Below are 72089 nucleotides of genomic sequence, written 5' to 3'. Positions count from 1 at the left end.
CCCCTTATAGCTCTCCTCAGGAGTTTACCCAGGCTGTGAACTGCATGTTCAAGCGCTTCAACAAGCCCACTGAGGACAAGACCGACATGCAATCCCTCATCGGAGATATGCATGAACGAATCTTTGATGACACCAAGGCTGGGCTGTGCTGGCTGAGCCACCCCCACTGAGTCTGCCTGGTGTTGACCTGGAGACCGCCGAGCTGCCTGGAGGCCCCAGCGATGGCCTATGAAGCAGGTGCCCCCATGGCCAGCCTGGCCTGACTGCCCTGCCCCTGCTCCATCCCCCTAGACTCCCTGGGAGCCTCCCCTCCCACTCCCTGGTGGGCCTAACCCCCAGCTCCTTACCATATGGTTTTTACTTGTGTTGATTTAATAAAAACTTAACCACTTTTTTTTTTTTTTACAAAAGACCCAGTACCCTGAATCCTAGCTTTGTCTCCTGAACTGTGAGAAGATAGATTTCTGTGTCCCGTAAAGCCACCGCTGGGTGGTGTTTGTGCTGAAGCCACATGAGGAAATAAAAACACCCACTCTACAAATTTTATGGTGGTTCTTGTAAGGATCAATAATTGCCCTTAGTCTGCTTTTTTAAACATGAAACAATGTCAATAGAAAGAAGAAAAAAATTGTATACTTTCTAATACCTCATTGTTATGAGTTAATAAGCATCCTTCTTATTAAGGTTGTACTGTGTGCCAACTGTGAGAGATGCATGCTTTGTATTTTATTTTTTCTCTACCCTCCATATTGATCCTTGCAGAAAGCTATTTAATCCTCATTTTTCAAATATGGAAGCAGGGGCACATGATGCTAAATGACCCCACCAAAGACTCAGCCGGCAGAGGCCTGGATTGAATGGAAACCTGCTGCGATACAAGCCGGCGTGTGTCTCTAACTACGCCCTGCTCTGCGTCTTCTCACCAAACGTGTCAGATTTCTACGCTCTTCTCACGCAATCACCAGGTAGGATTTTTGCTAAAACGCTGTGCTCTGTAGTAATTACTATAAAAGGGTTGTTTGTGTGTCATATATTATTTCACATTCCTTATTTTAGGAAGGGGTGTAGATGTTATTTATTTAATAAGCTAAAATAATCCATTTTGGACAGTTGGTATAGTTTAATGCTTGAACTGCAGTTTACAATGTGAGTAATACACAAGCTGAGATGGGATTTGGCTGTTCTGGTGAGGTATCAACTGAAACAGGGACTTTTTTGCAATTCAAAACAATTGATTTAGCCAAATTCATTTTCATAAATATTAAAATCAATATTTACTGGCTTGAGTTACTTCCCTCATAGGACATTTCTAGATTAAATATTAATTTTGCCAGGGATTAGCTTATAAAAAGGACTAATTGTCATTTGGCATTTTCAAAATATTTGAAATATCGATGTGTTCTTTTGGTTGTTGTTATTTATCTTTCTAGAACAGTTAATCCTCGTAGCACCTGCGCGGGAACTTGCTCTGAACTTGTTTTAAACTCCTTTGATTCCACTAAGGAACTGTGGTGGTAGTGACTATGCACTGGGCTGCCAACCACCAAGTCAGCAGTTTGAAACCCTTAGCCACTGTCTGGGAGAAAGAGGCGGTTCCTGTAGAGTTAAAATCTTAGAAACCTACCGGGGCATTTGCTGTACATTGTCGGCATTGACTCCCGGCAGTGAGTTTGAGTTGGCTTTTGTCTCCCTTGATTGGCTTTTCTTTGCCTTAATGAGGAAAGGAGGAATCAGGGAGATGGAGCAACACCTGCTATTTTACCAAGCATGATGTCCTTCGTGTCTTTCTCCAGGGATGGCTGGGGACTGAGCAGTGTGCCTTCTGTGTCTACAGGGCAGCAGCGACTCGGAATCAACTCCAAGCCAGCTGACAACCACAGCATGATTTTTCTGTGTACTCTTGCCATTATCCTAGTGTGGGGAGTATGTATGTGTGTATGTGCCTATATATGTGTATATATATGTGTGCCTATATATATGTACATGTGTGTGCCTATGTAATGTTTTATCTTCACCTGGTTTTAGTCATATCAAATATCAAAATTCTGAAGAGTACGTGGGTTGCAAAGAAGACAAAAACAACTATGCCCTTAGAAGTAATTTTTGGTTTTCAGAAAAATAAACTAAGATTATAAAAATGTTCTCGTAATCACAATGTTCATTAAATTATAGGAATGCAATCTCTTTTCCCAATTAAGTTTTCCTCAGGAATGTGAGCAAAAGGTTCATGCAATCCTTTTTTTCCAAATTTTTTTCAGCAATAGCGCACCTGGTACTGACCCTGCCACATGTACTACATGGTCCCTCACCCAGAATTTTCACTGTAAAAATAGCTAAAAGAAAAATGTACTTCAATTACTGTGCATTGGCTTCTAATTGTTCTAATTAACTCATGTCTGAAGAAATATACATTTATCACCTCTTATTTTGTAATCTTATTGTTAAGTAGTGAGTGCATCCTCATTTTTTCTCCTTTATCACAAATGTATAGTTGTTGGGGGATGGGTGTTCGACTTCACTATTACATATTAAGCAATGAACTTCCCATAAATATTACTTTTAAAATCATCAAAGATGTAGCATTTATCGAATCAAAATATGAATGAAGTATGGAGTAATGGCCATACTCAGAGCTTTCCACAAAGCACTTTCTGTGATGAATTGATTAAATGGGCCAGGAGCAGAGTTAAACAGATTTCCATGGCTTTTATCCAGATAGCATTTTTACCAGCCTGCCTTATGCAGTGCCAGGAAAACTGTAAATAAGTTACTGAACTTTCCTCACAGTAAGTACTCCCAGAAAGCTCACGGCATTGGTGTTTTTTTTTAATGTACCCTTCCAGACTTGTTTTTATTTATTTATTGTAATTTATAATTAATTTGGAATTAATACATATATCATGTAATTCCAGAGTTCAATCTGTCCAACAGAAATGTGAATTTGCTACCACAATCAGTTTCCAAATATTTTTTTCTACATGGACTCCTTGACATTGTCTTCCCCTCATCCCCACCCCCCCACCAATGCACTACCCTCTACCCCATCCTTATTCTACTTGCTATCTCTATAGGTTCATCAATCCTAGGTTTTTTATACTGAAAATCTAAAAACCATATAACACAACTTCCAGAGTGTGATCCCCAATAACCTAATGCTTCTGAGATACACCCTAATATGTGCAAACCCAAACCAAGCAAAGCAATGCAAACCAAAAATACAGAAAAATTTAGAACCCAGATCAGGTCTAGCACACAATATAGGGAGGACCTGCTGACAGAGTTTTAACGGTTCGAGTCAAATGTATGCCTTTGACCTTCTATACTCAGCGCTCGAATGCACTGCTTAGCAGCCATTTCCCCCAACCCCCAACTGTGGGCAGAGGGAATTCACTGGAGACCTATTTGCTGTGCAGCTACGCAGACGGGTCGTGCGCTCCCACTGTCATCCATGGCCTTCTGCAATGCTTAACTTGTAAAATTAAATGTTATGTTTCACCACCACCACTGTGTTAGTCTGGGTAGAGTATAGAAACAAAGTCATGAACACTTTCATATGTTTAGGAAAGAGCTTTACATACAAGAGCAGTTGAATATTGAGAAAACATCCCAGCTCAGTCCAGATCAAGTCCATAAGTCAATATTAGCCCATATGTCCGATACCAATCTACTAAGACTTCTTCAGACTCAGGAAACACATGCAATGATGCCGAATGCAGGAAGATCACAGGCCAGTGGGTGCAAAGGCTTGTGGATCCAGTGGCGGTAGAAGCATCTCAGCACTTGCAGGGGTCTCCATGTGACCCCTCTAGTTCCCAGGGCATGGGTCCTATCAGTATAATGTCATGTGTCTTGTCAGTAGAGCATCTTTCAGGGAATGAGAAGAGAGACTCTATCCCACCTCCAAGGAAGAAAACCAGATTTCCCAGAATTCTCAGGAGAAAGCCATGCCCACACAGAGGCCTCATTGGCTATGATCTGATGGACAGACTAGACTCCACCCCTTCACTCTTAATTCTCTCAAGTCCCACATTGACAGCATGTTATGTAACTACCACAACCAGCACCATCATCATCATCCAGTGATCTCCCACTAAATTCTAGGCAATGCATAATGCTGTGTTTTTTTATTTATGTAATTATGAGTACTCACCAGTCTTGAAAGGCAAATAACAGTGTCTTGATTAAATTCACTGCCATTGAGTTGATTCTAAAGCATAATGACCTTATATAGGGTTTCCAAGGATGTGACTCACTATATGAGCAGAAAGCTTCCTTTCTTCTTGTAGAGTTGATAATGGGTTAGAAATGCTGACCTTGTGCTTAACAGGCCAGCCCTTACTTGACAATATTACCCGGCTCCTTCACTGAACAGTTGAAGAAATTGAATTTCAAAATATATAGGCAACTCCTTAACATCATGTCCATTTGATGCCAATATCAGTGATAAATTTTCCTTCTCTGAGCTGTTGCCTTAATGCAACCTCACTATCATAAAGCAAATTACTAGACAGGATAGAGGTGATCAAGTTCAACTTTCATAAGCCTAACATGTACATAAATGGGTACTTCATACTATAAAAACAACTAATTAAATGCCTCATTTTTTCCTGGCATGAATTTTTTTATCCTGTGTATCATCCATTAGCTCTTCTAACTCATCTTCTTCCCTTTTACATACTCTTGCACTAATTCTTGAGAGAAACTAATAACCTAGTACTATGATCCTGGATAGAAAATTCGCACCAAATGAATTCCAAGATTGTCCAGCTTTCTGCCTCTAGAAATTTTCGCTAGGGTCCCGAGTACAGCCGGGTCTCCCAGACATGAAGGCTGAAAGCAAATCATTCTGAGAGTCTGAAGGGGGCTGGAATTTACTGGGCAAACCACCGAAGAGGAGGATCTATGTAGAGTAGGGATGTTTAACATTTACTGCAATCCCCTTAATAACAGTACTGCTGCCAATTTCCCCCTGGGAACCCTGTATTCATTCTTTCTTTGTGCCCCTTGCTGCCTTCTAAGCTTTGATTTCAGGTAAATGCTGCCCTTTCAGTCTGTTGTTGTTAGGTGCCATTTAGTAGTTCCGACCTGTAGCAACCCTCTGCTCACCAGAATGAAATGCACCTTCCTCACAACTGTTCCTAACTTTAAGGCCACGGTTGGCTGCCACCTTGTCAATCCATCTGATTGAGGGTGTTCCTGTTTATGCGGCCCCGGGATGAAGCACGATGGCCTTTTCCAGGGACTGGACTCTTCTGACAGCATGTCCAAAGTACGTGAGAGGAAGTGTCGTCATTCTTGCCCCTACGGAGCACTCTGGTCATACTTCTTCCAATATAGATGTGTTTGTCCTTTGGAAAGCCCATGGTGCTTTCAGCATTCAATATTCTAAATTTCCATCAATGGATGAATAGAATAAAATAACTCTGGTATATTCACACTTTGGAGTATTATGCATCCCTAAAATATAGTACTGAAAACATGAAGCATCTCATTTTGTGGAATCAGAGGATATTATGCTGAGTGAAGTTAGTCAGGCAGAAAAGGACAAGTATATTTGTACATATGTTGTCATCACCTTTTCTAAGGTTTATAAGTGTGGGTGTATATATATGTACATATATATGTGTGTATACATATATACACATGTATGCAAATTTTCTAAACATTTACATTCTATTTGAGCCCTTTGTATCCAGGTCAGATTATACCTCTTGTGACCAGAAATGAGGGGAATGATGCCAGGAGGGTAGGAGGAAGGTCAAAGAGGAGGAGGGGTGTCAAACCGTGGGGGAAGGAGGACAGTAGCTGGTGTAAGATATCAAAATAATAATAATTTATAATTTATCAAGCAGTCATGAAGGTGGAATGGGGGAGGGGAGGTTAAAAGAGGAGCTGATACAAAGGGCTCAAATAGAATGTAAATGTTTAGAAAATTTGCATACATGTGTATATATGTATACACACACATATATATATATACACCCACACTTATAAACCTTAGAAAAGGTGATGACAACATATGTACAAATATACTTGATACAATTGATGAATGGAATGTTATAAAAACTGTAAGAACCCCAAATAAAATCATCTCAAAAAAAACAAACAAAAGCCAGTTTGTTCTAATAATGGGGCAATGTGTGATACTTATCTTCCAGGAATGATCTCTGAAGACAAAACGGGTGCATGAGCAAATGTGGTGAAGAAATCTGATGGTACCCGGCTATCAAAAGATATAGCATTTGGGGTCTCAAAGCCTTGAAGATAAACAAGCGGCCACCTAGCAGAGAAACAACAAAGCCCACATGGAAGAAGCACACCAGCCTGTGTGATCATGAGGTGTCAATGGTAAGAGTTATCAGAAGTTCAAAATCAAGCAATAAATTGATGAGAAGGAATGTGGATAAAGTGGAGATCTAAACCCACCTGTAAGCTAATTGGGCAGTCCTACACAGAAGGACCACATGGAAAGGATGATAAATCCAGAATGCATATAGTACTGATGAAATCTATCTTCTAGTTCTTTAATATTTCATCCCCTTACTATTATTGTCTTTGCTTTACCTCATTAATATTTTTAGACCTCCCTATGTTCATTATGTACAATTAAGATTGCTCGATGTATGAAAGCCAAGATACGTAACCCTTCAGAAATAGTAATTGGAGTAATGATTCCATGAGGTTATGGGAAGAAAGGGGAGGGGGAAGAAGGGGAAACTGAAAGCAAATATGACTTTATAACCCCACTCAAAGGGAGCAAATACCAGAAAGGGGGTGAATGTATATGTTGGATCTGGTAAGATAAGGCAAAAAAAAGAGACAAGAATAAAAATGTATAAGAAGAATAATAAAGGATTCCTGGGAGGTAGACTGAGGGGGGGTAGGGGGTGAAGGGGAACTAATATCTAAGAGTTCAAGAAGAAAGGAAATGTTTGGAAACTGATTGTGGTAATTGTAAAATAATACTTGATCCAATTGAACCATAGAATGTTATAATATCAGTAAGAGTTACCAATAAAATGATTAATTAAATTAGAGAAATAATAAAGATTAAAAAAAAGATTGACAAGATTTTAACCTTATCAATTGATCCCCTGTCTGATAAACATTGTGCCTGATCTGTTTTCTTCAACATTTTCTATTTTTTTCATATTGGATTTTATCTCTGATGTATTTTTTCATTGTGGGTAACCCGCTTGAATTTTTGTTAATTTTTTTTTTGCATTTCAGTGTATAAAGCTCGGGATTGATGAACATATAGAGACCAGGAGAGTGCGGGTTTCTGAGGGTACAGTGGAGGAGGCAGCGTTAGGGGAGCTGATATCCAGGAGTTCAAGAAGGAAGAGCATGCTTACAAACGGGAGGAAGCAATTGTTCAGCATTACTTTATGCAATTGAACTATGGAATGAGAAGATATCAGTATTGGTTCCCAATAAAACGGTTTTGAAAAAAATATATTTACAATATCAGAAGGCCAAGCAGTAGTTCAACTTTGTCCCATAGAAGTTTTTGAGTTGCAATCAACTCAATAGCAATAGATTTTTCTGTAGCAATGTAACACAAGATGCTCAATTAGTATTCTTTTGTGTCTGTCAAATTATTGCATCAATTATATATATGCATTAGTTGCTTAATTAACTCGAAAACTCTTCAAAGCTAAATATTGGCAACAAATGGATTATATTTAAAATAATTATACGAATATTTACGCAAAAAAAATGGAAAAACTATGGGGGCAGAGAAAGTGGGAAAATGGAAATTTTGAATAGAAGTAATGATGTGATCTCAATTATAGTGATGAGAGTAAACTATCATGTGGGATGCTTTCTATAAACATACTCATTTGATTACTACTTCAATTAGCCAAACATCTCTGATTTCATACTAAGTATTTATAATATTTAGCAAAACAACGTATAGCTGAGAAAAATTGGCATTTTATATCCGGAAAGGTAGAAAGGGACTGTATCCCCCACCCAGTAAAGCACAGCAATATTCTTGATTAGAAATAAACATTAATTATCATTCTGTAAATGTTACTGAGCATCCACCGTATTCAGGGTACTGTGCAGTGTATGAACACAGACAAACAAAAAACAAATAACTATAGAAAAGTGATCATTGGACAGTCACAGCCTAGGAACCCTGCCAGACATGGAAAATACATTAAAAATGTAAATCTATGAATAATGTGTGCTTCAATTATTGCAGAATGGCTTTGTTCTTTTTTTGGGGGGGGTGTGTTTCATTCAGATATTACCCTGGAAGGACACCAAAAAAAGGTCCAGAAATATTCACCACTCTTCCTAGTGATGTCACACTCTGCGGACCTCAGGGTTTACTTGTGACATCCTGCACTGTGCTTCACTTTGGTTGACTCTCAAAAGTCTATAGGATTCTTGTTGATCTAAAAATCATGGCTGTTTCCCTTTAGACTTTAATGTTCACCTGTAGCTATGTGAAGGGGGAACTCTGATAACAACACCTGCAGCTCAAATATGAAGTTTCCCTGCCAAACAAAAAAATGAAAACCCAAGAACATATTGCCCAGTTCTGTGCCATTCTGACACTATTTACTATTCTGGGGCCTATTGTTGCAATCGCTGTTAGTCCATCTGGTGGAGAGAACCCCGCCCCCACATCCCCACTTTCCTAACCCTTACCAGGCATAACCTTGCTCAGCATGATGACCTTCTCCAACAATTGGTTCCTGCAGGTAACATACCCAAAGGAAGCAAGGAATGGAGGGGCCCTCACTATTCTCACATCAAAGAAACTGTTTGCCTATGGTTCTTCTCAGACAAATGGGCTCATTTTTCTGACAGCCCTTGATTGAGATATTTAACATTCTTTGCCAACGTCATAGCACACGTGTGCCAATTTGTCTTCCGTGCTCCTTTTTCAGTCTCCAGCTCCCACATGCATATGAGGTCCTTGAAACACCATCACTTGGCTCAGATGGACCTTATCAAGTAACATCTTGCTTTCTTCAGATTATAAGTAGGTCTTTCACTTCAGATTTGCCCCGTGCTATTCTTTTTTGATTATTGGTCTTCCATGGCCATTGATAGCTGATCAAGAATCGTGAAATCCTTGACAATGTTAATGTCTTCACGGCTTATTATCATATTGTCCATAGAGCTAGTTTAAAAGACGTTGATGTTCATTTTCTTCGAATACGTTTTCCCAAATCTTTGAAAATTCTGAAGAGTTTACCTTTATCACTAAATGCTTCTAGTTCTATTATGGCAAGCAAGGATATGTCATTTGCGTGTTTTGGATTGTTAATAAGCCTTTCTCTAGTCCATATGCGCCATATTCACCTTTATATAACTTAATTTTTCAGATGCCTTTCTCAAATGGATTTCTATTTTAAAATCTAGTAAGAAATTGAAAATAATAAAGTACCCAATTTGTGTTTTCAATACATTTTATTCATGAAATAATATATAACAATAATACACTATATTTTTATTTTTGTTAATTGGCTGTCCAATAAATTTTGCCTCATAATGAACTTATGTGTACTAGTGAGAATGGATCCACAGAGTTTTCAAGACTGGATATTTTAAAGACAGCTTGGCAATACTGCCTTCTGAGATCCTTATAATAGCCTTTCAGCTAGCAGTTGCGAGTTTAATCATTTGTGATATGCATGAGACTTCAAAAAGCCCATCGGAAATGGAATTTAAGATAATATAATTTTCCTTGAATTTTTTAAGTCCCCGTGTGTGTGTGTGTGTGTGCCGTGCGCGCACACATGTATATGTGTGTATTGGGGATAAGATACACCCCCCCATACTTATTAGTTGTTCCATACAAAATGTAGCACCAAAAATATGTTCTTGATAGGTTTGAAATAAATGTAAACTAGAATGTATATGTGAGCACTTAAAAATATTATTAAGATATTAATATTAAAAAACTACTATTTGAATAAAATTGGAGAATAATAGATGAAGGTACTTCCTCCTTTAATCACAAAATCCTACCCCCCTAGAAACAAGTCTAGTCCTGTAATTTTTATAAATGGGAAATGTGAAAACCATGTAGAAAAAAACAACAACATCTTATTCAGGTGGGGTTTTCCTATCCTGGCTTTTCAACCTGAACAGGTTTTCATAAGTACTTTCAGGTTACCACTACACAGATTCACAAAGTAGGGAGCTATGCTATTCAGTTCCCTGGTTTGTATATAATTTTTCTCCTGAGAACACTTCAGATTCCATTTTCATTATCACATCCACGTCATAATTCTTGTTTTAGCTAATATCATAGAAAAGGCAGTATATGCACACCTATTTCAATCTTACTTTAGTTTATAGAGCAAAGTACCCGGAGAAGCATAAACACAGAGAATAGAGTTCTTACACATTTTTCTCCTCACAACTCTAGTTACTGTTAATGAAATGGCTAAGTAGGGTTTATTTAGTCTCAGAAGTTGAAAATCAAGGAACAGGAGACTATCTTCGGGTGGTAGTGAATTCTCTGTTGCAGTCACAATGGTCCTTTTCTTACTTCTTTCTTTTAAAGTTGTCTTTTGCTTTTAGCTAATTATTCCTAGTTCTGGCCCAAACTACTATATGACAGGGAGTCTGTCTTTTTCCAATTAATTAGTAGATTATTTTGATTAGTTATTGAGTGAAAAAAAATCTCATAACCCTAAAAGGTAGACCTCAGTTATAAAACCCCAAAGGAAACAAACAAGCCCACTACCATCCAGTCAATTCTGATTCACAGAACCCTGGGTAAGCTTTCCAAAACCATAAATCGACTTGGGAGCAGGCAGGCTCGCCCTTTGGCCAGAAGCTGGTGAATCTTTAAAACAGTACTGTACAATGAGCATGTGTTGCTATATTCGTATTGATGAGGTCAGGTAATCATGTAAAAATGCTGTACCCTACACAATGGCACAGATAAGAGCTTTCAACACATGGAATTCAGGACAGATAAAACCCTTAGTAGTGGGAGTAGTGATACCATGAGAGTAGGGTGATGGTGGGGAGTGGGGTGGAGGGGGTAGGGGAACCCATCACAAGGAGATATATATATCCCACCTCCCAGGGGAACAATAACAGAAATGTGGGTGAAGGGAGATAACCTACAGTGTAAGACAGAAAATAGCAACAATTATATATACCTGATCAAGGATTCACAAGTTTGGGATGGTGGGGGAGGGAGGGGGAAAAGAGGAGCTGATGTCAAGGGCTCAAGTAGGAAGAAAATGTTTTAGAAATGTTAATGGCAACATATAAACAACTGTGCTTAATACAATTGAATGATGGATTGTTATAAGATTTCTAAGAGCCCCCCAATAAATGATTAATAAAATTAAAAATATATAATAATAAATTAATAAATTTAGAATTCCTCAACATAAATACTGTACCCTCCATCCCTACTTTAAATTTATAAAAATAATTCTATTTTCATTCAAGACCTATGTACCTGAGTGGGTTTCCTGTTTTTCTCCCTCTTTTATAAGTAGATGATAGACAGGGATGGAATCCATTCACAACCATTGGCCTACACTTCTTTTCTAGAAGGAGTATTAGAAATTAGAAAACAAAGAGAAAATGAAAATGTTCCTTGCTGAATCCAAAATTTAGACTAAACTCTATATCGCTTTCTTAACCTCTTCCTTTATTGTTATTCAAAGAAATAATCTCTTGGGGAAAGTGGTCTAAACTTTGATTTCTTATTAATCAAGTCCATATGATCATGAGGACCGTGTAGTATGGCAGAGACCAGATCAAATCGAGGGATGCACATGGTATACAACTGGGGAGGAGGTGGGGAAAGGAAAAAAAAGGATGAATACAAGGAAGAAAAGGGGAGCGGGGACATGAGCGCTAACCCACCCAAGGGGAGGGTATTGTTTATATCTCCACCTGGAAAGATGGATCAGACTTCAACCCAGGGCCTCAACATGTGAATGCAACATTCCAGCATGGAGTAGGGAACCAGTGGAGAGGTCTGGGGGGCTGACCCCAGTACCAAATATTAAATGGATTCCTTCCCCCACCCGCCCCCCTGGAAGATGTTTTTTCAAAGGACGGCATTGGATCTGCAGCTTTGAGAGAGGGATATATTTGATCAGAGTGCACAGAAGTAGATGAAGGGGAAGTTGAAGAGACTGGAGCACATCCTGCCCCACCAGGCCTTGAGGACGATGATCCCAATTAAAGCAGCCAGTCCATAGAGAGGACCACATGGCCAGCCCCACTATGAGATATGACGTCCCTCACTGACCCATGGCGCTACAGGATACAGAACCTGAGACACAGTGTTGGAATTGCGCCCTACCTGATCCCACCACACGGAGGCAAAGCACTGGGGTAGTGCAGCAGAAAAGCAAGGGAATGGAGAGGCAAGGTCCCCAGGGAATGCTGAAAGTGGACTTTGGGGGCAGGGCGTGGTGCCCCAACAGATTGGACTGGAAAACACTCCTAAAGGCCAATAAATTATTCTTGAACTAACTACAAGCTTTTCTTTCTTGATGTGTTTTGTTTTGTTCTTTGTCAGTTGTTTGTTGCTATTTTGTTGTATACTGTTGCTTTGTTTTGCTCTGTCTTGTTTTTGTGCATGTTATTATCTCCGCAGGTGTGTCTAAATAAGATAGGGTGGATGAACTATCTAGAGGTAAACAAAGGGACTGGCAATTCTGGGGGGACATGGGATAGGGGGAGGTGGGAGGTAAGGAAGTGGTGTTAACAAACCCAGGGACAAGGGAACAACAAGTGATCCAAATTGGTGGTGAGGTGGGTGTGGCAGGCCTGGTAGGGGATGATCAAGGGTAAGGTAACGAAGAGGTATTGCTGAAACCCAGGTGGGGACAGAGCATGATAGTAGGACAGGAGGAAAGTCAAGGGAAATAGAGGAAAGAGCTAGGAGGCAAAGGGCATTTATAGAGGTCTAGACAAAGACATGTACACATGCAAATATATATGAGGATGGGGAAATAGATCTATGTGTCTAGATTTACAGGTTTAGTATTAAGGTGGTGGAAGGACCTTGGGCCTCTACTCAAGCATTCTCTCAATGCATGAATACTTTCTACTATTAAATTGGTATTCTATGATGCTCACCCTCCCGACACAACCGCTGAAGACAAAGCAGGTGAACAAGCAAATGTGGTGAAGAAAGCTGATGGTGCCCGGCTATCAAAAGAGACAGTGTCTGGGGTCTTAAAGGTTTGAAGATCAACAAGCGGACATCTAGCTCAGAAGCAACAAAGCCCACATGGAAGAAGCACACCAGCCTGTGCGATCATGAGGTGTCGAAGGGACAGGTATAAGGCATCAACAGAAAAAAAAATCTTACCATAGTGAATGAGGGGGAAGTGTAGAGTGGAGACCCAAAGTCCATTTGTTGGCCACTAGAGATCCCCTTTCAGAGGGGTCTAGGGGAGGAGATGAGTCAGCCAGGGTGCGATGTAGCACCAATGAAGAATACAGCTTTCCTCTAGTTCCTAAATGCTTCCTTCCCCAAACTATCATGATCCGAATTCTACCTTGCAAGTCTGGATAGGGCAGAGGTTGTACACTGGTGCATATGGGAGCTGGAGGCACAGGGAATCCAGGGTGGATGATACCTTCAGGACCAGGGGTGTGAGGGGCGATACTGGGAGAGTAGAGGGTGAGTGGGTTGGAAAGGGGGAACCGATTACAAGGATCTACATGTAACCTCCTCCCTGGGGGACGGACAACAGAAAAGGGGGTGAAGGGAGACGTTGAACAGGGCAAGATATGACAAAATATTAATTTATAAATTATCCAGGTCTCATGAGGGAGGGGGTCCCAGGGAGGGGGGGGGAAGGACCTGATGCAAAGGGCTTAAGTGGAGAGCAAATGATTTGAAAATGATGAGGGCAAAGAATGTACAGATGTGCTTTACACAATTGATGTGTGTATGGATTGTGATAAGAGTTATATGAGTCCCTAATAAAATGTTTTTTTAAAGAGTCCATATGATCACAGATAAAGAAAGTGTTGCAATAGAATAAATTGGGGAAAAAACAAAAACCTAAAACCTCTTACTGCAGGATTTTCTGAGTCTCTTGGGTCACCAGGCTCACGGGGCCTTCTCGGTGACAGTGTGTTCTTTCACCTGGAAAAGGCTTCGAAGATGCTTCATCCCAGTGCTTTGAACCAGGAGACCGAGGGTGACATTTTTCAGTGCCTAGCTTTCAATTCTGACCCTGATGCCTTCTGGTGTGAAATAGAACCTGTCCATAAGGCTTTCGATGCCGTGATCTTTCAGAAGCAGGTCACGAAATCTTTCTCCCAAGAAGCTTCTTACTGTATTCAAACTGACATCTTTTCCATAACTAGATGCTTACCCATTTACACCACCCAAGCGAACCCACTTAAATCTTACAAACACCTCCATTTGTCCCTAGCACAATTTTCACATGCCTCATTGCTCTATATCCATAAGTTCAAAGACCAAAGCCCCCCCGCAAGGGGTCCCAGGTTCTGAAATCAGAAAGGTTTACATTGCACTCTCTGCTGTGCCCCTGAGGAAACCCCAGTGGAAGAAGCTCTGAGGTGCAGGGGGTCAGTGATCAGCTTCTAACCGGAAAGTTAGGCACTAAATCTAACATGTGTGCTGCAGGAGAAAGATGTGGGCGTTTTTCTCTGAAAATGTCAGCCTTGGAGACTCCGGGGTCTTCCTCCCTTGTCTTATAGAATCAGGACATGTTGAAATCAACTCACAGCAATGGGTTTTGTTTGCTAACCTGGGTGGACTAGGCAATCTCGACCTCTTTGGATTTATATGAAGGCTTATCAGGTATTTATATCACTTTTTTACAATAGCCAGAAACACACACAACTTTCAATAAATAGTTATTATTATTATTATTGACATTCTTTTGATTAAAAACGGTGCTATTTTTGTTTTTGCCTTTGGGTATGTGTTTTTATAGTGGGAAAGAAAGCAGAACTCTCTGGCCAATCTCTCAGACAAAATGTCAAGCCACAGGCAAATGTATGCGGTATTCAAGAAACATGGAAGAAAGGTCTACATCTGGGCTACTGGAGTGGAGGGCAAGAGAGAAGTCTCTGGGTCCCTGGGGTCGAGAACTGAGTCCTGCTGTGTATCTGCCTCCTACAGAGTTAGCAGGACCACAAGGTCATGGACGGTTATGCGCATTTCCAGAGCTCCGCCAGTTCTTAGCCCATTGCCATTGGTTAATAATTATCCACTGGAATATGATTGAAATGCGTTATTGCAGATGGTGGTAGATAAACTAAGACAGAGAACAGTACCACAGTCCTGTCACAGTCCATTTAGATGTTGAATTAGATGTTTTGCACTGAATATCCCTGTCTTTTCTCCCTAACTCACAGTCTTAGGGATAGTAGAGCATTGAGGTAAAAACTGCCACCCAGAAACAGGTGTTCCCATATTCTTAAACCACACTTACTTGGGACAAGATGAGTTCCCAAAAAAGATTGCTATTTTAATGATGCTCATCACAGTCATAACTGGCTCAGTGCTTTCAAATCTCCTCCCTCAACTGCAGCAAATTTAGAAATCCTGCATTCTTTTTACAACATTCTAAAAGATTCAACAGTTTTCTCCATATAATCAGAGGCACTAATTATCAAGCCTATTTCAGATAAAGTAGTAGTTAATGCCATTTTATCAAGATGGGAAATGAATCTGACTTTATTTCTATTGCCACTGCCCAGAGGCAGGTGGCTTAAGGCAAATATATTTAGTTTAATGAGACTCCAGGGAATAAACAGTCTAAGTTTGATCACCCTCATTATGCATCAGCAAATACAGTGACCTGCCTGCTGCAAGAATTCAATTTATATTTACAAAATTCATTACCGTAGTTAGTCCACTGAGACGAGCCTTTGATATTGGACCCCACCCCTAGTGCACTCATGTCCCCAATACTTAGCTCTCAAGCTTAGACCACTTAAAAAGAGTTTCCAGTTGTCCAAATGCTGTATCCCTTTCCTTGCGTTAGTCTGCTCACCAAGATTTCATCTTCCAATTTTCTTGTATGGAAAAGAATCAACAGTCATCCCATTTCCAAGTGTTTTGTGTTGTGTTCGCTTGCATGTCCTCATCAGTAGATTGTCAAGGATTTGTTATCTTGCTGAGTTGTGTCCTAAATCCAGGGCTTCAGTTTTCACGAGAAGTACAGGTCAGCTGAACACAGAGAAAAATGCCCACGCATCAATCACTTCAGGGCACAGTAGTGAGCATGGAATATTTTGAGGGGTGGTCGTCTGCAGCTCATTGAACTTTTATCAGTAGACCTGTCAATTAAGAAGAAAAGTGTGACATGAATTAAGTCTTCCATATTGTTTTACATAGGTAAATGGTATAAGATCAAGAAGAGCCCTTGGGGTCTTGATTATGTGTTGGGCTACAATCCACATGGTCAGCAGTTTGAAATCCCCAGCAGCTCTGCAGTAGAAAGACTGGTCTTTCTCCACCTGTAAACTTTCTACTCCTTGAAAACCCACAGGGGATTGGTGGGATTCAGCATTGGCTCAATGGAAATGAATGATACAGATCAAAGAGAAAGAAACAAAGGGAAAATAAATTCAAGAATTCTGGTTTCATTCTCAGACACAGATTGAATTCACTTTTCAACTCCCTTGAAGTTACGTACAATCACGTTAACTTAGTTTGGCCCATAGAATGATGAGTGCCTTTCTCTGCGTGTTTGTGGGGGGGAAGTTTAAAGGCAAATGGAAGAATACCAGGCCCTGTTCCCTCTTACAAAGTAACGGGAGCGCCGCAAATGAAGGCTGATCCACCTGTCAGGTGCACTAGGGGAATGGAGACAGCGCAAATAGAGCCGCAGGCGGGCCCACGATGAGAGTAAGACGAAAACTTTTCTATCCTAAAGCCCTGAATTGGTCTGTCACTGCAGTATAGCCAGTCTTTTCTTGCTGATCTAAATGCGGGACAATAGTGGGGGACAGCTGCAAGCAACAGTTGTCTCATCTGTGACCTTGCATTGTGTTCGGAGCAAGGGAAGTGAGAAAACTGATGTGGGGAGCTGAAAAGGAAGAGAGTGGCTCCTGTCATGCAGGGCAGAACATTGATAAATTGGCTCAGCCAGTTTTTGGAAGGCAGAACATGTTCCTAAGAAAAGTTGTGGGGAAATGTTTGCCGTGTAGATGTGCTGCTTGATATAAGGTCACATTGGAAGTATGAAAAAGGTAGACTCAGTAGCTCTTACTTCTGAGCCACCCGGAAGTGGGCTCAAGTGTCTAACCTTGTGGTTAGCAGCCAAGTGTGCAGCCTTGCACACTGAGGACTCCAAAAGAAACTCAGCTGCTCCCAGCTCACAAAAGAGTAGTTAGAGGATTGAGTAGGAATGGAAAACAGGACCACATGTTTATAAAATGAGAGTGTATGTCTAGAGAACACCACCACCTCTGCTGTGGGCCCATGTGGGGTCGCTGGATCACTGAGATCCACCATTCGACGTGGCCAGCAGACAGCTCTGTGTTGCTGAGACAGTCTAGCTGAGCAAAATGATGCCAACAGAAACACATGTCAAGCTTGAAGTATAAACTAACAGCATGCACATGAATATTGAAAGTTAATAGAAGCAAATTCTTCAATAAATACTATTAGTATTATAGCTAATTATTTGAATAAAAACAAAATTAAGTGAAAACCTAAGCTTTGACTTACACAAAAATATTTCTGAAACCCTGATATCAACCAAACCACTTTTATTTCTGTTAAACATTAAGACACAGAGAATGCTAAGAATAGATGATGGCAGCGTTCTACTGTGAGATAAGTAGTGTTTTCCCTGCAAAACCCATTGCCATTAAATCAATGCCAACTCATACTGACCTAATGGGAATTTAAACCGTTAGGAGATCAGGCAGCCTCCTCTTTCTACCAAGGAAACAGTAGACTAGGGTAACATTATTAGCTCTTGTGATCCCTGGGCCAAGGCACTTTCTTCCATAGGTCCTGGTGTAGAAGAGCAAACACTTCCAGTGTTTCATCAGCTTGTGGACACTTTTCCGTTGCTATTTCAATTTATGGAGACCCGTTTTTGGCTAATGTGTCCAGTGTAGCTTGCCAAAACTTCCTGAAAATTAATTTTTATTCATATAATGCATAATCTATTACACCTACTTCCCAAGGAGACTAATTCTTTGCTTGGGAACTAGTAATAATAATGGCAATGACATTAGTGCGAGAAGGATAACACTATTAATGGATGGATGAAGACTCAGGATCTAGAGCCTCTGGCTCCTGCTTCCACTAGGCCATTGTCCCTAGTGATGTTCAAGGCTCAAAAAGAAAGTCTTGAATGTGTTTTATTTGTACAGAAGTCTTATCAGATTCCAGAAATGAGGCTGACTCTTCCCTTTGATCATATTTTCTATATTATCATTTGGGCACAGTGATTTGTGGGAAGTCGCTACGGCTCCAGGGCTCAGTTGCCTTCCTTTTATTTACTGGAAGATTTCATTGTGAACTGCTCTTCTTGACACCAAATAGACACTCTTCTCAGCTGTGACTGGATGCAAATAAATCAAAAGCAACAGCTCCTCTAAATCCACCATCATTCAAACAGTGTCTAAGCTTCTCAGTCACTAGTCCTCTACATGTCATGTTTTCAAATATATCATTCCTATCAGTGGACATTGCTCTCCCAATGCCTAATGACATAGAAGGCGATTCTTCAAAGCTTCTTGAATCTCAAGATTAAATGCATCTGTTTTCAGGGTCAGAGTCAAAAGTGGTTTTGATATATTTTTAATGAATCAAAATGTCTTGATTTTATGTTTATAATAGGAAACACAGAGGTGGGGAAAATATCTTGCCAGAGGTCTTCCCTACCCAATCTACCCTGAACCAGTAATCATTTTTCATTAACCTGTTGGAACACAAATTTCTCCAGAAGACATATTTGGGTTGTGGCTTCTCCCTCAATGCATTGTCAAATATTCCTACTGGATGCTGATGCTCCCAATAAATTAATAACCTGACAACTGGAAGCAAACCGTTGAGATCAACTGTGGCTAATTCTTATGTAGTAAGAACACTGCTTATTGAACTCAGATTTCAATGGTAAAGTCTGCGGACAATAAGCTTATTGATCCCAGTTGTGCTATTTACTACCAGTAAAAAGAACTCTTCTGAAATTTGTCTTTGGCATATTAAAAATGCAGAAAATTAGTGGGATGGAGGCACTCTCCCTTGCTTATAGAAAAGCTATGGATAATTATGGAAACATTGGCATATACCTCTGTAATTTTTCAACTTTTCTCAAATAATAAAGTATTAAGAGTTCTTTGAAATGCTCAGGAGGTAAAGCAACATAGAAATGGAAATTGTGATTATCAGAGGCATTCTCATTTCCAGCCAGTTTTCTCAGGACCATTGTTCTACTTTCATGCGACCAATATCTACAGATGTAGGCAGTGCTGTCTGCTCAGGCTCTGAGTTTAGATTAACAGTGAGATAATTTCCATTGCTTGGATTCTTCACTAAAGTAAAAATGCTAATGGAATTTCCTGAATGAGATTAGAAAAGCTTTATCTGGCTATATAGTAATAAAAATGAGTTACTATTTCATGTAGCACATTGTTATAAATAAGGAACTGAGTTAAATTAAAAGTATTTAAAAGGAAAGAATAAAAAATAGAAAAATAAAGATATATGGAACAAATTTGATTATAAGTTCCAAGTAATTTACTATTTCAAGGATTAAAATTTACATATCTAACTTTAATGAAAAACGAAACATGATTGGGTCAAAGTGTATTATAAATTAATTCTATCATGCCATACTAAATGCTTCAGATTTTTTTGTTAAATCACGCTAATTATTTGCAGTTGTTTCCAAAAAAAATTGGAGGGGACGGGTATAATGCCAAGTGATAAAATAACTTGTAAGAAGTTTTTTAAAGGGAGCAAAAATGGAATTAATTGTGCTCATATGAATGTGTAACCAAGAGACAGTTGCTTGAACAGAACAAGGGGACATTTCATGGTTCAAAATAACAAGAGGTGTGCACTAGGGGTGTATCCTTTTACCATGAATATCCTGCTTGTATCCTAAGCAATAAATCCAAGAAGCTAGACTATAATGGAGAAGAACGCGGCATCAAGGTAAGAGGAAGGTTCATGAACAACCCGTGATAGGTAGCTGATGAAATCTTACATGCTGAAAAAGAAGAGGGCTTGAAGCCCTTATTAATAAGGTCAAAGTCGACACTCCAATATGGATTACAATTCAACACACAGGAAAAAAAGGTCTCAATTGGGCCAATAGATAACATCATGGTAGATTAAAAAAATGGAAGTTGCTAAGAATTTCATTTCACTAGTATCCACTCTCAATCCCCATGGAAATAGCAGCCAATAAATTAAACCACATATGCGGCAACAAATTTGCTGTGTGATATTTCTTTAAAGTTATTGAATAAACACTTTTAAAATCCTTCACTTGAGGACTGCTGCTGTTAGGCGCTATAAGTTGGTTCCAACTCCTAGCCACTCTGTGCCCAGTTCTCCTGCGCATCCATTCTCGCCATCCCTGTTAGGTCTGCGGTCACTGTTGCAGACACTCTGGTCATCTCTTTTATTGGGGGTCTGACCCTTCATTATCGCCCTTTTATTTCGCCAAGCAGGATGTCCTTTTCCAGACCCTGGCCTTCCTGTGGACATGTCCTAGATGTTTGCCATCCTCCCTCATAACTACATCATTTCGGTTGTACTTCTTCCAAGACAGGCTTTTGTATTCTTTTGAAAATCCAAGGTATTTCTTAAAAAGAGGTTAATTGGCACGTAATCCACTAGTCACAGAATTCAGTAGTTAAATCATATCAAGAAGGATTGTATAGTCATTACAACAATCGATTTTAGAGTATTTTTGTCTTTCTTATATGCATTGGTATTAGCTCCCCATTTCCCCCAACCTGTCCTGACATACCTCTAAGTCTCTATAGATTTACTTATACTGGATTTCATGTACAGAAAACCATTAAAAATAACAATAACAAAGTAGAGCAGAGAAAAATTTCAACCAAAATGAAAGCAGAAAATATTAAAAACTAATTTCAATAGCCTTCACCAACACCGTGATTCAAATGTATTGATTCTTCAGTCTTGCTTATTCATTGTACAACTTTCATCTTCATGTGAAGTGCTTGAAATACTATAGCTCGAGCCAAGCATCCCTTAGCCTCCTTGTTCTTGGACACTTAATGAGAGTTCTGTGCAGCAGATTGGATGAATGCACCCATCCTTTGACTTCTTGATTGCTGCTGTCATGAATATTGATATGGATAAAAATGAAATAAAATCCTGACAATTTTTATTTTTCTCCCTTTAGCATGATGTTGTTTATTCGTACAGTTTTACAGATTTTAAAAATGTAATTGTTCTTCCTATTGAACATTACAGTCTTTGATCTTCAGCAGCCAGTGTTCTCCCTTTCAGCAAAAGTAACTAACTAACTAAAGGCAGTGTGATCTGCGCGTCAGAGGTTAATAAGCTTTACTCCAATCTTTACTTCATATAGCACGGCTCTTTGGCTTATTCAGGAGCCCTGGGGGCATCGTGCTCATGTGCTGGCTCACAAAAAGCAGGGTCAGCAGTTCAAAAACAACAACAGCTCGAGGTGAGAAAGACCAGGCTTTCTACCCCTGTCAGGAGCTATAGTCTGAGAAACTCGAGAGGCAGTTCTACGCTGCCCCATAGGCTTCTGATGAGTCAGTATCAACTCAGTGGCAGTGAAAACAAGTATTTGGATTCTTTTCTCAGCACACAGATTGAAAAGATATGGTAAGAGTAAACAACACAGACACACGTTTTTTCTTGATTTTAAACCATGCAATGGTTCCTTGTCTTTTTCTTTTGATTGCTTATTTGTCCATGTAAAGTCTTAAAATATAATGAAATGTTCTGGAATTCCCAATCTTTCAAATATTACCCACAGTTTGGTATCATGTTTTTGATTGAATGCCTTTGTATAGTAAATCAAACACAAGTAGACATCTTCATGGTGTTTTTTGCTAAGAGCCAAGATCCATCTGACATCAGTAATGATATTGCTCATGTCATGTTCTCTTGCAAATCCAGGTTCCTATCGATATACTGCTGCAACCATTGTTGAATAATCTTCAGGAAAATTTTAAATACATTTGATAGCAAGCTATTGTTTCTTGTTTGGGGGTCATATTTCTTTGGCATGGACACAGACATAGTTTCAGTTCAATCAAATGACCATGTAGCTGTCTCTCAATTTCTTGCTATAGATGAGTGAGTGCTTCCAGTGTCCCATCTTCTTATTGAAAACTCTCCATTAGTAGTGTGTCAATTCCCGGTGTCCTGTTTGCCAATGCCTTCTATGAAGCCTGTACCTGTTTCTTCAATAGCCTTGTTCCTTAGTCTCATGTTATCTCTTGAAATGTTTGAATTTTGAACAGTGTGTCAGTCTGGGTAGACTAGAGAAGCAAATTCATAGGCACGCATATGTGCATAAGAAAGAGGTTTAAATATGAGAGCAACTGAATACTGAGAAAACATCCCAGCCCAGCCCAGATCAGGTACAGAAGTCTGATATTTGCCCATATATCCTATACCAATCTATAAAGTCCTCTTCAGACTCACAAAACACATGCAATGATGCCAAATGCAGGAAGATCACAAGCCAGTGGGTGCAAAATCGTGTGGATCCAGTGGTGGTAGAAGCATCTCAGCGCTATCAAGGGTCTCCATGTGGCTCCTCCACATCCAGGGCATGAGGTCTATCAGTGTAGTGCCATGTGTCTTGTCAGTAGAGGGTCTCCAATGGAGTGAGCAGAGAGAGTGTGTGTCTCCCACCTCCAAGCAGGAATACAGGAATTCCCAGAATCCTCAGGGGAAGGCCATGACCACACAGAGACCTCATTGACTGTGACCTGATTGACAGCCTAGACCCCACCCCTTTACTCCTAATCCCCTCAAATTGAAAACAGATTGTATAACTACCACAAAGTTATTTTTGGTACAGTTATTTCTTCCATCTTCTTTTGGTGTTTTCTGAATCATTCAAACTTTTGATCATAGAAACCTTCGATATTGTAACTCTAGGCTTGACTTCTTTTCAGTTGAGACTGAAATATACCGAATGTATTCTTCATTTCTAACACCAGTTATTTGCACATTTTGCTATAATATTTACTATTTCTTCCTGAGCTTCCTATTGAGATTTTTCTCTTCAGCTCTTTTATGTCATTTCTTCCATTTGCTTTAGCTGCTCTGTGTTCAGGGGCAAATTTCTACCATGTGATTCTCAGCATCGATTCTATCACCAAGGATGCTCTTTCCAAGTACTGGCCCTTCTTCTTTGTTTCCAACTCTCAATTTCCAGTTGCCAACAATTATCAATGCATTTTAATCACATGAAAATATTGTGGAATTCTTCAAATTCTTCATCTCTAGCTTTAAAGGTTGGTATATAACTTGAATAATAGTTGTATTAACTGGATTTCCTCATAGGAATATACATAGTATGCTATCATTGGCAGCATTTTGCTTCAAGATTGATCTTAAGAATAGTCCTTTGAATATTGACTGTGACACTATTTCTCTTGAATTTGTCATTCCTAACGCAGAGTGAGTCACATGATAATCTGATGCAAAATGGCCAATATCAGTCCTTTTCAACTCACTAATGACTAGCATATTGATCTTTATGCATTCCATTTAATTTTTTGTGACTTCTAATATCCTAGATTCATATTGTGTACCTTTCACATTCTGTTCATAAATGAATGTTTGTGATGTTTCTTCCCAGTTTTGAGAACTATGGTGTGTATGATAATTAAGGTGTTGTGTTTCCCTATAGAATTCAGCCTAATACAATGCACCTGAACCAAAGCCATAGTTTTTATTGTATTTTTTAGTCTACATATGAAAGCTCTGAATGAAGAATGATGATAAGGAATAATGCCTCTAAAGTATAGTGTTAGGGAAGCATGTCATGACACAAATCGATTACCAGAAAAACAAATACCCCAGTTTTGGAAGAAGATCAGTCAAAATGCCCCTTAAAAATGAGCATAGCAACACTTCATCTCATGTGCTTCAGAAATGTTATCAGAAGGAGCCAATGTCTTGGGAAGAACATCAAGATTGGTAAAGCAGAGAATCAGCTAAACAGAGAAAGTGGATAAAGGCAATTGATTGACACGGGCTCAAATGTAGCACAATGTGAAGATGATGCAGAAGTGGAAAGTGCTTTTCTATTGCATATGAGCTTGCTAGTTGATGGTATCTAACAACAGCTACGTAAGAGAATTAAGTAGTAACATTCAATGTTTGGCCCATGCCTGACAGTCCACTAAACCTCTGTACTCCTAGTCTATTTGTACACTGTAAAAAATTTCTTAGGAGACATCTGTGTAGATGTCTGTAGATAGGCTAATTCTTTTCTGTAGGTGATACTAAATTATCCCCAGAAGAAAGTGAAGTGGAATGTTAAGTTGTAAAAGAAATGCCTGAAGAAATCAGAGCTGAGCTATGAAAAGACAAAATAACTGGCAGGCCACTAGGCATGTCTGTAACCATATCCACTCAGACAGACAATTAAAGTACAGCCTTCATGAAAACATGAAAACCTTGGGTTTTGTTATATTATCCTCGAATTTTACTTTGTTTTCCTTGTTCTGTATTCCCCCTTGCTTCTGTTTTTGTTATATTGCTATAAATTTCCTTGGCTACATATATATATAATAAAATTCTTGTGATATATACCTTATACAGAAACCAATGTATTTTACTAGGGGCCACACCTATTTTTTTAATTAAGTTTTTGAAGCCATTTTTCCTGTCTAAAATCTAAGGCCACAAACTCATTCATTCCAAGTAAGATAAGAAATTCAGGATGTGCTTAATTGTACTTTAATATTGTGTTACAGTGTGTATGCACTTTAGTTCTGCGCATCGGAATCTGTGGTATATGTTTGATCGAAACCATATTGATGATATTTGCATTTATATTTTAATTACAAAATGCATCTTTAGATTTATTTACTATACTAATAAGCAAGCAAGTGTATTTCATTTGTTATACCATAAATTTAAATATCCCTCCTTAAATCTTTTACAGAGTGTTATTTAAATTTTGTTTGTTTTTTTCTTCCCAAGGTTGCTACATGAGTTTTCTGCCTTCAGATATAAATATCTAATTTTTTTCTCAATTTGAAGTTTTCATCATGAATAAAATGCTGTAATTTGACTATTCATTTCTTTTTCAAATCGAAGCCACTATTTTACTATTAACAGGTCTGTTCGTTTGGTTTGGTTTTGGTTTTAGAATTGTGTTCTCTCTCTGCCCCTCTTTTTTTCTTTTTTAGGAAAAGAAACATTTATTTTAAAGGAAAAAAAATCCCAAAATTATTCACGAAAAGATTTCTGCATTTTTGTGATTACATTTATTGGAAAGGACGGATAAAAATTAAAATGTCATTCAGTTTATAGATGCAAACCAATTTATTTCAGGAAATGATGAATCCTTGGTTACTTCTGAGCATCAAAGTTTATGTAAGTTTTTCTTTGAATACAGCCTGCATTCAAGAGACTTCTCTTTTCCCCTCTGAATAGTTTCTTGATTTCAGCCAACTCTCAGCAGAGGGGCAACTAGTACAAACCTGTCACCGCACAGAAAGAGCATTGGAATATTCAGGTTCAGTGATTTATATATCTCTTCATACGCATATGTCTCTTCATCAATTTCTATAGTAGTCACAGTTTCTTCCACATCTCCAAATATCATATTTAAATGCTGATCATCAGCATGCAGTCTTCCTCGAAGTTCTCGGTCATTCCACATTTTCACATCAGTGCGTCCATCCAGGCTGAGCCTAATGAGACCCAGAGGCTCCTCCAAAATGTTGGCCATTTGTTGCTGGTCCACATCATCTGCCATGTTTCAAATTCTGAGCACTCTCCACTCTTTTGCCTCTGGGAAACTAAATTTAGGGTGTTTTCATTATATGAATTGAAATAGATTTTTATTGATCATTTTTGCTAAATTTTAGTTGGTTATTTTCAATTTGAAAATTAACATGTGTCATTTAGTCAATAAATCTTGAGCTCAAATTATGTGAATTGAACTGTGCTTGCTTCTGAGAATATAATGGTGTGGTGGTTACACAATTTTATGCCAACTTGATAAAAGAACGAAGGGGTGGAGTCTAGCCTGTTAATCCGATCACAACTTGATGATCCCTCCTTCTGGGCGTGGCCTTCTCATGAGGAATCTTGGAACATGAAGCCATGCTGATGGCAGCCAAAGCCTGGAGATGCTTCCACCGCCACCGAATCCAAAACCCCTTTCACCCACTGGCCTGTGAGCATCCTGCATTCAGCATCATTGCCTGTGTTGCGTGAGTCTGAAGAAGAATTTATAGACTAGTATCAGACATATGGGCTAATAGTAGACTTATGGACTTGACCTGGACTGAGCTGGGATGTGTTCTTAATATACAATTACTCTTTGATATAAAGCTCTTTCTTACTAATGAGTGCCTCAGGATTTGTTTCTCGAGTCGACCCAGACTAACACAAACCGTAACCCAAAAGACATGCTTTCCCTTCATATTATTTAGAGTCCAACTTTCTTAGGCTGGGTTTTCTAGAGAAGCAACACCACTCAAGCTTATATATGTAAATATATAGTGAGCTTTGTTTTAAGGAAAAGACTCACTGAATGGTAGGAAGTTACAAGTTCAAAGCTCATAGCTCAGATGATAGACTGAAGCTTTTCCTGACTCACGAAGCTAGAGACTTCCAACTGCAGATTTCTAGCTGCAGGGACAGATTAGTCCAAGGTCTGTGGTGAGATGACATTCTTCTGATGACTCCGAAGATAACAGGCGATAGCGCAGGTTTATGGTTCAGGTCCAAAGAACTTGAGATCAAATGATGAGCCAGAAAAAGACTTCAGATCCAGCAAAAAGAAGGAACATTACCAGAGGAGCTACATGGATTGGAAGCAGGCAACACCCCAGAGGAAATGCCCTTCCAATTGATTTGCTGCTCGGAGCAGATCTCATTATTATGAATGTATTATATAAGATCTCATCAAGAGGAAGACTACATTCTCACTGACAAATGACTGACAATTAAGGAACAGCCAAGTTGACACGCAAACTTAATTATCACACCATCAGTTAAATTATGTTTTATCTACAAGAATCATTGTTCTTCCTTTTTAAAACATTAATTTCACTTCTCTTTTACGATGACTGTATCAGAATGTATCCTTAATGATTTTTACCTTTATACTATGCATAATTGATACTCATTTTGTTTGCCGTTGTATTGAAGGCATTGCTTAGTGTCCTTTTTGTTTGCTTTCTAGAATTTAGTTATAGCGTACATAATTTTTCTGATGTCACACAATGGCAGATACAATGACTTCTTTAGTTAATATTTAAAATGCCTTCTGTTGCTTTGAGCTAGTCTGTTTATCCAGTAACAGCTGGGTGGAAGTCCTTAGTGAATCAATGATATTTTGACAAGCGCAGGTATATTTATTTTTTGTTCACTTCCCATAGGGATCCATATTTGCCCGTATTTACACTTACATTAGGTCAAATCAGAGATTTTCATAATATTTTAATACACCTGCCTCTGCACATAGTCCCCCTGAGACAAGAATTTATATTTTCTTCTATTTAAAAACTAACATTGACTCTTTTGAAATATTTGATCAGATATCCAGTCCACTAAAAATTATCTCATTTCCATAAACGTGTTATACTTGGGTAGTTTGGAACAAAAGCTAAACAACGTTGTGCATTGCATTAATTACTATGTATCTCAAGCTTCTGTTCATCTAGAGTGCCCCTTTTACATTTCTAACCTTGCTATTTATTTGCTGAGGAATCCAAATGCATGCATCATGTAAGCATTGCCATAGACTGCATTTTTTTTGTGCACAGCTCCATGACATCTTTTAACATATTCCTCTGATGTTTGTGTTTTTTATATAATGCTGGTTAGTCCTAGAAGTTGGATCAGGTTTTGGTACCATATTTTGACAAGAGATTTTTATTGATTTTAGTCAGAAGAATATCTTCTGTTGTCTTACTGATGAAAAGGGAGCCAGCCATCTTCCTTACCCCCTTTATCCACTTGGCCACTGAGGTATCTTTTTCCTTCACTTATCACTGTATTGTTCTTTCTCTTTATGAAGATGAGACTTCGTTTATGGTCCTACACAATTTCTCCACAGCACACCAACAATATTTCAAGAGGTAGCATATGACCAAAAGCCAATGTTATTTTAAAAAATAAATCTAAGATTCACTGAAGGCATTAGCAAAAATGAAGTCTCCGGGAATTGACAGAATACCGATTAAAGTCACTGTTCCCAGAAATATCCACTCCCATTTCCTGCTCAGGACATCAGGATGACTTTGCGATACACACAGGGAAGACGGAGCTGTGGTCCAGCTCACATCAAGAGCCTAGAGCTTTATGGAGGGAGCGATCATGTGACATTGATAACTAGCCCTTGACTGAAAGCTATATAAAATTGGGTTTCATTTGGCTTTTTATGTAAGTGAAGTTTAAAATGTTTGTGGAAAAATTCAGTCTTCCTTGAATGAGGGACCAACAGGGAAAATCATCCTCTGCGTTGCATGATGTTCTCTATACGCAGTAAGTTAAAGACTCTTTCACCCAGTATGCATATTTGTGGTTAGCAATTTACTGATTAATTTAACTAAAATAAAGACAGTTCAGTAAACTGTATCTTGTTTGTTGCTGTTGTTAGGCGCTTTCAAGTGGGTGTGGCGGCAGTAGCGCTCTGCACAGCTGAACGAGATCCTGCCGTTCTGTTGTGTTGGCTTCTGCGTCATAATTCCCATAGGAAAGTTGAAGAGTAGACCAAAATTATAAGACTAACAGTAAAAGCTGTAGTTCGAATCATTAAAGAAAGAAATAATGTAATAAACTGGTCTCCAAAATTCACCATTACTCTATGTTGAAATGAAAAATAATAACATTAATCCAAAGCGATGAGGTAGCGGGGGAACAGTATTAGGTACTTGGCTACCCCACAGACAAGGTTAATAGAAAAGTAATTGCTAGATGTAAGCCCTAGGGGCAATTGTCGACATGCAGTTGAAATCAACAAATAGTTATTAAACTTCCTGAACTCCGTTAGCCTTTGCTGCCCATGTTACTTGTTTTATACCACCTTATACAACACTGCCTTGTTAATTAACTTTGAATGTGCATCTGTTAACTCTTTTATCAAGTCGGGTACTAAATTGGATAAAAAAGAGTTGGCCCCAAAAGGCTTCTTTCCTATAAACTCTGCCTATCAGAAACTCCAGACGCCTGACTTCAAGCAGTCTGCTCTCCTGCCTTCCACGATTTACCTTAGCTGTCCAACCAACAAAGGAGACTGCGTGGTCTTCATCAGGAAGCCAAATATCAGGTATTTCAGGTGATGCTTCCAGTGGAAGCGTCTCTCTCACTTTCTTGTAACTGGACTTCCCCTCCACCTCGCACCCCTGTGTCGGAGCAGGAAGGGTTTGAAGTGCCGTGAGGACAAGTTTCGCGGAGTTAGTTTCCTGGAGAGTGAGTGCTGAGATCTACAGAAACCCACAGCGGTGCTGTGAGGTCAGTGTGTCTCAGGAAAAGCCACCCATAGAGCTCCCTCTGCGACAGCAAACGTGGATTCCCAAACTTGCCCGAGGCTGAGGAGCTCTAGAAAGCATGACAGCAACATTTCAAGACAGCTTTTGGATGCTCCAGGAGAAGGATAAATAAACAGGGAACCAGTCCTGACAAAAGAAAGTCTGATCTTCAAATGGGCAACACACGCAATCAGAATGTTCTAGCCTTTCGGGGAGAACCTATTTTCTCCCAAGCTAACTTTTGTCTCCAGAGCCCACATAATCTAAGCAGTCCTTCAGAATTAACCCCGACTCTAGTGCTTCACTGCTAGCCACCATGTTCTAACTCAATGGCTTGGGCTCTAGAGACGACGACTCTTAATGAAGAATACAGGGCTGCATCTGAATCCTTCTATCAGAATGTTTTGTGATGTTTCTGGTAACAAATAAACAAGCAAAGATCTTAGAGACAATGAAATATTAGGGTGTCATGGCTTGAAATGTGTCACAGTAAGTAATAAAGCCCAGTAAAACTTACCGTTGCTTTTAACTACTTATCAAGGTTTTGAAAGTGAATTTTTAAAAAGTATATAGAAATTTAAACATATGAGCAGTATGAAGGACTTTTTAAAAGTGAAAATCTATACTGAGTCTTCAATTGAGATGTTTGTGTACAAGAATCATTTAGAAATATGGTTCAACACTCATAGAAGGGGGAAAAGTAAGATTTAGAAAAAGAAAGACTTCAAATGTAATCTCCAGGAAGATCCCCAATGACCTTACAGAACATAAGAGGTTCCTGAATTTCCCTGACTCACCGAACCATTTTCAGAGGAAAATATTACTCCTCACCCCTCCAGCAATGGAAACCTTTTCGGTGTGACAGCCTATAAATCAGGAAACCGTGTATGCATCTGCATCTTCATCCCCACCCCTAGATTCTCCCCACACCTCACAGGAGGCAGTACCTCCAGGTCACTTTAGGAAGCACTGCTATTGGGTTTCTGAAGCCCGGATGGCAACTCAGGGGTGTCACTTGTTGGGGAGAGGAAGCTGAGCCTAGGTTTCCTTCCTGAACAAGCATCGGACATGGAAGAGGTACGAGACAGTGCTGGTCAGCCGCGGCTTCGAGAGGAGGGCTCCTCCTGGCACCACTTGTAGCAGTGAGGGGAGTCGTAAAGGAGATCAGAGCAGCTTGTCGCAGCCGCATCCTTCAGAAGGTTCTTCACAGCTCTACTAATCCTTTTAGGATTTTAATGTTGCTTCTTCTAAAACTACATAAATTACCAAAATGCAACCAACAAGACGTAGACTGCATAAAGGAATATATAAGCATGTTTAGCACTGGACTAAAGAAGTCTGAAAACCTTTTTTCCTCCACTTTGCATGAAGCAGAAGATTTTAGGGCTGAGTTCTATTTAGATTGCAAAGAAGAAACGATATACTCACCAACCTGTTTCTTATATAAATACAATCACCAAATATAGAAATATACCATTTTACTTGGTGCAATAATAATGATACGTTATGCTTAAATAGGATTTATTTAATAAATGAGAATGTAAAACTGCTTTTGGTCATCATAATTCCATCAATGCTAGTTAATGAAAACAACTCAGGCATCTGGCCTAATTCATAATTTGGAAAAGCTACTTAAAATTGACTTTAATTTCCAACATTTTTTATAACAGACAGGTGGCATCCTTATTGGTATTTCTATTCTGAATTGAGCCTCTGTTCTTCTGTCTGACCTTTTCTTTATTTTACTTAAAAACTGAGGTGTAACATTGAACTCCACCCACAAAGTTCTGATGAATGACTTTATAATCAATGTAATTTCATCATCGTTCAGAACACAAGTCCAGCATCGCTCCATCTCTAGACAGTCTGCTGTATAGAAGCAATGTTCCTAAATCCAGTGAAAAGGTTGCACCATGCCATCATCTTTCCCAAATTCAACCGCATGCTAGCCAGTAAGGAGCTAATGCCCCCGCGTGGTCTCTCCTGGTGCCCACCTGCCCGATCGGGTGTTCCCCATATCTCCCTAGGAATGCTCCGATAGTGGCTGCTGGCCTGTGCCACTACCTGCTTTCTTTTTCTTGCTTTTTTCTCACTCTAAGGCCACCTGTCCTGTACCATTGGGAAGAGATTTGTCCAGGTGTCAGGAGTTGCCAGCTGCCTTTTCCTATTCTACTTAGTCTGGCTCTACACAGTATTATTGGATCGTTGAAAATTAAATTCACTGGACTTTTCCGTCTAAGGGAGAGAAGAGACTGATCAGTCTTGTTAACTGCTATATTCCCAGTATCTAATAAAACAACTAACAGAAGACACTTCATAAACAAATCGTATCTTAAATTAAAATCAGTATGTCTTTTATTTGAAATAAGACTAATATAAATAGAATCAAGTCCAGAGATGCTAGGTAAAATTATAAGGATAAAGGGAGTCAGAAATGGTTGTTGGCAGACGGTATCATAAAAAGCTTTGTGGATTATGGTGATTCTGATAACACTGCACAACAGAAAGGCATAAAAGTTTATGGAGAACAGGGGTCTGAGCCAAAGGAATTTAGTATATGAGCTAATCGAGTATATAGGAAATGCCTTCCTTCTCCACTGATAATTTCACAATCTTGTGAAAAGTTCTCAGTTTTAAGAAACCTCAACTAGGTCCTCATTCACTACCCGCGAATTGATCCCAGTTCCCAGAAGCCTCACAGCCCAGGGGAGAACTGCCACTCTCGGGTGCCAAGACTGTCATTCTTTATGAGAACGCAAAGCTTCCTCATTCTTCTGCAAAGTGGATGTTGGTTTCAAACTTCTGACCTCGCAGTTGGCCGTCCAGCATATAAACCACTTCCCACCAGGGCTCCTTGATATAGGGCCTAGCCCGTCATTATTGCAGGTTTCTATGGCCCTCTCTGATTGAGATGCTTCTCGTATGTAAAACAAGAATGCCATGCAGGCGTCAGCATGAGTAGAACCTCTGTAAACTGAGATGCTCAGTGACCCTAGGCTTCCAAATGGTGTGGGAAATCCCTGCCAGTGGTTAAAACTCTATTTCTAAGGCAGGGTCAAAAGCCACCAGTTACCTTCAGGCACAAGTAATACCCTGGCATGTGTTTCCTGGTTAGTGGAGTGGCAAGATATATGAGGTGTGATTCTGGCCACTATATAGGAGACATATGTTGGCTCAATCTGGCCCCTAGCATCATCTGCCTGGCAGCACAGTTGTCATATGCCTCCGCTGGGCCCACAATACTTAAAGCAGCTGAGCCTGACTTGAGAGTGGCGCAAATCTGTTCAGGATGTGGAGTCAGGTGACATCCTAGATAATTAGGCAAATATTATTATTGACCATCTTACAGAGAACTTGGGAGCCATTCAGAAGCAAAAGCATGAATCGTGTGCATTATTGGAGACTCGGGAATAGTAGGCCGGGTAAGAGCGTGAGAAGAAGGCCACAATTCAGATAGGAACAATGCGAGCCTTGGGAGATTCTGCAACAAAAAGAAAACAAACAGATGGAGCAAGCAGAACAGAACGAATAAAGAGTTTGTCATGAATTTGGAAACACATCCCCATCGAATCACACACATGGTATATTTCTCTCCAGGGAAAAAAATAAACTACAATATTTGATAATAACTTAAGTTTTGAAAGTGTGAAAGTCCAAATTATCTGGCCCTGAGGTCTCTCCCATGATCCCAATTTTATAAAGAAGGAACATTTTCTTTCTTGAAAACCAAAACAAACAAACAACCTGCTTGCATGTCAAAACTATGGTGCAGTATACCAGTACACCAGGCGCCTGATTACACGAGAAGCTCATACAATGTATAACATTTCTAGGACCTCTGTGTCCCCAATTATGATTTAATATATGGCGGCTTCATAAGTTCTTGTCAACTATATATAAAGTGTAGGGGTGGAGCTTATCCAATCAACCAGCTCGCAGTCTGATGGTGACTTCTTGTGGCCATGGCTTTCCCATAAGAAGAACCTTGGAAATGCTTCCCCTTGCTACTGAGAAGAGACTCTGAGCCCTGTGATGCGGCCACCTTCGTTGGATCCACAGGATCTTGCACCCACCAGCCTAAGATCTTCCTGCATTCTGCATCACCACATGTGTCTCTGTGAATCTGAAGAGGGACGTATGGACTGGTATCAGACGTAGAGTTTTGATCTGCACTGGGCTGAGATGTTTGCTTGATATATAATTCCTTTTTGATATAAAGCTCTCTCTTACATATATATGAGTGTCACTGGATTTTTTTCTCTAGTCAAACTGGCATAATACAAATAGGATCAGAGACCCAGAAGTATACAGAAATAAATATTTATGCTGAAATGGTGGTTGAATGTCAAGTGGTGCAAACACTGCATTTTGAGACACGGTGCTCTGATATATTCCCATTTCCTGGAGCAGGGACCAGGAACTAGGACCATAGCATCCACATCAACCAGGATTTTATAAGAAGAATCTCCAGTTCCAACCCAGACTATCATTGGAATGACACATAGGCATATTACATTTGGATATATATATATATATAAATTTGAGACACTGAAACTTAAGAAGTTGTAATTTATGTTAGGAAATAATAATTTTGAGGAAGAAGTCATACTGTGTCTTCTGACCAGCTATCAGTACCAAATTTTTAGTAATGATAACAAGTAACACTAGCAACTATCATCAGAGACCACACTGTTAAGGTAGTTGGCTTGTGGTCAGGACTGATCAATATACTTTGTTCAGAGAGGAAGGATAGGACTAACTTGTACACATATTTAAGCTGTCTTTTGTGGTAGTCTAAGACACATTTGATGGTAGGAAAGTTATAAGGGACAGAGCTTTATCTTCATGAGGATCAAAGCTTAAAATGATTGAAATGCAGGCAAAAAGAGTAATGCAATTAACTCGGCATTCACAGGCTGCTAAAGAGTAGGACACTGAAATAAAGGGACAGCATGATTAAAACTAAGCAGAAGCATGTTAGAAGTTTCTAAATGTTATCTATTTTCTTTCCCTTTTCTTTATTTTGACAGATTGGATGATAAAAAAGGTTTCTGGAAGCTCAAACATAAAAGAAAAAAATAGTGATTTTTCCCTTCGAAAAGCTAAGGATAATTGTTCTCTGTATGCATGACTTCAGCTGAAAAGACCTGGCATGCTCACTGACGTGAGCCTTATTACCACCAAATCATGACCAGCTGTCCTCCATTTACTTATTTAAACACTGTCTCTGCTTTGTGGCTGCTGAGATTATTTACAGAGTCTGTCATTTTCTGTGACTTTCCATTATTGGCTTCATTCTTTTTTATGAAAAAAAACACGGTCAATAATTGTGTTCTGCCAGATGCATCAGTGTATCCTTCATGTTTCAGAATATCCAAGGTGCTGAAATACATTCCATCCATCCATCCATCCATCCATTATCCATCCAGTAAGGTTCTCCATCCTCTTATCTGGGTTACTCTGATTATTTCTCCTCTGGACCTTGAAATACAGGCGTGGCATCTGCTTCTGAAAACTCTAGGAAGCAGCTCTACTCTGTATCCCTGACTGCCATGAATCAAAATTGACCGACACCAACTGTCCACAACATCTCTCTCCTCCTTTCTATCCGCCACTTTTATGTTTTATTTATTCACCATTTATGTATTTAAGTAAGGCACACAAACTTTATTCAACCATAATCAATTAAATGCTATTTTCAATGCAATGAGACTAGAAGTTGGAAAATACAGGCACTCCTTATGCACTGGCCACTCACCACATATTTTTGATACATGATTATATAGAAGGCATGATATTATGGAAATATAAAACACAATACAGAATTCATGTTCATGCATAAGTTGGAGAATGTTCTGGTTACACAGCTGCTTTGTGATATATATACAGGTGCCACATGAGCACCATGAAGTGTTCTGGGCTATCCATAGCTATGATCCACACAGTTGAATGCCTTGAGATCGTTGATAAAACACAAGTGAACATCTTTCTGGAATTCTGTGCTTTCAGTAAATATTCATCTGACATCCACAATGATCTCCTTTGTTCCACATCCTCTTCTGAATCCAGCCTTAACCTCTGCCAGCTCCCTGTCAGTATACTGCTATAACTGTTGTTGGGTCAGTTTTAGCAAACATTTACTTGCATGTAATAGCAATGATATAGTTCTATAATTTGAGTTTCTGTTGGGTTATCTTTCTTTGGAATGGGTACAAAGTCAGTTGTCTAAGTAGCTGTCTTCCAAATTCTCTGGCATAGATGAATGAGTGCTTCCAGTGCTTCATCAGCTTGTTGAAACATTCCCATTGGCATTCCACCAATTCCTGGAGCCTTGTTTTTGGCTTAGTGTAGCTTGAACTTCTTCCTTCAAATCCATTGGTTCTTACTCATATGCTACCTCTTGAAATAGTGGAATGCCAAGTAGTTCTTTTTAGTACATTTACTCTGTATGTCCTTTCCATCTGATCTTGATGCTTCCTACTGAATTCCTAGATCCTTCTTTTTGGCTTATTCCTTCGATCCAGCTTTTAGTTCTTCTTTCAGTATTTCCAGTTGTTAATCATGTGCTACCTGTTGGGATGGATAGTAATTGGATTAGTTTTTTTTTTTGGTACAGTGACTATATACTCAGTCCATTTTATTTTGATGTTTCTTGCATCACTCAATATTTTTCCCACCAAATCTTTTAATATTGGAACTTGATTGAATTTTAGTTCTTCAGTTTTTCTAGCTTGATATATGCTAAGTGAACTCATGCAGTTAGAAATTATTATTGCTAATGGTGGATCTTTTTCACAATAAAAGACTTGTGAACATTTTGATCATTGAATAGCTAGTAGTATGAATATATATATAATATTTACTATTAACTCAATACATTTATATAAATCCATACTTAATAGTTAAAACTAAATACATTGAATCGGATTTTAGCTACATATGTGAGGTGTTATTTATTGTATCAAGAGACCATGTTTATTTGATGTAATATTTTTCAGATCCCTTGCAATAATTTGCAGTTACCTGAAGTCTCCAGTGCCTGTCCCCAGGGATCTATAATTCACAGGCTTGGAACTATTGTTTTCTCCTGTAACTGATTTATTGGAAAGGCTCAGTTCTTTGAAGTATAAACATGAAATGTTTTCTCCAGTCCTTACTTTCAACCACACTTTTCCATCTTTAAAAGCTTCGGAAAAACCTTACAATTCCTTAGTTCCTGTCCGCTGTAGCAGGTTCAATTTAAATCCCAACTTCAGCCCAAATTGATTTAAAAAAAAAACCTCTGGTGGTGTACAGGTTCCTAGTTGGGCTGTGATCTGCATGGTCGGCAGATCCTCAGGAGAAAGATTGGGCTTTCTACTCCCAGACAGTCTTGTAAACCCTCTAGGGATCACGTTGAGTCAGCAATGAGTCAATGGCAGGGAGGTGTTATTGTTGTTTACTCTTTTCCCCTAGCAAATTTTCAGGAGAAACTTGAGAAACCTCTTCTTCCTCCTGCACAATGGTGAGCTCCTCTGCTGCCCTGAGACAAGGAGAAGAACAGGGGATTGAGGTCTCAACTGTTAACTGCTTCTGCTCTTGGCTATCCCCATGTCTGGACAACAATGATTGGACATAATTCATCTGTGTGTAGGCATTCAAATGCTGTCTTGATCTTTCAGCACCTCCTCACTATACAATCCCCTGACCTTGGATAGCCAAATGCAATCTGACCTTTCTCTCCACCATTCGGTCTATCTCGGTAGCCCCTTGCTGACAAAATCCCCCTGACCAGAGAACAGCCTTCTTTACTGAGGTTCACCAAGAAAAGGTATTAGTACTGATTTAGTGTCAGCATCCTTGTATAAAAATTAATGAGTGCATCTGCAACTCAGCCATCTCTTTCCAAATGTGTTCTTCTCAGACTATGTCACTTTCTTCTTAAGAATTTCTAAGAACTGTACTTTGATAGGTATGTGGATTATACAGATGTATAAATTTATGAAAGCACATTGAATTGGACACTTGCAACCTGTATATTTCAATATTATATAAGTTAAAGCTCAATATTAAATGATACATAAGGATACAATGCATGTCTAATAAAGGTAAGGATAAACATAACTGCATATTTCTCCTTCTTGAAAGCACCCTCAATTTATTTGACTGAAATCTGTTGCTTCTTCTCTTTCTTGGCTTGACTTTGGATGGAAATACTTTCCGCCCTTTGTTAAGGGGAGATAAATCACATTTCACTGCAGATACTACATTCAAACAAAAGCCAATAGTTCTCTTATTCCGACCCCCAGATCTCTTGACGTATCTCAATCATTTCATATTGTATATGACAAATGGAAAATTTTGTATACCAGGTGATGGTGAAAGGGACAGTTCTGATGAATCTTAACAAGTTCTAAGGGAAGAATCTGGACCAGTAAATGTAGAACATGACATGTTTAAAGTCCCTTGATTTTACCTGTGGTAATGATCATAAATTCTCATGTAACTGGTGTCATCAGTAATCCTACAGTAACAGCAGCAATAAAATAGAAGACCTAGATGGAGAACAATGCATGGAAACTGACAGTCTAGGCCTGAATATTCCAACGACTCATTAAACAAATTATGTTGGACATTTACCATATATAGACATTGATCACTTGATGAAGTACCAAGACCAATACACAGTTGTACAGGTTGGAAAATGTAAGATTTCATATTCACACAAAATGTACTGCTCCCAAAGATAAATCATCAAAAGAAAGAGTCTTGTTAAAAGTAGCTGGAAAATTATAATAGAATTTGACCAAAAGTAGAGTGGAGGAAGCACACTGTTCTAAAACAACACACAACGGAAAGATGATGATGCAAGAGTTGGGAATATCGAAGAATTCAAACCCGCACCTGAGTCAAGACCCAAGTTTGAGTAGGGCTGAACAGACCAAACGGGGTTTATCTGTTCTGAACTCCATGTGTCGAGAGCTCTTATCTGTCCAATGTGTGTTGCCCTGTCTAGCCAGATCTGTAAGGTAGAACTGGGTCATGGTAGTGCGGGCAGGCTGGACGGGAAGCATTCAGGAATTAGAGGAATGATGTGTGTTTTGTTGGTACTATACCACACCTTGGTTGAATCACCCCTTCCTTATAACCCTTCTGTGTGTGTGTGTGTGTGTGGAGGGGATATCTGATATTCTACAGATGGGCTTTGGGTCTCCACTCCAAACCCCCTCATTTGTATTGATATAGTTGTTTGTTTGGTATCTTTTGATACGTGATACCTGATCCCGTTGACACCTCATGAACACACAGGCTGCTGTGTTTCTTCCATGTGGGCTTATTTACTTCCCTGTGGATGGCTGTTTGTTTAACTTCAAGCCTTTAAGACCCCAGATGCTATATCTTTTGAGAGCCTGGCACCATCAATTCTCCTCACCATGTTTGCACGCCTTTTGTCTTCAGTGATCCTGTCAGGAAGGTGAGTAGCAAAGAGTGCCAGGTTATTAGAACAAAGTGTTCTTGTGTCTAGGGAGACATCGAGTAGAGCTCCAAAGTTCATCTGCTATCTTAGTATGTAACATATAAGTATATGTACATTGGTCTCTATCCCTTTCATTATAAATTAGTATATATATATACATGCTATAGTTATATCCCTATAAATAACTTTTGTCTCCTATGTATTTCCTCTATTTGCTTTTACCTTCCTCCTATACCACTATCAAGCTCACTCTCCATTGAGCTCTCATTAATTCCTCTCAGATTCATCGGACTTAATTAAACCCCACCAGGTATTATACACCCTCCTCTCCATCAATTTTAGATCTCATTGTTCCCTTATCCCTGAGTTTGTTGGCTCCCCACTCCTTCTCCCTGGCCCCTCCTCTCCCATAGCAGAAATGTGGGTGAAGGGAGACAATGGAAAGTGTAAGATATGAAATAATGATAACACTATAGAAGTTATCAAGGGTTCATGAGGGTGGGAGGTTGGGGAGGGAGTGGGGGAAAGAGAAGCTTAGACTAAGGGCTCAAGTAGGAAATGTTTTGGAAATGATGATGGCGACATACATACAAATATGTTTGATATAATTGATGTATGGAATGTTTTAAGAGCTGTAAGAGCCCCCCAATAAATTATTTTTAAATGATAATAACAGATAAAAGATGTTATAGAGAATGCAGGGGGCGGGAGAGGGGCAATAGTTAGGGAAAGGGTATTTCTGGAGTAAATAATGATGGTGGGCTGGAGAGGGAGCGCTAGAACTGATTGTGACTGCACAACTTATGTTAAAGGCAATTTAGCCATGGGGCTGGAGGGATGCTCTAAGGTAGATGTGGTACTGATTGCACAAATCCCCTTGCTATGAATGAATGATTGAACTACTCAATTGTATGATGTGTACACTGTGTGCCAATAAAACTGTTCAGGGGAAAAAAAAAGAACTAAAAGGAAGACCCTCTAACTGTTTCAGACAAGAATCAAGATGTTAGATGATTTCTTCCGGATCCTCTGAGAGAGAATATGATTCATGATTTTCTCCTAAGTGCTAAGCTTACAGAAAATTATTTATGTTTTTGCTTCCATAATCACATGAGCTTTTCCTTATGTGTATCTCTCTTTCTTTGCCTATTGTATTAGTCTGAGTAGACTAGAGAAACAAAATAAACACTCATATTTTATAAGAGAGAGTTTTATATAAAGGGTAAGTGTACACTAAGAAAGCCTCCCAACCTAGTCCAGTCCAAGCTCATAAGTCCAACATTAGCCCATATGTCTGACACAGATCTACAAAATCCTCCTCAAACTCGAAACACACACAATGATGTCAACTGCAGGAGAAAAGCCGAATCAGTGAGCGTATAAACATCTCAGCGCTGGCAGGGGTCTATCTCCACACAGCTGCTCCAGCACCCAGGGCTGCATCAGGTTCACAGGATGTGAGCCTTGCCAGCTGAAGCAGGGAACTGGCTAAGGCGACTGCTCCCTGGTCTGACCATCAAAGAGCAAGAGACCAGAAAGGCGAGGTTCACCTATTGGTACTTTGTTGGCATAACACAACTTCTTACTTTGAGAATCTAACGCCTCTCATTTTAGGATAATTTTTTTCAAGTCTGTTCTTCCCCCAAGTCATACTAGTTTTTCTTCAGACAAAGAATATAAAAACCACAGCAATTAGCCTCAGACTTAGAAAATCAATAAATGTCTCTGGAAAATGAGAACATTTGAAACTTACTTTCTTCATCTATAACTTCGTAGTAGATTCACCACACAAAAAGTGATTTAAAACATGTCATGTTTCTGATATTGTCAAGCTCTAAAACAGAATGTACTTTGGTCTGGAATATGGCAAAAGGTATAAACCAAGGGAGAGGGCATAATTTGTCGGTTTGTCGTACTGTGATGGCCTTTGTGTTCCTGGAAAGGTAGAAATAATACCACTGGCATTTGAAATATCAGCGGGGTTTCCTTTGGTAGAAATGTTTCATCCAAGCTTACAGACAAAGACAGACTAGAAAGAAATAATAGATGTTCTATTTCATAAGAATTAGCCACTGTGAACTTTGACAAAAGTAGATGCATGTGTATGATATATTGACACAAGGTAAAGCCCCTCAGGATGGAAGTAACTAAATACTGGCTGGGAAAGAGTTCCTGGGAAATAAACATATGGCTGAGAAAGAGTCGCCTCCTCAAAATAGAGCCAGCCTTGGTAACATGGCTAAGGTGAAACTCGTGGGACCTTTATTAGTGGTGGGGAACAGTCCCAAATGAGAAGAAACAGCTGCAAACACTCATTAATATTCAGAATGTTGAATATATGAAGTATGAGTCTAGGAAATTTTTAATTTGTAAAAATTAAATAGATATGTGAAGATTGATAGTTTAGGCACTGATTGGCTGATATTGGCCATTTTTAATTGTACAATCATATGTTTTATTATGCCAAGAATGACAATTTCAAGAGAAGTGGCTTCCCGTTCATTATCCAAAAGAATACTCAAGGTTAAATGCTGTCTGTGGTAGGATAATATTCATACACACCTAAATGAAAGAATAGCTATTGAAACTAATATTCAAATTTACACATCAACAACAAAAGCTAAAGAAGAAAAAACGTTTAAATATTCTACCAATATCTATTGCCTTAAATTTATCAGCTGTGCCATCATGGTACAATGATCTTTACTGGCGATTGGCATTCAAAAATAAGAAAGAAAGAAGTAGAATGAATAGTTGGAAACTATGGCCTTCGTGAAAGAAACAAAGCTAGAGAAGAATTTTCAAGGCCAACAATTGCATTGTAGTATCCTTAACATCAAGAATTACTGTTAATGTGAACCTTTTAAGAGGGAATTCAGAAAAATCAAATTGACCACATCTGTGGGGAGATGCCAGGGAGACGTTTAATCAAAACAAGACCCAGGGGCCAAATGTAGAACAAACTATTAATTACTCTTGTGCAAATTTGAGTTCAAGCTGAAGAAACATTTTAAAAGTCCACAAGAGCTAACCTACAACCTCAAGTCTATCTCACCTAAATTACTGGGAACATCTCAAGAAGAGATTTCATTCATCAAATACTAATGAATGAAAACCTCATGGCATCAAGAGTATACTGTAATAGCTGACGATGGCAAAAGGCATTAAAAAGACAATAAAGGGAGAAAAGACTAAAATACATGTCATAAAAGACTGTGGCACTTGTACTTGAACATAGTAACTAAAGCAAATAGAAGTGATGAAGTGAAAATCTGAACAGAAGAGCGATGTGCATTGAGCTGAATTTAGAAGACCAAAGAGGAAGAATATTTGCAGTATTTCTAAAGTTAAAATAACTGATCAAGTTTTGATTTGCACTGTTGAATGATTCTATTGGTAAATACACTGAAGGAATTAGTGAAAAATATGACTACAGGAGTTGACAGAGTACCAATTGTTTCAAACGACTGATGAAATGCTGAAACAATTCATTAATCAATAGCAAGGAATTTGGAAGATCGCTATCATGCCAACAGACTGAGATTCACATTTGTTCACATTCCAAAGAAAGGTGACCAACAGAAAATGGCAATTATGAAACAACAGAATTAATATTTCATATAGGTAAACTTTTACTAAAGATAATTCAACAATTATAGCAACATATAGGCAGGGAGCTGCCATAAATTCAAACCAGATTCAGAAGAGGGCATGGTTAGAGGAATACCCTTGCTGATGTCAGATGAATCTTGAATGAAAGCAGAGAATATTAGAAAGATGTTTACATCTGTTTTATTGACTAGGCAAAGGCATTAGACTGTGAGGCCCATAACAAAATGTGGATCACTTTAAGAAGCACAGAAATTCTAGAACACTTCATTGTGTATGGTTTACCATTAAGAAAGGTGTGTGTCAGGGCTGTCACCCTTCACCATATGTTCATCGTGCAAATTGCAGAAAAAACAACCCAAGAAGTGATACTGTATAAAGAAGAATATGGCAACAGGCTGGGATGAAGACTCATGAACAACTTGAGATACACAGATGACACAACTTTGCTTGCTGAAAGTGAAGACATGAAGCCCGTACAGATGAAGGTCAAAGACTAAAACCTTTCATATGATTTACAACTCAATGTAGAGAAAGTGAAAGTCGTTCCAAGGAGGAGCAATAAACAGCATCCTAATAAATGAAGAGAGTTTGAAGTTGTCAACATTTCATTTGACTTGGATCCACACCGCATCTGATGAAAGCAGCAGTAGTGAAATCAAGTGACATATTTCACTGGTCAACCTTGCTGTAAAAGACCTCTTTCAAGAGTTAAAGAGCATGCAGGTCCCTTTGAGGACTAAGATCATTTATCTGACTCGGACCGTGAGATTTTCCATCTCCTCAGGCGCGAGAAAGCCAGGCAATGAAACAGAAAGAACTGATGTGTTTAAAATATGGGGTGGTGAGCAATTTTGGACTTTCAGAAGAACTAACAAATCTGTCTTGGAAGAAGGAGAGCCAGAGTGCTCTTTAGAAGCCAGAATGCAAGACGTGGCCTCGCGAACCTTGGACATGTTCTTAGGAAGCACAGGGTCAGCAGTAAAGCAGACTGGGCGGGGAATGAATTGGCTCAGTAGCTGGGACAATGAGTTCTAACATAAGGACTGTGAGGATGGTGCAGGGATCCGACCGTGTTTCATTCTGTTGCGCATAGGGTTGCTATGAAACAGAATTGACCTATCAGCAACAAACCTTGACAGAAAAGGTTTTTGTTTATTTGTTTTTAATTTAGGTGAAGGTTTACAGAGCAAATCAGTTTTCCATGCAGCAACTCATGTATTTTCTTTTTTTTTTCCCTTTGTGTTCACCTTTACAGATGATATGCCATATAGAAGACACAGTGCACCGGAAGTACATAAAAGGGAAGTGATACTATGCCATGGCGTCTGGCTGTGTAGATTACGGATAAAAAAACACAGTATTCAGCCATGCGTGTATTTTATTTCTTGTCATTGATTGCAATCCCCATATCTTAACATCACTTGCCCCATGACTTCCTGATTCTCTCTTTCCATTGTCTTTCTTTCTAACTTGTCTCACCTTCCAACCTTGTTTTCGGGCAAATTCTGCCCTATAGATCGCAAATGTTGATTATGCTAAAGAGTGTCTGCCACCCTAGGGTTATTTTCCCCCTCACAGACCTAGTGTGCAAATCTGTACAAAATTCTCCTCTTTTTCCTTAGTCCAATTTGAGTTGCTTTTTATTTCATGGTCCTGGAAAAGAATATACATTGTGTTGTTTCTGGCTAGAGTATTTGGTGTGTATAAATCTATAGAATAAACTGGATTGTGTTACTTAGTTAGTCCTTGCACAGCTGAATTTACTTCTAGCCCTGCTCTTCATCAAACAATGCACATTAAAGTATCCAGCTCCTGCTGGTTTTGCAGGGGTTCAGGGACATGTTGCTAACTGCACTGTCAATGGTTCAAACACGTCAGCCATTTCACAGGAAAATATGAGGTTTTCTGCCCCCATAAAGATGGACACTTTCAGAAGTGATGGAGAGCAGTTCTACTCTGTCCAATAGGTTATTTTAAGTAGAGATAGACACAATAGTAGTGGGTACTATGATTGTGGACTTGTCTGTTCAATTCTCTTAAAGTTTTATTTTTGTATTTTGAGACTCTTTTTGAGATTCTTTCATTAGGTATGAGGTCTGTGATATCTCTTTGACATCAACCCCTTTATTCCCTCCCCTTCTTCCCCCACTAATCCACCCCCAGGAGCCCTTTATATATATATAAAAAGCTGTCTCTTACGCCATCCAATGTATCCATTAACCTACATTTCTGTTATTCGTTCCCCTTGAGTAGGGTTATACAATCATCAATGCTATCAGTTGCCCCTTCCATCTTTTCCCCTCCCCTTATTTCCTGTGTCCTCAGGGAATCATTATTCCCATTACTGTTTCTGAAAGGATTCTCTATCATGGATTTCATGGATTAAAACTATCTTAATTATACAAAGGAACATATGCAGGTCTAACAAGATCAATGAGGTAAAACTAACACTATAATAGTAAGAGGAGGAAATAGGAAAGAACTAGAGGATGGTTATGTAGTTCATCAGTGCTATACTGCACCCTGGATAGACCATCCCTTTCATGTGACCATTCTGCGAGGGACTCTCCAATTATATTACAGGTGGGCTTTGGGTCTCCATATTGTTTATGCTCCTTTGCATCAATTTGATTGTTTATTTTTGAACTCCTTCTATCTCTTCCAATCAACACTTCTTCCATGTGGGCCTTATTGCGTTCCTGCAAAATGGCCACTTGTTTAACTTCAAACCCTGAAGACCCCAGATGTTACATTTTTTAATACCCAGGCACCATCAGTTTCCTCATCATAATGACTTTTGCATGCATTTTGTCTTCAGTGATCATGTTGGGAAGGTGAATATCATACATTGCCACATTAAAAGAACAAACCATTTTTGGACTGAGGTACTAATTAAGTAGAGTTCCTCTTGGATATGTTTCAATTGATCAAATAAAACCAGGAATGCTACACCCTCTACAAATGCTATTCCCCTGTCCCTGTTGATATTGGCTCATCGCTCCCCTTCCCCACCACTTCCTCTCCCAGGTCCCCCAGGAGCCATCAGTCCCAATGCTGACTCCTTGGGATTGCTTATCTTGCCTATCTTATATAGAAAGACTCCAAAAGAAACAGAAAAAGAAAAGAGAGAGACCATACAAATAGTTCCAAGTCTAGCTGTTGTCCTGATCCAGAGTAGATGAGTGTCTCTGCTAAATAGCGACCAGGCCCTCTCGTTGCAATCCACCTGTCCAACCCCCTTTTCTTTCAGGGATTCATCTCCCAGGACCTGCTTACCTTTTCAGTCATCAGCATTCATGACCGAGGGGTTCGCCTTCCACAAGACACCATTGCTCTTCCTGCAGTCAACGATGGAGTGGTTTATTGCCCTAACCCCCACCCCGTTACACCTTTAGACTTTCAGTGTGACCCCCTGTGAATATCAACCAACCAGTTTAGATGAGGTGCCAAGTGCTGCCCTGCCCCGCTTCCCCCCCCCCAAGTCAGAAGTCTACAATCGGGATTAGTCAGGTACTCCATGTCTTTGCTCCCATTGCTAGTCTGATGCACTCCCTTCTGGGTTTGCCCTCATGTGGGTGGGTCAGACCAACTACATTCCCCAGACTGCATCTTCAGTGCTGTCCTCTGTAGTGCTGGAATCTAGGGTAAGGGCGTCATGTCTCCAGCTGAGGCCACCCTGCAGTCCTCTCTGTGAATGAACTGCTCCGAACAGAAACGTTGCCCTCCAGACCTGGCACACTGGAATGAGGTTTACGCTCTCTCTCCCTTTCCTATGGAGCCATAAAAAATACCCTCCCTTTGCGTGGATTAGTGCCCTGCTCCCCCATTTCTGTCTAGTTCTTCCCAGGACCACCCCTCGGTGGGGGAGTGGGGACAAGACGGAGAAGACTTTCAGCTCAGGTGCTATCTACATCTTTCTAATTACTTATTTTTTATGACTTTTGCACCATTGGGTTTGGTCTGGCTCTTGGCAGAGTATCTGGTCCTCAGGCTGATAATTATGTGATATGTTTATTTTCCCTTATATCCGTTCTGCGGTTTGACCTTACTTCAGTGTACTCCTGTTACACTTATCCTTTTGTGCTTAACTAACTTCACTCAGCATAATATCCTCCAATTCTTTCCACGAGAAAGGTGCTTCCTCTTTCTATCACTGCTTTTTAGGGGTGCACAGTATTCCATTGTGTATACCCGAGATTTGTGACTTTTTATCAATTTTGGCTGTTTCCAGTTCTTGGTGATTGTGAACTGCACAGCGATGAAAACTGGAGCACAGGTGTCTGGTTGTGGCCTGTTTCTTATTTCTTCTGGGTATATATATGCCCAGTAGTAGGATTGCTTGGTCATAAGGTAACTCAATTTCCATCTGTTTGAGGTATGGCCAAATGCCTTTCCACAGTGGCTGTATGCTTCTACAAGACCACCAGCAGTGAATGAGAGAGAGTTACTATGGCACCACCCCACACACCATTTGTTGCTTTCTGGTTTGTTTTTGTTTTTTCTTTGTTGTTATTTTAATTGGGCTATCCTTGTGGCTGTTAGGTGGTATCTTCTAGTTGTTTCCATTTGCATTCCTGGATGGCTTGTGATCAGGAACATTTTCTCAAACCTGTATTGACTATTCAGGTTTCCTCATTTGTGAATCTTCTGTTCAAGTCTTTTGTCTACCTCCTCAGTGGGCTATTCTCTTTTTCAATTGTTGTTGTAAGGTTGATGTGTTCTTTAGATTTTAGCAATAAGACGTTTGTCTGATATGTCATTACTAAATATTGTTTCTCAGTCTGTGGGCTCTCTTATTACTCTCTTGATGTCTTTTGATGAACACAAGTGTTTTATCTTTAGTATGTCACACACTTCTATTTTATCTTCCTCTGGGTGTTGACCTTCATTATTTTTAATAGCCCATGTATCCCCTACGCTAAGGTTTTTAGCTTTGTCCCAACTTTTTTTCATTGATGATCCTGATAGTTCTGAATTTTACCTGGAGGTCTGTGATTCACCAGGGATTTTCCCTTGCATATGGGATGAGGTAAGGGTCTTGCTTCATTCTTCTGCAGGTGAATATCCAATTTTTTTCCAGCACCATTTGTTAAAAAAGGCATCTGCTTCCCATTTGATATTTTTGTGGCCCTTATCAAAGGCCAATTGTCTGTATCCTGATATTTTTATTTCTGGGTCTCCTGTTCTTATCCATTGACCTGTGTATCTATCATTATACTAGTACCGTGTTATTTTATAACTGTGGCTGTATCATAAGTTTTAAAGTCAAGTGATACAAGCCCACCCACTTTATTCTTCTTCTTAAGAAGTTCTTTGCAAATGCTGGACTTCTTTTTCATATGAAGTTGGTAGTCAGTTTTTCTATTTATTTTAAAAAAATGATGCTGGTTTTTGAATCAGGATTGCATTGAACCTACATAGTACCTTAGGTAGGATTGACATCTTTACAATATTGAATCTACTGATCGATGAGAATGGGATATATTTACATAGGTGAAGATCCCTTTTGGTTTCTTATAATAATGTATAGTTTTCTTGGTATATATCTTTTGTGGTTCGGGTTAGGTATATCCCTAGGAATTTCATTTAGGCTTGGCTATTATGGAAGGTACTACCTTCTTGATCCGTTTTTCTGTATCCCATCAGTTGTATATTGCAATCCAATTGACTTCTCCTTGTTGATCTTGTATCCTGCCATTCTACTGTAGTCCTCTATTGCTTCCAGCACTCCTATTGTGAAGACTCGGGTTGTCAATATAAAATTGTATCATCTGAAAATAAAGATAAATATCACTTCTTTCCCCAGACTTGTATCTTTGATGTCCTTCCATTAATGTCTATTATTAGCTAGGATCCCCAGGAAGATGCTGAATGAAAGTGGGGACAAGGGACCTCCTTCCACGGTGGGAATAATTTTGTCTTTTCTCCATTGATTGTAACACTGGCTGCTGGATTTTCATATACAGCTTTATATATATTAAGGTAATTTCTTTCCATTTCTGTCTTCCTTAGTGTCTTACTTAGAAATGGGTGTTGGATGTAATCTAATGCTTTTTCTGTGTCTATCGGTATTATCATGTGGTTCTTGTCCTTTTTTCCTCAACATGATGGGTAAGGTTGATGGATGTTCACAAGTGCATCCTGGTATGAATTCCACTTGGTCATCACAGATTATACATTTTATATACTTTTGTTTTCTATTGGCCAAGAATTTTGTTAAGATTTTTTGCATTCATGATCATTAGAAATATAGGCCTCTAGTTCTCTATTCTTGTTGGATCCTTGCCTGGTTTAGGTATCAGTGTTATATTGGCTTCATAGAATGTGTTTGGGAGTTTACCATCCTTTTCTGTATTTTGGAAGCGGTTATGTAGAATTGGTGTCAGTTCTTCCATGAATGATTGGTAGTTCCTTGGTAACCTCAACTATTTCTTCTTTTGTTGTGGGTCTGTTCAAGTTCTTGATGTCTATATGGGAAAACTAGGGAGGGTTTCTTTTTCCAAGTATATGTCCACGTCTTTCAAGTTGCTGTATTCCTTGGAGTACAGCCCTTCATAGTACTGTGTAATTAGTCTTTTCATTTCATTGGAGTCTGTTGTAATTTCCTGTTTCAACCCTCAACCTGGATATCAGTGTCTGGTCCTTCCTCTCTTTTGTTAGGTTTGCCATCGGTTTCTGGAATTTGTTACTCCTTTTAAAGAAACAGCCTTTTACTAAGTTGATTTGCTCCATTGCTTTCTTGATTTCTCATTCAGTTATCTCTGCCCTAATTTTTATTATCTATTTTCTTTTGCTTTTGGAAGGATTATTCCATTAAATCTGTTTCAACTGCTGAAGGTTTTGTGGTCGGGTATACACAATAAGTCTCTCTTGCTTGTTCATATGCACATTTATCACTATCAAACATGCTCTGATAACTGCCTCCTGCTTCCCATAGATTTCAGTATGTTGCATTCTCATTATCATTGGTTTATAGAAACTTCCTAACTCTGTCTCCAATTTGGGCCAATACCCACTCCTTTTGAAAAAGTAGCATATTCATCCTCCAAGTATTTGCCTTTGTTTTTTGGTTTGTTGTTTTATATTTATGTTTCCTTTGTTGATTTCCAGATTTATGGTGTAGTAGTCAGAGAAGGAAGTCTGAGTGACCTCTTTATGTTTGAATTTTTTCAAACTTGATTTATGTCCCAGCTTGTGGTCTATTTACAAAAATGTGGTTGTGAACTTGAAAAAAATGTGATTTTTTTTTGTCCTTGGTGAAGAGCTCTTAATATGTCTATCAGGTTGAGTTTTCTAACTGTAGAGTTTAGTTCTATAGCCTCCTTGTTAAGCTTCTTTCCCACTCACCTATCTTTCTTCAAGAGTGATGTATTGAAGTCTCTTACTATGATTGTCACTCCCGGTTTTTCTTTTTTCATCATTTGAAGGAGTTGACTGACATATTTTGTTGGTTGCTCATTGGACATGTATATGTTTATTATGCTGCCTGGCTCTTTTTCTACTGATCTCTTAAGCATTATATGATGCTCATACTTATCTCTTATTACATCCCCCTACTTAAAATTGATTTTGTCAGAAATTAGAATTGTGACTCCTGCTTCTTTCAGATTACTATTACCTTGATAAACCTTCCATCAAACTTTGATACTCAACCTATTTTTTTCCTGTGAGCTTGAGATATGTCTCTTGCACACACAGATTGATGTGCTGTTTCCTAATGGAGTCTGCTAGCCTTTTTATTTTGATGGATAATTCATACCATTAATGTGTACAGTTATTAAATCCATCTGTGGGTTTTTTGCTGTCATCTTGTACCTTTTGTGAAAGACATTGTCCTCCCTCCCTCCTTAGCAGTGTGATATGTATGTGTGTGGGATTCATTCTTGCCTTCTTTTCACTGTTGGGTCAAAGACAGCTTGGTATGATTTTCAGTGCTCTGATTTTGGGGATAGTATTACACTATTCAGTAGTCTCGTGTTTGTGCTCTATGGATATTGGTCTTCTGACCAAAGTGAGTTGGAAAGCAATTTCTGTGCTGTTGGCTTTGTTTGTTTGTTTGACATATTCTCCAAATTTTTGCTGAACTAGGGAAACCATTACCTCTCCATGTATTTGATGGAGACATTGGCGGGACAGAGGATTCTTGGGTTACTGTTATTCTCCTTTAACTTTGGATCTTCATGGTTTCTGATGATAAGTCTGAGCATATTCTTATCTGATTACTCTTAGAGGTGACTGTATCTTTTTTCCTCTAGCTGCTCTTATGATTTTCTCATTTTCCTCAAAGTTGGATAGTTTGACTACTATATGCCTTCCAGTGTTCTTCTTAGATTTCAGTCTCATTCGTGTCATCTCTGCTTCTTGGATGATTGTCTAATTATCTTTTATTGAATTCAGAAGGGTTTCTTCCAGGAATTACCTCACTATCTTGGCTGTTGATTTTTTTTATTATGCCTTGATCTAGTATCCCAAATATTCATCCACTGTTTCCCTTCATACCATAGCTAAGGTTTTCAGAGAGTTCTTTGATTATCTCATTTGATTGTCTTTCACTTTTGTTGAATTCTACTTAGCTAACTTTGAGGTTGTGGATCGATCATCTGCCATTCCCAGCCTGGTGGTAAGCTCTTTTACCATCTGCTTTGTTTCTGCTGAATTTTACCTTAACTTTTGTATTTCCCTTTAGTATGTGGACTTCCTCCTCTCTATTTTTTTCATCCTTTTCCTGTATTGATTCCCTCATATCCTGTATGAATCTAAGCAGCTTACTGTGGTTTTCTTCCATGGCCATTCAACATCTGCTTCTATGTATGTTGCTAGGTTCAGGTCATCCTCAGACGTTGCGTTCTGGTTCTCTTGCTTTCTTGTTGTGGTGATGCAAGTTGTTGTCTGAATGGCATTTAGGTGGAGCTCAGTGCCATTATCCTGGAATTCCAGGAGCCCTTAGATTTCTTTCTCAGAGGCTAGTAGGAATTAGTATAAGGAGGTACCAGGAGCCAGCTTTGCTGCAAGTTTGAGCTGTGTGTCAATCTCACTGTGTTAACTCTCTCCCTAGACAGCTGGAGCTATTTATTTGGAGGGAGATGTAGGAAGTTCTCTTAGGCAAGGTTGGCAGGGCAATCGTTGGCTTCAAGGGTGGTGCTGGGCAGGCCAATCACACACCTAAAGGATTGGAATTCACAGAACATAGTGGGTGAGGAAGCTACTCAAGGGACCTATGCATAGGTCAGTCACAGGCTCTGATCATTAGCAGTAACACAAGGTCTGTCATGAACAGCAAGGGTTGCACTGGTCAAGCGGATCACACTCAGATGGACCAGCGTTCATGGGGACCTGGGCACAGAGATTTATGGGGATACATATTCAGTTGGTAAGTTGGTGGGAATAGTATTGTTAAGGTGTAGAAATCAGGGTCTATACATTGTGTTGGTTGGATGCATGATGGATATGTTAAATCGACCAGGGTCCCTGTAATTATTTGTGTTTATAATAGAATTCCCCTATATAGTAGGTTGCTCACTGCTCCAAGCTCTCCTCTTCTTACATACACTCTCAAAGTAGATATAGACTGTTATTGTAGGTGCCCCCTTGAGGTGGGTCTTCTGTTCAGAAGGTGGTATACATAGGGTCAGTGGGACCCTGTGTTTGCTGTCTACCTTGCCATGGGAGGGGAAGGTCACTGAGCTACCCTGACGTGATGAGTCCAAATTCCTGTGTTGAGGAAAGATCCCTGTGTTATGTTTTGTTTTTTCATCAGTAGCTAATGGGAGTAGATCTAATAACTATCTGGAGATAATTATGCTTCGAGTTCAAGTTGAATCTTCCTGGGGCCCAGCTCTCTCCCTAAAAAGCTGAAATTTTTACTTGGTGAGTTGAAAAGAGGTTGTGTGTTATTCACATGAAGGGAATAGGTTCCAGAGGTTATCATGGTTGGGGTATACTGAATCCACCACTATCCCTTGTTGACCCTACATATTATATAGGGACAGTGTTTGGTAATATGGTGTTTTGTTGCCTTATGGTCTCATAGGGTGTCAGAAATGGATTGAGATTCAGGACAAGGTATGATTTGGTGTCTGATATGGCTGTGATTGAGATTGTTCTTATGATTGAGTTAATTATCTTGAGAGACTGTAACTATGATTAATCATGTCAAAAGGGATGAGGATATTGGAGGTGGCCAAATGGGTGTGGGGGATGGGGCCTCTCCCTGTTGCCTACCTAACTTACCTAGGGGAGTGGAGTATAGTAATATCTTACTCAGCAGGCTGGTGTCTTATGTGGAAAGCTTGTTTTGCTGACTTACCATTATGTCATCTTTGAGCAGTCTTTCAAAGACTCATGGTTAAGCGAAAACTGGTATAAGCAGTTTTGATGGCCATAGACCTTAGTTCCTGGTGGTTTTTCCTGCTTCATTATGTTAAAGCTTTGTTAACGAACCAGGTGTATGGTGGCTTAGATTCAAAATTATGCAAAGGAACACAGCCTCAGAATGACTTATATAGATAGACTTGTGGGGTGTCAAGGCTATGCCAAACTGTCCAAGAGGAAAAGGGGATTAGATTGGCTGAGTGGGTGTTTGGGGATTACTGGGTCTGAGTCTCCCAGATACCTTACTGACTTATTCCTGGCTCAGCCTGCATGGCTTTGTAGTCTGTGCTCCAGGGATGTGCAATCTGCCACAGGTAAATAACCCAGGGACTCTCTGATTGTAGTAAATTAATGTCTAATTGTCTATCATTACCCAGGGGAAAGGGGATGGCCAATGTGGTAGCTCTGTTCCTGGGTGGTGAGGGGAGCTGCAAAAGATGTGAGTGCACTCGCAGAGAGGGGCGCAGGAAGGGGAGCGTTGGAATGAGCTCTGGGGTTATGACCAGCCCTTGACAACAGTCTGGGGAAGTTACTGTGTGCTGGTGGTTCCTGGGCACAGGAAGGAGTGGTGGGCATCATCCTCCCACTGAACCTAGAGAGGGATGTGGAGAACCAATGGACTGATGCAGTAAACAGAGCATTTCCGTGAGCCCTTGAATCACTCTGTGGGCAAAAATTGTGAGGTGGTGTCTGCACCACAAACCCTAGTACTCTGGATTTTTCCCTTGTCTGATTTTTGGGAAGTTTGATTATGATATGTGTTTCTGCTTCTGCTTTTAAGATATATCTTGTATCAGATTTATTTATTTTCTTGAATGCATCCCATATCAGCTTTCATGATATTAGGAAGGTTTCTTTCTATTGCAGTTGTCTCCTAGCAGTATTCTGGGATTCCATTTTAACACCTAGCCATCCAATATGGGCCTCCTTAACAATTAATTTTCTGATCTAACAGCAGGAACACCAGGCAGGTGATTCTACCTGGAGGCCATCTTGAGACTTTCCTGATACACGTTTTTCTGCTCTCTGATTTCTATTCTATTTTACTCTTTGTATCTACAGTGCATACTGATGAGTTCTGTCTTATTATCCCTTGTTCTATTCTAGGTATTTTGACTGATAGATTTAATCCATTTACATTCAGTGTAAATATGCATGAGGGTTTTAAAAAGTTCATGGAAGATAGAATGAAAAATAATGGAATTTTCCCATAAACATTTGGAAGCCCATTTGTATATATTTTCTCTGTTTGTCTTCTAGCACGTATAATTTCTGCAGATAAATCAGAGCATATTCTTAACAATTTATCTTTGTACATAATTTTGTTTCTGTTTTTCTGGAGCTGCTCTTTGGGATTTTTCCCTTCTCTGATTTTTGGGAAGTTTGATTATGATATGTGTTTCTGCTTCTCCTTTTAAGATATATCTTGTATCAGATTTAATTTTTTTCTTGTATGCATACCATCTCAGCTTTCATGACATTAGGAAGGTTTCTTTCTATTGCAGTTGTCTCCTAGCAAATGTGATATGGGGACGTTCTCTGCTGGCAGTTGAAGGCACATTGGGATTATGTTGGCTGCTGTCTATTAATGAGCAGGTGGTACAGGAGCAAGTAATAATTCTGTCCCAGTGAGTAGAGTTGCTAGAGATACAGAGATGACTAGGAAACTTGAACAGAATTGTTAAGACCCATGAGGTGGAAAAAAGAAAGAGGTAAATAAATGAAAGAAAAACAAAACAAATTTAAAACCTGAAAGAAAATGAAGCAATTCTTTCAGGTTTTAATATTTTTATACTTTATTTGTTTATATGTATGTATATATACATGTAATAAGAAAAGATAAAATGAAAACAATGATGGTGGGTGAAAAAAATTAGTAAAATAATTTGTGACTAGTAAAGAAAATTTATAAAATGAAAAAGAAAGGAAGAGGAAATAAGGAAAAGTAGTGAAAATAAGGGAAAGTAAAACGGAAAGTAGAATAGTGGGGATGAGACAAACATCTGGATAGAGATCTTCTAGCTGCAGAAGAGGCAGCACCTGGTATGGATCAGAGTGTTCTGTTGGCTGAGGTGATCACGGGTGTGTGTGTCTGTGTGTCTGTGTGTGTGTGTGTGTGTGTGTGTGTGTGTCTAGTCCTTGGTGGATTCCTGCCGGCCTAGAATGTGGCTATGCGTGGGGTATCTGGTCCTGAACAAAGTTATTGTCAACTCAGAATGTGTCTCGAGTTAGGGTGCCTGGTTAGAGAAAGAGTTCTAGCTGGACAAGCCACTTGGTCCTGGAAGGAGTGCCTACTGCCTCAGACAATAGGTGGTGTCAGGTTGCCTAGTCCCAGAAATCATTTCTGTCAGCTGAGGGAGTGGCTAGGGTAGGATGTCCATCAGGCACCTCATATGCTACTGGCCAAAGGAGTCTGAGATGGAATATTTCCAACCCAGGAATGGAATATATCTGGCACCCAATCCACAAGGATGCTCAGGTACTGTGCAGAGAGGAGTGGGTGGATGGGTAGGTGGCTGCTGAGTAAGTAAAAGTTAGTAGTGACTATACTTCTAGTGACCAGGTGTGGAGACTGAAATTATGGTAACTATTGTGTTACCAGTCCCCTGTGTGGATGCTTGCATGGTTCCCACTAAGGAGAGTCAATTATGGGATCACTTCTCTAATCAGAATGCTTACAAAAGTTCTTAATGGCCATGCTATTTTTCTGCCAATTCACCGCCTCAGTTGTCCTCTTGTTCACCATTTTTGTTTGGCTTGATCTTCTAGTCGGTATTTGAACAACTTCTTTATCCTTTGAGCTCACAGATCCAGGATTTTCACCCATATCTGGTCCATTGGGTGTCTTGTGTCTTTGTTGCAGAGGCGCTGGGCACCCTGTTTGCTATCTTGCTCAGAGAGCAGTGGTTTTTAAACATAATTGTGGGCTGGTTCCTTTCTATTGCAATGCATTTCCAATTCTATTTTTATAATAGAATCATGTAATAATCTCATATGATAAGGGGTAACAGAAAAGGCTTATTAAGGGTATTTTAAACTTTTTATTTTTAATAATATAGGTGTAGATTTACAGATAAGATAATCAGTTTTACATTCAGTAGCTTATAAAAATCCATCGAAATCTCTCCCATGTAACATCTTTTATCCACTTTCTGGATTTCATGATTCTATTTCTCTTTTCTTAACCCTTCTAAAATATGTCTTTAGATAAATGCTCCCTTTTGATCTCCAACGTTTGACTATTCTTTTTGTTTGTTTGTTTGAGGTGAACTTGCTTGTCACTAAAGACTCCAAGTCTACATCAATTTTACTTTTCCTTCTTTGTTTAAAAGGCACTCAAACCACAACTTAAGTTTGAGGGATAAGGAATCAGAAGGGTCAAAAAACCACCTGATGAAGATATGACACAGACCATCTCAAGAAATGAAATCAACAACAATATCCTGTTAAAAACCTCCATTTTTTCCCGTGTTTAAACAAATGGCTATTATTCTAAGGTGTGTGGACCTCTGTAATGGTATTGTTCTATTGTAATGGACTCGTCTATTGTTTGGCTGAAGACTGAGCCATACATGAGCTCAGTTCCAGACCTGAAGCATGACTAAGGACCGTACGCATCTGATGGTCCCACCAATCTGTATCCAACTAGTTGGCCCAGGCCCTTTTGTGATTTTGAGTGTGGTTTCATGTTTTTCCTTCTATGTGCTCTAGGACTTTCTAAAGTGTTCCCTTTCAGGTCAGTTGATAACATTAGCTGGCCTGCATCTAGTACTTCTGGTTTGAGGGTTGTTGAGACCGATATTTGCTGTCTATATTAGTTCACTAACTTGTCCATTAAGCTAATTGTTTACATGAACTTTCAATTTCATCATTTTTCTTTGCCCTGAATAGAGAGAGACCCATAGTTGCATCTTACTTGGTCTCTTGGCTGCTCTTAAGACTCTAATCACTACATACCAACAGAGTATTTAGAAAAATTGTCTTTGTGAACTATGTTATGAAAAGTGACTTTGAGGCCCCCTGAGACTATAAGCGTGAGCCTGTGGGCCTTTGGAATAATTCTTTCAATAGATTTTGTTATGTCTAAGAAGTTTTCATTACTATGTCCCCTGTATTATAATTGTTATGATACATTTCTAGCATAGTTATGATAAATCCCTTAACTATTGTATATGTGCAATATTCTTTCCATACACCCGTTGATAAAGTTTCTACAAGTTCAGAAAGTGTGATTACTTAGATTCTAAAAATACCCCAAATTAGGCAAAACCTTAAAAACATAGGAAAAAATCATAGACCAGAATCACCACCTTCAAATAATAGTGTTTTTTCTATGTGGTTTTATAATCATCAATATAGCTTTACATATATCATCTCAACCCTCTCACAGACCTCAGGAGGTGAAGCAAGTGTCTGAGGTCAGATTCCCTAAGAGCAGAGCATAAGGCAGAAATCTTGAGCATGTGACTTCTTCAAGGAGGGTTTTGAAGATGTTAGAGAAGACATGGATGGGAAGAAATTGAGTAAAAGTGTTTCAGCTAAAGATGACCTCTGTCTGATGCATCAGGAAGTAGTAGAATGAACATAACATCAGAGTGTATTCTCATATTTTAATAAAAGAGTAGTCATTCTCCACACACCTGCCACTGGTAGCAAGGGCTACAGCTTTAGGGCATTTTTTAGGGTACGTTGACTCCTATCTGCCAGTGGTAATTATCTGTAGCAAGTGTAGTTGTGAACTCTTACCCAAAACTCCTCACGCCATGGAAACAGAGCCAGGTAATAAAGGAAGTACATCCAATAACATAATCCCCAACAAGTTTCATAAAGAGTCCCAGTTTACAAAAGTAGCAACTGAAACTCAGAGAGGGTGAGCAATCTGCCAAGACCACGCCGCCATCAATGGCAGTCAAGCATTACTTCCTGGAAAGTGTTCTTCCTGTGCTGCTGAAGAAACCCCTTCTGAGAAGTGTCTCATAGTAGCTCTTTTGGTAAATGCTCGTTGATGATGCAGAATGCCCACTTAACAAGAGTAGGACGGTTCTTTATCAAATCTACTTAATAGTCCCTTCTACCTAGAGGAACATTTGTATAGCATATACAAACTATAGATTCTCTTTGTGCCTGTGAACCAAATCCATGCTTTTTATCCATAAAGTCTTCTTGTTGTTAGATGCTAGTGAGTTGGTTCTGACGCAGAGAGATCCTGTGTCCACCAGAATGAAACACTACGGGATCCTGCACCATTCTCACTACTGTTCTGACGTTTGAGCTCATGGTTTCAGCCCCTGGGTCAATCCATCTGATTGAGGGGCGGGCTCTTTTTCTCTGTACCTCTACTTTAGCAATTGTCATAACCTTTTCCAGGGGCTGCCCTCTCCTGACAACAAGGCCAAACTATCTAAGGTGAAGTCTTGCCATCCTTGCCTCTAAAGAGCATTCTGGGTGTACTTCATTCAAGACAAAACTGTTCTTTTTGTAGTCCAAGTTACTTTCAAAACCCTTTGACAGCAATATGAGTCACAATTTTTCTTCAGTCTTCCTTATTCAATGCCAACTTTCACATGCATAGGAGGGAACTAAAATTACCATGGCCTTGGTGAGGTGCACCTTAGTTCTCAAAGTAACATCCTTGCTTGTCAGTACTTTAAGGAGGTCTTGTACAGTTGATTTACCCAGTGCAATGCATGTTTTGATCTCTTGACTGTTGCTTCCATGTGCATGGATTATGGATCCAAGCAAGATGAAATTTTAGACAATTTACCTTGATGTTACTAACTGAACTATTTGTGAGGATTTGGTTTTTATTTACATGGAGTCATAATCCGTACCGAAGTCTACACTCCTTGATCTTCATCAGCAAGTTCTTCAAGTCCTCCTCAATTTCAGCTAGCAAGGTTGTGGCATCTGCATATCATAGGTTGTTAGTAAGCCTTTCTCCAATCCTGATGCCACATACTTACTCATATAATCCACCTTTCTGATTATTTGCTCAGCATACAGAATGAATAAGTACAGAGAGAGGCTGCAGTCCTGACACACACTTTTCTTGACATTAAACCATGCAATATTTAGTAGTTATGTTTATATAACTGCCTCTCTATCCATTTACATGTTCCATATAATCATAATTCAATGTTCTGGAAGTTCTATATGTCCTTAATTATGCTTATGTGCAAGTTTTTATTTTCTTTGTTCTGTTTTCTTTATTTAATTTAGGAAAGGTTTCCATTCACTCTTCATCACCAAGAGACTTTGTCAAAAGTTAAGTGGGTGACCCCAGAAAAAGCTCAAGGGAAAGGAACAAAATATTTTGAGATGACATTAGTAACTAAAAATATTCAGAAAATCACTATTTGACCAAATCACCTCAAGCGTACTACATTCTATTCACATATATCTTATCTAGAAATGGGTGCAATATATTTGAATAGTTGGCACTTTTATTAGAGCACCTAGCAATAATCTTCAGCCATGCAACATCATTAGACGAAATCTGAATAGAGCCCATCTGAGAAGAAGCATTATTTCTTAGAAACACCATAAAAATCCCATTTCATGCAATATTCTCTTCCACAGTAGCATGTAAGCTCATTCGGGCACTTTGGAAATGAATCACTTGCTCTGATTGTCTCGTCTGGGAACTTGAGTAAATCATCCTGCCTCAGAGAAGTTGCTAAAATGCAGGGGAGAAAATTAACTTTCTAGCATGCTTATTCAAAGACTTCTACCTGCTTGAGATTAGATTGAGGCTTTCATTTCCTTGGCCAGTCTTGGGGAGTTTTAGCCCATGGAGGATAACAGCAAAGCACAAATATTTTCCTGGGTTATCTCAAGGCCTTATACAACATGTTTATTTCTGCTATGGTTTAAACTAACTTCTGTATTAGATTAATGCTGTTGAAGACCTGAGAATTCATAGAGTTAAATTTCTGCCATCAGATATGAGTTCTGTTTGAAGATGATTTATCCTATCATTGTTCTATCCTTCCATCTGTCTCTCTCCCCTTAAATTATGAAAGCAATAAACCATTTATGGTCTAGCTGAGGGGAAATTTGTTGATATTTAAGTCTTTAGGAATTCTACTGGGACATGGAATCCAATGCCAAGGAGTTGCCACCTTGAATAATCCAAAACTGAATGAATTAAAAATGACACATAACATGTGCCTAAGAGGAGGATTTAATGAAACAAATTAATGCAAAAAAGTTAAAACACTACATGTAGAGATATAAGCAATTTTATTTTATTTTTTTAAGCAATTTTAAATTAATTAACCATGCTCAAAGTGAACTCCTTTAAAGGAACAATTTAATTTTATGTCACAGAGATAACATTCCAATAAAATAAGAGATTGTGCATAGAGATATGTATATTTTAAATAATATAAATGTCTGTAGTTAAAAATAAAAGTGCCAATAAAAACCAGAGGACGCTACTTTCTCCCTGCAAGAGAAATGGTATCTAGTAATCCCTGCCTATACAGATTTGTTCTTTAATGTTTGCAGAGTGCTTCGAATTCTTACAGTGGCAATCTCCATCGCAGGATGAGAGAGACTGCTCTGAACCCCTGAGCCAGTCACTTGGAAAGGCTGTCATAAAATCTAATTCTTCAACTATTAGAAAGAAATGATGCATCAGTGCAGAGTGACTATTAGAGGAAACGTCCAACTGATTACACCCGAAGGGGGGGAAATAGAAGCGCTAAGAAATGAAATAAACGTTCATTTCTTTACAATCTTCTCTTCGAGAGCACCATGCCCCTGGACGAGTCATTTATGCTCTGATCTTTTGCCTCGAAGTCGTGAATCCACAGAGGTGCGATGCTCACACTCACTGCCACTGAGTCAATCCGGACTCCTGGCGACGCCGTTGCACAGGGTACAACTGCGCAGGTGGCTTTCGGACACTGTTACCGAGTGAAGATTCCAAGGTGAACTTTCCCAAAAGGTGTCTGAATTTAATCTCCAAAAGTAGAGCATTCCTATCAGACATTTTGTAATCAAAATGTCATAAAGCAAAGAAACATGTATTGATTTACATGAGCAAAATGTTTGAATGCTCTCAGCGCTCCGCCCCGCCCCCCCCCCCCGCCCTCGCCCGCACTAACCTACCAAAATCATACCAAATAACACATAAAAACCTAAATCAACCCTTGCGCATGGATGCAGGTTGCGATGACTGGGTGCACAGACTACATGAAGTGGGCGTGCTGCGTGCGCAGCGGGCTCCCGCGGGGCAGGGGCCTTGGTGAGGTGGCTCTGGCTGCTTCTTTAAAGCCTCGCTGCCACGCAAGTACTGGATGCTGCTTCGACTTTCACCTCTTCTGTAGAAGTGAAAATCTTCCTTGCATGTTTTTTTTTTTGGGTGGGGGGCAGGGTTAGCAAAAATAGGTGCTAATACATGTCTTTCATAAAAGTAAAGTCATGCAGAGCAAACTTGGGAAAGCATAGGATAGCTGCAATTAAAACCAGCCTTGATTGGATGAAAGTACTGCCATTCCCTTCAACCCCTGGGTAGTGCACTCACCTACGAATCAAAGGATTTGGCAGTTCAAGGCTACCCTGCAGTGCCGCCCAAAGATGTCTGGGATCTGCTTCCATGAGCTCATCGTTCTGTTACTTCCTGCCTTGGAGGCGATGCAGCCCCCCGGCCCTAAAGGACAGGTGGGATTGCTCTTGTGGGTTTCCAAGACTGTAACTCTTCACGGGAATAGAAAGCCTACAGAGCGCCTGGCGGTTTCTAACTGCTGCCCTTGTGGATCACAACCCAACGCATCACCGCGAGACCGACACTGAGTCAGTGCTGACTGGTAGTGACCCTTGGTGCGTTTCCACAACCGTAACTGTTCGTGCGAGGAAAAGGCCCAGCCCTTGTCCTGTGGTGCTCCTGGTAGTTTCCAACCGCTCACCAGGAGACTGAAGCCACAGGGACCCCTCAACCCGCCCGGCCACTGACAACTCTGGAGTGCGATCCTAGTCTAAAACTCACGGGGCACGATGCAGGAGAAGGCACTGGAAAGCAATGGTTTCTGTTGGCATTGTTTCCTCTAATGCTCCGGAGAGATGGATGACCTTGCCTTGTAACCTACACCGCTGATTAGTGTGTGTTGGATGAGTTATGTGTGTAAGCGACAGGTTATGAGGAGAGTGCATTTGCTGATCTTTGTCACCTAACTAAGCAATAGAAGCAACTTTCCATAGCCAAGCTCTTCTATCCCTTGTGATTACACTAATTCTAACTTCTTTCCAAAATCAAATTTTTTTCTGCATGGAGAGCCATATTTTGATAGCCGAGCCTGCAGCATAAAGGGGCATAAAGGATTCAATAACAGGCAGCTGCCTCCAGGAGCAGAGCTCTCCCTGACTGTGTTTCTGATCTAGCCAAAGTTACCAATTACTGCACTCCCCAGAGACCAGACCTTACAATGAGTTTTCTGACCCCGAGAGGATTTAGATAAGCTCCGGATAAGTTCTGTTCTGTGACATGAGCGCTGAGTTGCTTAACAATAAAAATGTCTCTCCTCCGGAGCACCTCAGCCAACATTTCCGCACAATGGAGGAGGCTCCAACAGCAGGGTCCTCATGTGAGCGCAGTTTCTGCTCACTGCATCAGGCTGAAGTCCCTCAGGCCACAGTCAACCATCCACGTTCTGTCATTCCCTGGCCCAAGGAGGCCAGGGAGCTTGTCATTGGCCCTGCTCTTCCATGCCAGTTCGGTGTGGATGGGGCCAGCCAGGCAGGGTTAAGAGTGCTTCTTAGTCCTCAACAGTATTTCTCTCCTACACTCCCAGGTGGGAGTGCAGAATCTATGAGAAGGGAGCAGTGTCAAATCTCTGGGTACTTATTCTGAAACAAATATTTTAAGAGATTGTGTGGTCATCATGACCTTGGTCTTTGAAGGAGGAATGCCTGGGTTAAGGTCGCAACACTGTCAGCTAGGAACTCCTGTGCCCCATTGTTGATCAGGGATGGGCTTAAAGGATGTGCCCATAGGGTTCATAGGGAGAGGTGAAATGTCAATTCCTCAAGGGGTTGAGAAGAGTGCCGAACACTAGCAGACTTCAATAAACCTAAGCAATCAAAAAGGAAGGAAGGAAAGAGGGAAGAAAAAGTAGGTATTGCTTTACAGTTAAGGACACTGAACACCACAACAGTCTTATTCTAGGAGTAATCACTGTAAAGTTCCACACAGTGATCTCTAGTTCATGTGTAAATGAGTACCAGACCAACCCCTTCTTTCCATGCTGTTACTACCAGGCCACTATAGTTTTGGCAGTGAACTGTCCTCATGGACTCCATCCAAGGGGTCCCGGAAACATCATGATACCCAGCACGTCACAATCAGAAGTAAAGCTCCCTGGGAAACGATCCTTTTTCCCTTTTTCATAAAGTGATCCTCCTGGAAGGAGCTTCAAAATGAAGGCAACGGCGAGCCTGCAGAGAACAGGACAGATGGGTTCCTAGCACTGCCGGTGCCGGGATAAGTTCCGTGCCGCGTCTCCTCAGTCTTGTCCTTTGAGAGTCAATGTTGACATTATTCTCTTTGATTTACAGTGGACAAAATGTAAGCTTGGAGAGATAAAGCAACTGTCCCAAGGTTATATAGGTAAGTGGAGGTGAGGCTCCCCCAAATCCATCCCTGTCCTTTTTCTATGCGTGCCCACTCAGGCCCACAGAGAATATGATTTACAGCATTGTTTTATATAATGTACATCAAATTGGAGCCCTGGTGGTCTAATGGTTACAAGTTGGGGTACAATCCCCATGGTCGGCAGTTCAAAACCACCAGCAGCTCCTGGAGATAAAGACTGGATTTTCTAGTCCCATAAACATTTACACTCTTGGAAACCCACAAAGGTGTGTGGGTGAGGAGGGTGTCTATGAGTCAGCATTGACTAGATGGCATTGAGCTTGGTTTGGGTTGGTATCAAATTTCTTTATAAAGATATCTAACAGGTATTGTTGCCATATTGTAGGCTGTGAGCACCAGAAGATAGGGTGGGCAATAACAATAGTATTATAGAAATGGAGGGGCTGCGGTGGATAGGTTGTAGGGGCAAGAAGCCCCCAGCCTTCATCCTTCCTCTTCAGGCACTCGGCATAGGCAAGAGAGGAGAGTTGATTTTGAGAAACAAGCAGTTAAAAATGGATTTTTCCATTAATGCGTTTCTGATTAATGCTTTCCGCCCTGCTCAGAAGTGAAGTAAGTTCATTTTCTTTTCAGAAGGACCCACACCTTAGAGATTCTATAAATATAGCTCTTAATTTAACTCCTGTGAAGGAATGGCAGCATCTCTTTGAGTGAAATTACTACCTTTTAGAGGCACTATCTCTCCCCAGTCTCTGCAGCTTCCCAGAGCACTCATTAGCCTTCCCCTGGATAGGAAATAGTTTTGTACAAGGCCCCCGCAAGCTAAACGTCCTCAGGTTGAAGGGCATTTGTTCCCGAGCCCGTCTGACTCAGCAGTGATGGATGCGCCGGATGAAATATTTCTCTGCCTGTCTTTGCTTGCTCTCATTCCTCTCTCAATGGAAGAAGTGTGATTTTTCTTTTCTCCTGAAGCTCCGTTCAGAGAGCAAAGGAAGTGCATCATTGTTTGGTTGTCTCTTGCCTCCTTCGGCTACATATTTCACGGAAAATCTCATGATTAAAACACGAATATTCTTCATCATCTATTAAACTAGAAGTGGGTTGGTAAAGAGCCAGCCTGGGGAGAGTGGGCTGCAGACTGCAACCTGCAGCAAAGAGGGCTATTTTATTGAGCTAAGTCACATATCATGTTGTCAATTGGATGATGACCTGAGCAATAAATTCTGGGGATTCTTGGAAGAAAGTGTTTCTTATCGCTCTTGGTTTGAAAGGCTTTCATGGTGTCTCAGGGTTTTCTCTGGTTGCCTTGAACGATTAAAGAAAATGTCGAAGAGCGTTGGGGTGCAGGTGTCTGGGCCTTCCACGGAGGCTTTCTTAGCAGAGGTCTGACAGGACCTGTCACGAGTGCTGTCAGCCAGTGCAGTGCCTTCTGATACCACCCACAGAGGTGCCTGGCGCTGTGCGACATCACTCTCAGCACTTCGGAAGGATGGCAAAGGTAGAATTCCCATAGCTGGCACCAAGCACTGCAAGACCCTGAAAGCTCCAACAGGACACAGGCTCAGGAATCGGCTGCTTTTCTTTTCCAATCTTTCACCCAAATGATTAAATCCATCATTAATCTCAGTCTGCTTGGGCTCTGACCTAGTAGGGAGAGTCGAATAACGATCGTTGGTGTGTCCCTCAGTTACCCTGTGCCAGAGCACCACAAAACACTTGTGATTGCAAATTTTTTGATTCTCCACAGAAAGGAAGAAAATGATCCAAGAATGTTTGCAGCTTCTGTCACTTCCACATGAAGCTGAGCTTTGTTCTCTGATTCCACTGACAGAATTCTCTGGTTCACAGCATCACAGAACCAGAAACGCAAAGGCCTCCCCAACAGAAAAATCGTGACTGACACACTGTGGGACTGAAAGGAAATTGTTTAGCTTTGACTGTAACTCAGTTTGCTAGTTGTAAAGTGAGAGTAACGCCTCACTGCATCACGACACTGTTGTGAGAACTCAATGGATGCTGAGCAGACAGGCATCTCTGGGTGGCACAAACGGTTAAGCTCTTGACTACTAATGAGAAGATTGACAGTTTGAACCCGCCAAGGGACACTCATAACAAAGTCCTGGTGAGCTCCTGAAAAAATCCACCTCTGAAAACCCTCGTGAGTCTGGGGCGTTGATAGGCACGGGGTCGACGCAATGGCAGCTACTTTTGTTTTTTGGTTGGTTGATAGCGTAGTCAATGCTCTTCAAGAGTTAATTGTTATGATTAGTCTTCACACACTTATGTCGATTTACCAGTGTGAAGCCACATGTAGATGGTGGCCTGAAAGGTTGTCCCCATCTTTTGATCCCCTCTCCTAATAGTGGTAGATGAATAACTCTCTGAACTTGATTTTTACCACCGATAAATAAAGCTGACCACGCATGCCCTCTATCATATAGGGATGTGGTATAAATGACCTCATTGACCAATGGTGCGGAAATCAGAGGCTTTGTGGAGTGGTGGATCTGAAAATGAATTTGCTAGATTAAAAACTCAACCTGACATATATGCTGACCACAGCTCTTCCTGAAAATATTAACTTTGGAGCATGAAGGGACTAGCATTTTCAATATCATATTTTCACTAAGCCATGGGACCATGGATTGTAAAAAAATAGGTAAAAACAGCTGACCATAACAGGCTTTTGTTGCCTTTGTTGTTGCTTGCTCAATTTTATTCTTTAAAAAGTTTCTTTTTCTGAGGATTTTCCTGTACTTCGGGCTAAATGAATGTCAGTTAATTTCCACATGATGCTATGTATCAAGGGAGTCTCTGAATGGCCTAACGCCTTAGGCACTATGAAAGTGGATGTATGAATTTTTGAGACATCCCTTATAGGCAAATAAGGCTGTGCTTCACAGGGTTCTCTTTCAAGCTAAGCGAACCAGCTAGAAGGAAAGGAAATTGACATAGGGGAGAGGAGCAGAAGGCCTTTGCCCGGATGGGCTTGAAGGGATGTCAATGCTGAAGGCCAGGCCGAGGTCACAGCATTCTTTGTGTCAGATCACATCTACACCACCATGGAGGTGGACAGGAAGGGGGCCCGTCCAAGTACCACACGCATGAGTGTGGTGTGGGCCACAGCACCCATGGCTGGAGAGATCGCCCAGCTGCACTGGGGCTGCGGGGTTCCATGCGACTTCAAAAGAGGTTTTCCTTAACGAGTTTGTTTTGAGAGTTCTAAAGCAAAGTGGAAGAAGCTCTGGCCGTGCCATGGATTAAGTATTTGGCTGCTAACCAAAACATTAGAGGTTCAAACCCACCAGCAGCTCCACAGACCAAAGATTTGCCAGTCTGCTTCCATAAAGAGTCACGGGCTTGGAAATCCAATGAGATACTTCTACCCTGTCGTAAAGGGTCTTTACGAGTCACAATCACTTTGATAACAGTGGGATCATTTGGGGTTAATACCATATTTTATTAGCTAAATTCGAGAAAGCATGTCGATCAATTAAAAAATACTATAGTATCTATATGGCACCTAATATAATGTTTAAAATATTCTCTTCTAGTTTATAAAGAATAGCTTATTGCTGTTGTTAATTACCATTGAGTTAGACACCTTATGTGTAGCAGAATGGTGGTGGCTATGGTGTAGTGCTTGGTGGCCTTGTGAGTTAAGTGTTGGGAGCTGCCAACTTAAAGGTCCATAGTTCAGCCTAGCAGCTTAGCCATTCCACAGGAGACATGCACAGCAGTCTGCTGGGAAAAGGATTTACAGCCTTGCTAACTCCAAGGAGCAAGTCTGCTCTGTCCTGTGGGCTTGCTGCAAGTCATAATTGACTTGAGGTCTTTTTGGTTTTGCTTGTTTTGTTTCATTGTCCAGCTGTGTTTAGACAATAATTTTGGGAGACACCCCCAAAATGGCAGTTTTCTTTTCAAAGCTGAACATTTAAGTTTGTCTACAAAACAATCTGTTTTAATCTGGAAAATCTGCTGAAACTTGCCCACCGGGGTGACCGCTGACATTTGCAATGTCCGTGGCATATATTTCAGCAGCACAAACCATCAAAGTATTGTAAGCTGACTGTTAAAAAATACCTTTAATTATAAATTACCCACACAGATTTACTAACTTCAGTGCCCTTTATCTTGGACAATTCTAGGTATGCTACATGAGACTTGGGGAATAACTTCTAACCTCATTAACATACTCAGGTTATAGGAGTATATAATTTTTTATAATAATCTTTTTCCAGAAAACTTCAGGATGGGGTAGTCAATTCCTTCATCTTTATAATAAAGATGTACTGCTTGATGGATGCATTATCACAGAGAGCTATCTTGATTCCTTTGGTTTTCTCTTGTTATTTCCTGAAAGAGCCGTACACGGCGTGCGAGGGCGCAGTTCCGAGCTGGGAAAGGCCCGACAGAGGGAGGCTAAGCTGGAGGATACTCATGTCCGTTGACTGTGTTCGTCGCCTCCGTTCTGTTTCTCTTCCCCACTGCACAGTGTCCTTGTGCGCTCTGACTTCCTTTCTCAAATCAAATCAGCTCTCAACAAAGAACCGGATTCCTAGCTACAGTAAGCCAGTTGCTGCCATGGAGACACTGACTTGTGGTGACTGGAGGGGTGTAAAAGTAAAACTCTGCCCAGAAGGTTTTGAATGGGTGATTTCTCACTAGCCTTTTCTCAGAGCTAACCTTTAGACAGCACCAAGCATGCTCACTGCTTGTACTTTTCTCATCCACATTATGGATCACTGAAAGCAATACCACCTTTTAGTCATAAGGAATCAGCCTTTTGATAGACATCAACACTTTTATGCTGAGAGGAAATGTTCCCGGAAATTTCCTGGGGAAATTGGAGAATATAATGTATTTCGTTATGAAGATAATGCTGGCACTTTGTCGGGGAAAGGGAAAGAAAAGAGCCTTTCCAGAAAAGGGAAGACAACGTGAGAAGCTGTGGTGGGCGAGGATTCTTGAAAATTACTTAATGATTAAGACCAGGCAGAAGGCTTCACAAGGCCTTGCAGGTTGTAGGTGACTCTATGAGAACAGGGCTGTGAGTATGAATGTCACTACAGTGTCATGGTCATTGTATCTACTCTTTCTTGAAGCCTGCAGTGGAGTGGCTTGCTCTCCGCCTGTCTCTTCACTAAGTATCACTACCCTGCCTGAGCTGAGGAGCATATCCTTGAAGTTTTTCAAGGAGAAAACCAATCAGCTACTTTTCTAACTAGTGCGTTCCAGTATTTAACTAACTTGCCTCTCAGAAGGGTAGAGGAGCTTAGAAAGAGGATGACATATATGCTCATTGTCAAGCTGTAATCAAATATCCATGACAGAAATATAAATCCTACCTCTCAAGTCTGACGTATTTTCCCGATGCTATTTGCTGCTACTTTATCACATTCGTAGGGTTTACTAATCTTAATATTTTATCCACATACTGTGTTTTCACTCAGAAACAATTAGAACTATGCTCTCCAAACTAAATTTCAGGGATGGTTGATAGATGCTTCAATTACCAGATAATCTACTGGCAGCAGCCTGGGGGGTAGGAAGGGATTCCTGACATGGGATGTTGCTTTTTTCTTTTATCCCCCATGCATTTGGTAAAGCTTCTCCTTCAGAGACAAGAGTTGATTTTTGCCCTGCTCCCCCACTGCTGCCTCCTTTTAATCTAAGGTTTTAATTGGTCTGGCTTCCTCTATAAAAAATGTTGGAGCCACCGGAGACATATGTGATTAAGTACTTGGCTACCCGTCGAAAGGTTGGCATTCCAAACTCACTCAGAGGCACCCCAGAAGACAGGCCTGGTGATGGCTTCCAAAAGGTCAGAGTCTTGGAAACCCTATGAACTAGTGCTATTCTGTGCACATGGGTTGTTATAAATAAGAATCGGCCTGACAGGAAACTACCAATAACAACAGAAAGAGGTAGAAACTGTCTCATAAGGAGCCACCTGCTCAGCTGTTTAATGGAGCTCCGTGTTTTCCATTTAGTCCCCTAACACAACCAGGTCTTATTGCTACGGATGTGCAGTTACAGGACTGTTGCTTGTAATTGTCCCTGCGTTGGTCCCAGACCTTCTGCACCTCCCATACCCCTCTGGTCATCATGTTCGTTATCATGATGGGTGTTGTGGACAGTAACCGGTTTGTGCTTAAATCATTTCTATACCCAGCACTCTGCCCTGCTCTGCAGGGCCCTAACGAGCTCTCTGATGATCTTTGTATTGTTACAGTGCTTGAAACCAGTCTGTCATCTTCAATTTACTGTTCACAAGGGCAGGATCTGGCATGTACAATGACTCTGGGGTGCTTATGCTGCCATGATGGGCATTGTCAAACTTGTTTCCTGGACCCCGAGGGAGAGGGAGGAGTGCATATGCGTACATTAAAGTCATTTGGATTGGTGTCATCTACTGCTGACCTAGGAGGGATGAATGACCGCAGAGTTACCATGGCTAATAGAAGAGATGAATCATGGATACACACAAATGTCTGACAGCACAATTCAGGTGAGACCATGAACTGGTTGTGACATTGGCCAGTTGTTGGGAACTGAGACTGCAGAGGAGACTATAGTTGTTTTGTTTTATTTTTTTCTTAAGATTAAAGACAATATGTATTAATGCTATTTACAGAAGTTCGGTTGGGTTAATGTTCCAGATAGCCTGACATAGAGTAGAAAGTGCATACTTGAATTTATTAATAGATGAGGCGAGAATAGCCCAAACTTTCCTAAAGATCAAAGTATTCATGGTGAAGGATGATTGAGGAAGTGTGCTGGTCAGGGAGTTGGGATAAAAAAATGTAAAGATAAATATTTTCTGGATGACAAAAGTGTACTAAGACAGAAAAGTAAATTGATACCAAAACTTAAACAGAAGGTACAGCTTTAAAATTAGATCAAGTCAAGAGATTCCTAGATTTGCACCACTTAGCATTTGACAGGTTTTGTCTGGTAGTAGTACATTCATCCAAAAACTGGTAAACTGAGACTGACGAGGAAGACAGCAAAGCAAAACCAAAGTCAAATGCATAAAGGAGAGTGGCAATAGGATGATTTATGGTTTGGGAATAAGGAAGGAAATGCAACATCCAACTACAAAACGCCTCTTTTTAGTCAGCAGAAAATAAGTCCATTTGTATAAATGCTATGGATTTGATGGTGTTTCCCCCCAAACCTAACTATTAGGCCTGTGAATAGGACTCTGCTTGGAACTAGTGTGTGCAGTTAACAAGAGATCATGTGGGAGTAGTGTATGACAGTGATTTTACAAACATGAAGAAGGGGCACAGAGACAGGAGAGAGAGAGAGGAACCAGGTCATATGACAAGCTAAGAAACACCTGGAATGATTAGAAACTGGAAGAGAAGCCTGGAGGGCAATGTCTTTCAACGCCTTCAGAAGGACTCATCCTGACAAGCCCTCTGCCTGTTAAGGTTTTGTGTCACCAGGACTGAGCATCCGTTCTCCGTGGTTTGCTCATCGTTGTTAGTTGCCGTCAGTCGATTTTGAGCCATAGTGACCCTGTGCACAACAGAATGAAGCACTGCCCTGGCCTGTGCCAGGCTCACAATTGTGGTTATGTTTGAGTCCATTCTTGCAGCCACCGTGTCCATCTACTTGAGCGGCTCCCTCCTCTTCTCTACGGCTCCGCTTGACCAAGCTCCTTGTCCTTCTCCACGAGAGTCTCCCCTGTAACCTGTGCAAAATATATAAAAGGAAGTCTTTCCATCCGTGCCTCTAGGACCCATTCTGGGTGCACTTCTTCCAAGGAAGAGCTCTTTGTTCTTATGGTACTCCATGTGCTTTCAATATTCTTTGCTAAAACCATCTTTCAAATGAGTCCATGTGTCTTTATTCTTCCTTATTCGATACCCAGCTTTCACAAATACGTGAGGCAATTGATGAGACCATGGCTCGGCTCAGCATAACTTTGTCTTCAAAGCAACCTCCTTCCTTTTGAAAAATGTAAAGAAGTCTGGTGGCGCATATTATTTTTACCCGATGCACTGAGTCACTTAACCTCTTAGTTGCTGCATCCATGAGCATTGATTGTGGGTCCAAGCAAGATAAAATCCTTAACAACTGCAATCTTCTGTTGATCATGATGACACCTAGTGGTGCCCTTGTGAGGATGTCAGTCTTCTTCCGATGAGCTGGAATCCATCCTGAAGGCTGCAGTCCTTGATCTTCATCAGCAAGTGCTTCAAGTCCTCCTCACTTTCAGCAAGCAGGCTTTTGCCACCTTTATATCTGAGGCTCGCCTCCAGTGATGCTCGCCTCCAGTCCTGATGCCATATTCTTCACACGATCCAGCTTCTCTATTATTTGCTCAGCATACAGACAGAATATCTATGGGGAATGGATGCAACACTGGTACATACCTTTCCTGGTTTT

The 72089-nt window shown here is 40.1% G+C and overlaps 1 non-coding gene and 1 pseudogene across 1 annotated transcript; both read right to left on the bottom strand.

Annotated features, from left to right (window-relative positions):
* Window positions 1–25613: 25613 nt before the first annotated feature.
* On the bottom strand, window positions 25614–25928 carry LOC142460716 (U6 snRNA-associated Sm-like protein LSm3 pseudogene; annotated as a pseudogene).
* Window positions 25929–43959: 18031 nt separating this feature from the next.
* Window positions 43960–44095, bottom strand: LOC142462006 (small nucleolar RNA SNORA15). Its single transcript, XR_012787156.1, has one exon. It is a non-coding gene; the product is annotated as a small nucleolar RNA SNORA15 (small nucleolar RNA).
* Window positions 44096–72089: the final 27994 nt, after the last annotated feature.

The sequence above is a fragment of the Tenrec ecaudatus genome, chromosome 11 (assembly GCF_050624435.1).
Source record: "Tenrec ecaudatus isolate mTenEca1 chromosome 11, mTenEca1.hap1, whole genome shotgun sequence".
Classification (NCBI taxonomy): domain Eukaryota; kingdom Metazoa; phylum Chordata; class Mammalia; order Afrosoricida; family Tenrecidae; genus Tenrec; species Tenrec ecaudatus.
The sequence above is the reverse complement of the archived record's forward strand: the minus strand, read 5'-3'. Positions and strand labels throughout refer to the sequence as shown.